The sequence below is a fragment of the Oxyura jamaicensis genome, chromosome 28 (assembly GCF_011077185.1).
Source record: "Oxyura jamaicensis isolate SHBP4307 breed ruddy duck chromosome 28, BPBGC_Ojam_1.0, whole genome shotgun sequence".
In the NCBI taxonomy this organism is placed as follows: Eukaryota; Metazoa; Chordata; class Aves; order Anseriformes; family Anatidae; genus Oxyura; species Oxyura jamaicensis.
Window position 1 is genome coordinate 939,041 of NC_048920.1, and position 66,238 is coordinate 1,005,278.

General features: G+C 58.5%; 1 protein-coding gene and 1 long non-coding RNA gene across 2 annotated transcripts; one reads left to right on the forward strand and one right to left on the reverse strand.

The window, feature by feature from the left end:
• Window positions 1-5,368: 5,368 nt before the first annotated feature.
• On the reverse strand, window positions 5,369-12,623 carry LOC118179246. The gene is made up of 2 exons (XR_004756405.1): window positions 12,343-12,623; window positions 5,369-6,028 (listed from the first exon to the last, which is right to left on the reverse strand). It is a non-coding gene; the product is annotated as an uncharacterized LOC118179246 (long non-coding RNA).
• GNG7 (G protein subunit gamma 7) lies at window positions 11,208-59,229 on the forward strand. The gene is made up of 3 exons (XM_035348419.1): window positions 11,208-11,282; window positions 55,518-55,636; window positions 58,881-59,229. Exons 2-3 carry the CDS (start codon window positions 55,556-55,558, stop codon window positions 59,004-59,006), a joined length of 207 nt encoding a protein of 68 aa, XP_035204310.1. The 5' UTR covers window positions 11,208-11,282; window positions 55,518-55,555; the 3' UTR covers window positions 59,007-59,229.
• The last annotated feature ends 7,009 nt before the right edge of the window (window positions 59,230-66,238 follow it).

The window sequence follows — 66,238 nt, forward strand, 5'->3', positions numbered from 1 at the left end:
CCCCTCTGCCCCCCCCCCCCCAGTTATTACTAATCAGGACAAACGAGCCGCAGGTGTTCCGTAGGAGGTCCGGACCCGTTGGGCACCCGAGGCCGGTCCCTGTGTCCCTACAGCCCCCCCCCCGGCGGCGGGGCTGTGTGTGGGGGGGACATGAGGTGCCCCCCAAACGTGCTGGCTCGCACTGGAGGTGTTTTTGGGGGAAAACTGGCAGCTTTCGGGGTTGTTTGTGGCCGCGGCCTCCTTGCCAAGCTGACCCGGCCGCCGCGGCCATCGCTACCGGCGGGCGAGCCGGCCTGCGGTACGCCGCAGACGTCGGTAACTTGATCTTTAGTCGGAGCCCGCGAGTAAACTTGAGGCCTTTCAGGTAATCGCTGGGTTTCCCGAACGGGCTGCGCTCGGACGGAGCACGTAGGACCGGGGGAACGCCTCCGTCCCCCTCGCTCTGCGGCGTCCGAGCGGCTGCCCTGGGCTCCGGGTCAGCGCCCGGCCCTGCGACGAGCCCACGGAGCCCTCGGGCCCCGTCTGTCGTGTTCTGGTTCCAGCCAGCCCAGGGGAAAACCCCAGAAGCGCGTGTGGATGTGTAGGGCTCGGAGTCTGAGGGGTTTCCTTCTGCCGCCCGTAGCCGCGGGACGAAGGGGAATTGCCCTTCGGTGCGGCCGGGGCACTGCTGGGGGATTCAGCGACCGACGCCGGAGGCGCGGAGCCGCCGGTTTTGCTCCCGTCTTAGCGCCGAACCGGCGTTGCTTACGGTGATCAGCGCCCCGTGACACGGGGGAGCTGCCCTGGGGACGCGTCATCCCCGGCGGGCACGGCGAGAGCGGGGCCGGTGACTCAGGACTCGGAGGTTTGTTCCCCGCTCTCGCACTTCCCCTGCGGCCGGCCCAACTTGTGCCTTCCTGCCTCGTTTCCTTATCTGCCCGCCGGAGATAACCGCGCTGCCCCGGAGCGCGTTCGCCTCCCGGGGCTCGGAGGGGAGGTGGGTGCCCTCCTCCTGCGCCCGCGGTGCCGCCACCGCCGCTCCTTGTGCTCGGCCGGCCGCCGGCACCCCACCAGTTGCCCTTAAACCCTGCGTGGTGGCGGGCAGGGAACTGCTGCTCGGCCGCTCGCTGGTAGCTTGGGGGAAGTTTTCTTTGGCGTTTTCAGGAGGGAGGTGGCGGAGGCAGAGCTCGAGCCGTCGTTTCCCAAGCGGCTTCTCGCCCCTTCGGCGATGGAGCTCGGGTGCGAAAGGAGGGTTTGGGTCGGGTGTCCTGCGCCCGTGGGCCCCGGACGGCTCCGAAATCACGAGAGTTTTGGTGCTGCTCAGCAGGAGGCTGCGGGGAGCAGCGAGGCTGGCCAGAGGGACGGCAACCTCGCTGCGTCGGTGCTCGAGAACCCCAAATCAGTGGTTGCGTAAAGAGCAGGGAGGTGGGCCGCAGGGGCTCTGGTGTGGGGAGGGCAGCGCGAGAGAAAAGGGGGAGATAAAATGCTGCTGCGGGGTCGCTGGCGTGGTTTGAAGTCGGGTGCTGAGCTCCGAAGGCAAAGCTGTTGGGCAGCGCTGCCCATCGCAGTCCTGCCCTCCGGCTCCGGCACTGCTTTCCCCACCTTTACGAGGAGTCAGAGGGATGCAGAGGTAACCCAGCTCCGCAGCGGAGAGCTCTCCGTGGCACCTCTAACACCGCTCGACCACCGCTCGTGCTGTTTGATCTGTTCATTTACAGGCAGCAGGGAAGGGAGCGCAGGAGGACGGGGCGAGGTGCAGCACGCCGGGGGGCAGCGCGCGGCGGGTAGCTGCCCGCGGGGCAGAGGAGCTGGTGGGACGCGTTCCCGATCCCCGCTACGGGTTTCAAATGCCAGGAGAAACAAAAATGGGAAGGGAACAAAAGGGAAGGGCGGTGTGAATACAGTTCCCTCCCTCCGGCCGCGTGGCTTGACCGCCGTTACGGTCAGGACAAACCAGCAGAAGTGCGGAGGCTTTTTAAAGATCCGTGTTTCCACCTTTACCTGCTTGGTTTGCCTTTAGAAATAAAGAACTCAGAGACCAGGGGCTGGAGGGGCTGCACCCGGCTTTTGGGTGCCTGCTGGAAGCGCCGGGCTCTGGTGGCCTCGTGTAAGCGGCTCGTTCCGGGTGGCTCTGCCCTGTCCCTGGGTGCTAGCTGGGGCCGTGCGGATTTTGCTGCTGCCATCTACGCGTCCCCTGTCACCGTCTGCTCGTCCTGCTCAAAGGCCCTTTATTGAAACGCCCGAACAAGCGGGGCATTGTGCAACACGCCCGTGTTTTCCTTTCGTACGCTCCTTGTGAAAGTGAAAGCTGTGCCTGCTGGCTCGGGGTGCTGCCTCCCGGCAAGCCCCGCTGCTCCGCCAAACACCCGAAAAGCCCCGGGGTGCTCGGGCACGACGAGAGATCTGTTTGGAAGGGCGGAATGTGGCGAGCCGCCGCTTTGTTCTCGGTGCTGGCGGCGGTCAGTGCACGTGGTGGAAGCAGATCTTCGGCTTAATCCCTGTTTTAGGGGTGTAGGAGCTGGGCTTCGGCAGGGAAGGAGCTGGGAATTCGGGTGCTTCTTCCAGCTCAGACGTGTCAGAAATCTCCGGCGGTTTGGGGTTAGGTTTTCTGAAGTGGGTGGGTAGGGATTGGCTGCGACCTCACGAAAAAAGAAAAGGGGGAGGAAATTCAGGCACGCTGTTAGGCCGAGACACAAAACAGGAAATTTAGTTAAGGATTATGCTTTTTCATAATTTATTGCGTGTTTTTCCTCGTTCCTGCTAACAGACGAGAAAAAAGTTGTGCCGTGCCCTAGCCTGCGTAATCGGAAAGCGCTTCTGAATTTGCAGCTAGAGGCTTCCCTTGGTGGACTTCTGAGACGCTGAGAAACCGCGGTAACTCCTGCTGTGTTCTACCCTCATCCCATAGAAAGGGGGAGGAGGGCTGGGGAAGGGACTGCCTGAGAGCAATCCTAAAAACATCCCGCTCCAAAGGCCGGCGAGCGAGGAGCAGAACCGGCCCTGGCCTGTGGCCAGCGCCCGCGGTGGGCTCTGCTGGTGGGAGGACGGAGGGAAGGAGGGATGGAGGGAGGATGGATGGGGGGTGGATGGAGGCAGAGGGGGGTGGATGGAGGCAGAGGGGGGTGGATGCTCCTCTCCCGTCCTCCAGCAGCCTCCCCTCCTTGCCGCGCTCGGGGCCGACGTGCTGCTGCTGTGCTCCAGCAGCTCCCTTCGCCTTGCCCCCTTCGGAAGAACGAGATCTATTTTTAAGCGTATAGAATAGTTGGGTGTCTGCTTCTGCGAGCCCCGAAGGCTTTTTGTCCATTTCTGCCTCGTCTGCTCTCGCGGCGAGACCTTGTGCTGTTTTTCTGGCGTGTTTTAACCCTTTTCTGCTTGTCCTCAGATTTTGCCGCTGCTGTTCTGAAACTACGGCAGGGCTGCTACAGAAACTGCTTTTGGGAGCTTATTCCTGCTGTAGTCATGGTTATTCTCATTTCCTCCAGTCTGAGGGTAACTTCTTTGTTTGCTGGCAGAGGATCAGTGTTTATGCTCGAGCCGTGACGTATCGCAGCTTCTCTGCTCGGTTACTGGCGATGAACTGGGGTACGATTCCCAAACACCAGCGCTGCGAATTTAATCTGACCGTGAGACTTCTCTGCGAGAAGGGGGGCACGGGCTTGTCGGGGAGCCTCTTTTCCTTCTTTTTTTTTTAAGAAAGGTCCTTAGTTAAGGCCAAGAAATGCGATCGCTTTGCTCGTGGTTGTGGAATTCAGTCCGTAACTGTAATGGTAGAAGCGGATCCTGAGCCTCGAAGCAAAAGTGGTGCTGGTCATCGGCCGGGATAGAAAATGAGCTTTGGTGAGGTAGCTGCTGAAGCTGGCAGGTGGAAGTGGAACTGGGCATATTTTCTGCTTAAGGACTAGAACCGTGGCTTAGAAATGGGGACAGAAGAGAATTATTCTCCATTTTGGGGGGTATTGGTTTGAAAAGCAGGGAAGGGTTGGAAGAAAACACCCAGTGTCCAGCAGCCGAGAGCAGGAAGAGTCCTGAACGACCGGGCCTGGAGTTTGGAGGGGAAACCACAAGACCGGGGATCTGTGTGGATGGTCTTTAAACCCTGCTTTTATGTGGCTGAGGGGTTCCCAGCCGGCTTTGTTGGCTTCTTGGGCGTTTGCTGGTAAAGGAGCGCGGCCGCGTGTGAGCCGAGAGGACGCTGCAAGGCTCCCCGCGTGCTCTTGCTGTGGCCGGGTGAGGATAACCGCAGGTAGGGTGGAATTTGTTGCTGGTCTGCTGGCTCCCACCGGCGGTGCTGAGCGTCGGGCAGGGCTGTGCTTAGGAGCCTGCTGCGGATTTCCTTCTGGGAAGAGCACCCAGAGCGGTTTTCTGCCGATTTATGCAGCCGAGGTGCGATGCCAAATTCGTTTGTCAGCGCTCAAATACGCGTCTGTACGCTCCCTTGTAGAAACTAGTTGAGGTTGGAGAATTAGCTTTAAGGACGGATCTATTAGCGCCTGTGATAAGTAGCAGATAGGCTTCGTGAAGGCAGCCACAGAACCGCGTGCGGCATCATGCGAGGACGCTGGGGTGAAGAAAGGATTTCACATTTGTTAGGGCAGAGAGAGCGGGAGCTGTTGCGAGTGGCAGCAGCGGCTCGGTGCCTGCAGCATACCAATGCCGATGGAGCTGGTTGGTTGCCAGCCATTAGTCATGGGGCACACCTACTTTGGGAGAGTAGCCCGTGGGTTTAGAGAAGTAATTATTTTCTAATGGCCCTGTGGGGCACGAGCAATTCAGCTTCTGGAGGACGAGGAAGGGCTTGCTCCAGAATATTAGTTAAAAAATTGTGTGCATACGAGCCGCAGCTGGTGGCTGCTTGACCAGAATGTAATTTGTCCGGGCATTGTTCCTTACAGGCAGCGTTCAAGACACGAGCTTCTGGAGGCTGAAACAAAGGCTGACCCGGTGCAGCTTTTGTGGCTAATTGCGGTGCTGGTGCTGCTCGCTCAGGGAGGGAGCTGAGCGGATTTTGGGTGCGGAGCTGGGCCAGCCCTTGGGCTCGCAGCAGCCCGCGGTACGGAGCTGGGGGCGAACAACCAAGATGTCACTGCCTGAACTGCGGTGCTCGCACGGGTCAGCATCAGGCTCGGAAAAGTCAGCGCTTCTGATGGGTGGCAGAGCTCTTCTTCCTCTGCTTACTAATTAGGTGGTTAACGTTCTTCGCCTTATTATCCCACCCTCAGCTTTCCTTTCTAGGGATCTGGGTTGACACTCGGTAGAGGCTCCTAAGGAGCAATTAGCTCTCACATTTCTGAAGCATTCAAGAAGCTGCTCTTTTGGTGCATATTTGTGAAAAATGTTTGTGGTGCCTGCGCGTGGAAAAAATACGTGCTAGATGTGGTAGATTTTTTAGAGCGTGTTATCCGCTCAGTGTTGCATCGTGTTTTTCTCTCTCCTTCGTTCACGGATGCTTCTGGGGACGGGTCCAGCGCAGGCTGGCGGCGGCGGTGCCTTCTGAAGGACTCCGTTATCAGCCTGCTGCCAGAAGGCAAGGCCCTTGTCAGGACGGAGGGGACGCCGCAAGCTTTCCTGCTCGTTGCCGAAGGACCGTGGTGACGGCGCAGGTCGGGGTGCTCAGCCCGTTCCAGCGGGCTGCAGGGCTGCGTCTCGTTTTGTGGTGATGGTCTCAGCAGCACTGGGGCTTGCTTCCAAAAGCCCACTCGTGCAGGTCGAGCCTGGCTTTGCTGCCGAGGGTTCTGCACCCCGCTTGCGAAAGTTCTTAAAACCCCCTGATTTCGGTTAAAAATGGGAAAAATCTCATGTTAGGGAAACATTCTCGCCTTTGGAACAATACCGTTCGGCAGCGCTGGAACGGCACGGAGCTCAAAATAGCAGCAGCTGCCACAGGCCAGGATGGAGCGGAGTCGAGTGAGTTGTGTTGTCAGTCATGGGAGCACAAATCCAATTCCACCTGCGGATGAGCATTCCCGAAATAGCAGAGGGTTGTCAACCAACAGAGGAGATGTATTGTGCGCATCTCTTTTGTGCGCTCCGTTCCTGCGCTCCCTTCGTACTGCATTAAGGAGAAAAAATTAAAAGTTGCTGTGGTTTAGCTGCAGCTCGAGAGAGTAACCACTTCCTACTCTCTTCAGTAAATAACAGCTGGGAGAGCGTGTTTGGATAGCGGGGTGTTTGCTGTTATTCGGTAGGTGAAACACGATCTGTCTGCAGGCGAAGCCCTGCTTGCGCTTCACCGCTGCGATCTGAAAGCTGGCTGCTCCCGAATTCCTGGTCCCGGGTTTGGGGGGGGGGAAAGGAAGCTGTGCCAGCGCTGGGAAGATGTGAGCGTCTCCAGGGTGCTCAGGAAGAGGGGCAGGAAATCTCGGCGGGGGTTTAACAGAGCTGCTGATGGTGTAGGGAATTTGTCGAGGGCTCCCGGTGCACAGAGGGGCTGCTGGGGCTGGTGGCTCAAAGGTTCAGCGCCATGCGGGTCCTGCCAGGCACCCACGAGGTGTTTTGGGTCCAAAGTCCCCGTGTGCAGGCGTCTCGAGAAGCCGAGGGGTCTCCGGCACAGCAGCTGAGCTCCTGAGGACTTGCTCGAGCTGCTGGCCTCGTGCACTTAACCTTGCTCCTTGATTTAATCGTGTTGTTCTTGAGGCTGTTGTTGGCTGCCCAAGCGAAGCCTTCCTCCTGCACTCTCTCCGTGTGCGTGCCGCTGGGATGCGTGGTGAATACGGGTTCAAATTCCTGCGGGACTGATCGTACCCCGCTAACCCCGTGCCCCACGGGCTGGGTTTGGGGCTGCCGGGCAGAGCGATGCAGCCGCCTTCTTGTGAGCAGTTACCCAAACGCCGCTGGAATATTTAAAGTGCATGCAAGGTAAAAGTTAATCAAATATAGTGCTTTTTTTAATTACCGTGAAAGGGAGCCCAACCTGTGTGCTGGCTCCGTTTCAATCTTGCTGGCTGCTTGCTTGCAGTGCGTGGTACGGCAATGTAAATTCCCGTTCCTTCAAACCAAGAAACCAGGGCACAACCTGCAGCCTTGCGCTGTTCAGAAACAGGTGGGGAGGCAGCGAGGGTGGTCGCGGACACGGCCGCCTAGTCCTGTAACAACATTTGGGAGACTTTTGCCCACGCCACCCTTACTTTTTTATTTTTTGCTGGTACATCAGCTTGCTGGAAGGTTGTGCCTGAACAGGAGTGTTTCCTCTTCCAAGTACTGCTGGCACTGAGTAAATTGCAGAGTTCACAAAACTTGGTGTTTTACGTTTTCACGTGGTAGGCACTTTGTCCTGTGGCCTGTAGGCCAAGCTTCAGTGAGAATATTGAAATAAAAAGCCATTTTCACTACCACTGTTGAATTTTGTCTAGGAAAACCGGAGGATAATGCAAGCTGACAGTGCTCTTGCTCTCCATTCTTGCACCTCCCTTCCAGCACAGCGGTGTGTGCTGTAGCATCCTAATTTAAGCTTTTTCTGCAGCTTCTCGCTGGAGGAGAAGGTTAAGGAGCAGGCCAACCTGTTGCATGATCTAATGCTTGTCCCTGCCACCTGCGTGTGTTTCTGTTCGACTGGAGGAAATGAGCATTGTAAAGAATCCAGGGAGCTGAACGCTCGCTGGCAGCCTTGTCTACAAGTGCTCTCCTCAAGGTTTCGCGAGCTGTGTAAATGTGCTGGAGAGGGATGGACTCGTAAGTGAGAGCTCATAAATTTGTGACCTCTCTCACCTGCGCACCGAGAGCTGGCAAGTCCCTGTCCGTGAATGCAAATTTGCTGATTTCTTTGCATGAATCATAAATCCGTGATTTATGGGCGAGTCAGCTCTAATCCATTTGTATAAATACCAGTTTGCTTTCTTGGCTGTGCGGCGCTGGAGCAGCTCTCGCTAGGAGTGGGCTTTTGGTGCCATTTGAAGGCTTTTTCAGGTTTCTACCGATAGCGGCTGCTGCTCCGATCTTATGAGGTTCGTGTGCTGATTGCAGCTTCGTTAGCTGGTCCGGGTGAGGACGACCAAGCTGTTGTACGGAGGTGCTAAAAGCAGACTTGAAATTCAGTTGACCTTGTAAGGACCCTGCGTACGTGTTGGCTCTGGCTTTGCATCGTGTCTGCGGGTGGAGGGCTGAGGTTCCCGGTGGCACAAAGAGCACCGCTCGCGTTAGGGCAGTGCTGTGGGACAGCACGTTTCAGTTGCTTCCCAAGTCTCCGATTATGTTTTTTTTTAGGAGCAGTAACACGATTATAATGAGGCTGTTGATATTTTCAGCACCAGGTTAGTAGGGAAACAAGCTATTGCTTTTTGAGAGCTTTTGCTAAAAGAAACTACAAAAGGGCCAAGTATTCAGATACCCTTTTCCAAATACGCTTTAAAGAAGCCTGTTTCTGCGTGGAGCTCTCAAGCACGGCATAGCTGCGTGTTATCTGAGTATTTCGCTATAAATATAGAGTGAGGAGATTAATGGTGAATGGCTCCGTTAAAACCAGTGAGCGTTTTGTTTTGTGGTGCCTCGTCGTAATCCCAAGTCATTTTTCTTGGGATTTCATCATGAAGCTCCTGGAACGCGTGGTAGAAGCAGAGCAGCCGGGCAGGGAGGGTGCTGCTATGCTTATTTTAAGTGTTTTTTTGGGAGAGGGTGAAATGATAAACATACGAGGGAAGGTTTAGTGAGGGCGATGCAGGTGGCGCTTCTGGTGTGGTTTCTTCATGCTCATCCCTGGAGTCCACACACCTCTGGCAGGGAAGAAGAAGGCTCTGCATCCCCTCGAGACGCAGTGGCCCAGCGCTGGGTTAATTTCTGCCTCACCTCGTCAGCGTCCCTGCGCTCGGGGGGCACCCAGGGGTGCTCGAGGAGGGTTGGGGGGCTCCGCTCTCCGTGCTCCTCTGCATTCCAATCCGGGCTGATAGGACAGCACCTCCCCATGCTGGTGATGGCGCTTCGTGGGCCGGTCCCGTGGGTGTCCTCGTGCTGCAGACTCCTTGGGAGGCTGAGACCTCAGCGTTCCTCCTGTCCTCATGCAGCACCTGATGGTGGGGTCGGAGCCACGTTGGCCACGTCATTTAATGCTTGGGGGCCGTAGGTTGGAGGCTGGCGTCACGTCTGTGCCTGGTGTATGACACAGCCATGTGTCAGTGCCCCCAGTTTCCCCATGCCTCCTTCAGGCCAGGCTCTCAGGGACTCCCAGTGCCGTAGGGGCTGGGGTTTGTGGAGGATAGTGGCCGGTGGCTGGTGGACATCAGCCCCTTTCCAACTCAGCCCCTGCGGCGTGTGGGCTCGCAATGCCACCGCCGCGCCTCGCCATTTAATGGCAGCGGCAGCTTGAAATGCTTGAATGTGTGAGCACGCCTGGTCCTGCTGCTCGTGGTGTTTGGAGGAGGGAGGCTGGAAGAACAAAGAGGTGACTACTTGTAATTCTAATTTATATTGTTTCCTGCGAAGCTGTCCCCTCTGCAGGGGAAACACAGTAGGGCCATAACAGGAACAAGCAAACATCCCGCGCTTCCTGGTGACTGTAATGACTGCTGACTTGAAATGCATCATTGCTTTGGTCTATCACTGGCTGACTTTTATCTGGGGTGTTTTTTTGCTGTTAATGATTAGTCGTTAAACAATTCCCTCTAGAAACGAGCTACGCAGTTACCTGCCCTCGCAGAGGACAGGCCGGCACGCCCGCTGCTTTGATCACACCTTAAAGGAAGCCTGAGCCTGTGGCTGCCTAAAATAATAACGCTAATGTTCCCTGCTCCCTTTGTGCTTCCTCTGTTGTGTGTTGGAGGGAATTTCTCAGCTAACGTATGGCGGGGCCTTGTCGGGGGTCAAGCCCCAAGGGGGCTCGCTGGGCCTCGGGTGCTGTGGTGGCAGCTGGGGCCTTGGGCCCAGGAGGGGAAATGGCGGTGGTGGGCAAAGTCAGGGACAAATCCTGCTCAAAGCCCGTGGAGACAGGGTTTTTTATCAGAGGTGCGCTCGAGCGTATGAATTAAACACAGCGAAGGTTCCTGAACGGATGAAAATCGCAGCTCTATCTGGGCCCTGCTCCCCCGCCTCAGTTTTGGTTTATATGTTCGTCGTGTATCCGGTTGTCAAATAAATAAAAATAAAGTAGCGCTGGGGCCTAAAAGGTGGTGGGGCTGGGTTTGAGGGTGGCGTTAGGGCTGGCTGTAGCTGCTGAGGACACGGGGGAGAAAGCTGGGCTCGCTGAGTGGGACACACTCGTGTCCGGCCGCCGTCGCACGGCGCCCTGCTGGGCGCTGCCGATGGGGCCGGGGCTCCTCGGAAACCCGTCCCCGTGGCCCCCCGGCTTTCCTTCTGGTGTGAGATGGGTCCAGATTCCGCATTTTCTTCTGCAGATTTCATCATCTGCCGCTTGACAAAGGAATATAATGCAGCAATTTTCCTAACCTAAATAGTGATTCTGAATGACTGTATTTCCAACTCCCCTCTAACTTGTACTTAATTTAAGTGTGTGGGCTTTTTAATTTGATCATTGTGAGGAGGAACAAAAAATGAAATACTGCAGATATGCCTTCCCCTTCCCTTTCTTTAGTTAAATCTATCTTTGTCGTTCTCTTTCTTTTTGACTTCCCTGAGTTGCTCATGCTATTTTTCTCTGGTTTCTTTTGTTGTAGCTTCTGTATCGCAGCCTTACATCTTCAGAAATACATAACGCACGTATGTGACTGCTTCCTTGCCTTCACAGCATCTCCGCTGTCAGCATATGACAAATAACATGTGATTGATGGCTGACTAAGCATTCGGAATATTTCTCCGCTCTTTGTGTGCCCGATGATGTTTTTTTTTTTCTGTTGTGCAGGGAGGCAGGAGCGCCTGGCATCCCTTGTGAGCTTGGGGCCATCTTCAGACTCGAGCCTGAACTGCACTGAAGGCAGGCAGGTGCTCTGCCTCTGCCTCCCGTCGGCCTCAAAGCCGGCTGACCCGCATAGCTGCCGGGTTGCTAAGCCGTGAATCCATGTGACATTTCCCTCATTCTTATTAGGTGACCCGAAATAGTTCTGTGAGGGCCGGGTCCGGCCTGGTTTCACACGGGGAGAACGTACTGCCTGTGTCTGTCAGCGTGAGAAGGGTCTTTGTAGCTGGATGGCTGTGATGTCTGCAATCTTAAAAAAAATAATAGTAAAATAAAGAAGTGAGGTGCTTCAGCTGGTTGGATCAAAGCCTGATGTTCGCAGAGTAGCAAGCATTCCCTGCAGTAACGTTTTAATTGCTGAAAACTCTCTTTGTTTCGTTTCTTTTAGGAGAACCGGCCATTTCTCGAGCCAGAGAGCACATCTGCCTTTGTTCTGAGGGCGGCAGGGTGAACGCTCCCTAACCAGGTATGTTTATGCAGCAGCACACCAAAAAGCTTTCCCAACCATCCCTCCTGCCTCACAGTTAACTCCTCAGGTCTCTGTATCCTTGACTCTCAAACCACGGATATATCTTACAGCGAGGTGAGCAGCACAAATGTGCTAGCAGCACGCTCAGAGTCACCTGGAGGCAGCTTGACCGAGGCCTCAGCACTGCTTGGGTAACACCTCACAAGCAGTTGGCATTTGCAATGTTTTATTCTGTTCCTTCAAAGGCTGTAACATGAGGGATGGTCACAAAGCAGCCTCAGGAAGGGCTGCTCCACTCCTGCCCTGTGCATCGAGATCTGCTGCTTACTCTCCTGTCACTGCAGCGAGCACCTCTGTACACCCTGCTTTCGGGCTGAAAAGGTGATTTTTCAGAGCCGGACGCAGGGCAGTAATTGAACTGCCTTTTCTGCCTAGAGCACTGAGTGCTAGATCTCCGTGTACCCTGCATCAGCTAGCCCCTTAGTCATGCGAGGGGTGAGTGGTTAAATAATTGTCTTTGAAGGCTGTGTTCCTCTGAGGGCTGCTCAATGAATTATGACGAAACTTCAGGCACCTTAGGTAGCGGTAGCAATTGCAGCTTTCTGATGGCAGGACCGCTAGGCTGCTGCTCCCAGTGGTACACTGGGGCCTCTGGGCGCTGCAAGGGTGGCTGCTTTGGGCAGTAGCCTCTGGTTTTAGCTCCGATTTTCAGGTGGAGACCGCTCCTGTTTCACTGCTGGGGAACCGAAACATAGAAGTCCATGTCTGTGAGGGTATTTAGCTGCTCACAGTCCCTTTGACTTCAGTAGGATGATAAGTGTCTAAAATTACCCCAAGGTCACAAAGAAACCCGATGTCCTAAGGTAGCCATTGTCTGTAAGCTGGATTTTTTTTAAATACATTACATTCTTTGATGGTTGTTAACGTGGTATTGCCACGCTTTTTATCGGTTACAATATGCTCCAGGGAAGGCACAATTCTGCCTTTCATTCCAGGTGAAAAGATTAAAGTTCTGATAGGATGGTACCTTCAAGGTTATCAGTTAAAACTGGCCTACCTTAACCGCAGCTCTTCCCCCAGACATTCGCTCTTCTTTCTTCAAAGCAATACATCAGGCAGCGTTGCTTGTTGTCCCTGACTTTTCTCTTGGGCAGAAATTTGGTTTTTGGGAGATGCCAACAGCGCTTTGGTCTTCAGCATCCTTCCACAGGGCTGCTTTTGGAGCCTGGCTTCTGAGTGGGATCTCCAAGAGAGGGCAGTGTGTCCCTGGCAGCTGGACCGCGCTGCAGCTCCAGGCGTGAGCTGCTCACGATCAGGGAATCAGCGTCAGCCTCCAGAAAGCTGAGAGAGCCTCAGTCCTTAAATCAATTTGGAATGAGTAATTGACTGGCACGCTCATTAGCAAATGTATTAGGAGCTGCATTTTATCATGCGGCCGGTCGTCCTTTCCCCGGGTTGTGGCAGAACAGCAGTGCTTCCTGTTGCCTCACTTTCATGAGAAATGTCTCCTGTCGGTTCCACTTGCGTCATTTTGCCCTACTTTTTGCACTTGGTGTCTCCTCCAAGAAGGGAGCGATTTTCATGGAATCAGCATCGAGCCTTGCTGTGAGTCAGGGTGGACTGGAGAGTTAATTCGAAACATAAGGAAATCGGGGAGAAAAACAAAAAAAGGAAAACTGATGGAGGTTGTTATATTGTAATCTATCGCCTCAGGGCTCCAAGCAGGAAATGCTTATGCCAGTCTCCGTCTCAAAAGCAAATCTTTCTTCACTGAAGAGGCAGATTTTTACTGAAGTATGTAAGCATGCATCTCTCCCCAACCCGCCGCCTGCCTTTTTTTCCCTTTTTAAGCCATTCCTGAAGCAGGGCTATGAACAAGTCACCACTGCTGGACTTGGCTTCTGTTTTCAGGAGCCGTTTGTGACCCCTTTGCTCCGTTCAGCTCTGTGTGGTGAGCAGCCAGCAGGCCACCGCTGCCAGGCAGGACCCTCAGCACCTTTCTGGTGTTTAGGAAGCTGGGTTTAATCCTGTCGAGTTCTGTTCAGTTCCTAGATTTACATGAAAACGTCTTTGTTGGCGACTTGCATCTTGCAGAAATGATGCTTCCCTGGCCTTGTGATCACCGATGCATCAAGAGCACCCCGTCTTCTCAGGGTTCATTAAGGCTTTTACTTAGTTTTCTTGCTAATTGGCTATATAGAATTGCTTGATAGCCTCTAGAAGATAGGGCACTTGTATAACATGAAAGCACATTGAAATAACCTCAGAAGTTGCTTTGAGATAAAAATGTATCCCAGGAGAAATACCCACATTTAAAACCAAGCAATTAACCTTGCTTTTAAACCCTTCCTTTCCTTCGAGAAGACGTTTTTCCTCGCTCCCTTTTCACTTTCTGTAATGGCAGAACAGATTGAACTTTATCCGTCTTGTAGGAAAGGGGAAGGATCCCTTCCCTGGGGAGTGCTTTAGTGCTAGCTTGGAAGCACTGCTAGTTTGTCATCGTTTTTTTGCGTGGCATTTTTAGCGATTTGAAGTCAGCAGCCGGTTGATGTTTCGTGTTTGTTTTACTCGAACAGTTCTCGAATTGTTGGTGCAACTATGAAAATAGCTATACGTTACCCTGCCGAATGCCTGTCATAATATTTAACAGCAAATGCCTGTGCACTTTGATAATGGCACTTGAAGAATTATAAACCTCGGTATCCCATCTGTGTTTCGCTTTGGTATTTACAGCGCAATGAATTCTCCCTTGCTGCTTCAGCTGGATACTCTTTCACCTCCTCTTCCTGTTGCAAGCAGTTGTTAGGTTGGTGTACATTTTAAAATTCCTCCGATTTTTAGGAGGTTGTCAGCGACATACAAGGACTTCTTGTGTTGCTTATTTGCTTGGCAGAGACCCTGAGCTAACCCAGTTACCTTCAACGTGAGCATCCCTAGAGTGGAGAGGTGCGTTGTCCCTGGTTTGATCTCTTTGTAACAGCTGGAGGCATTTGCTAAAACTGGCAGGTTTTGTTTTTTTTTTTAGGAACAAACTTTCTCCATAAACAAATATTTTTTGCTGCAGACATGGAGATTATGTTGTTGCTATTCTTAATCTGTTGCCTAAAAGGAGGAAAAGGTGGGATCTGGGGATGAAGGAGGATCGGAAACATATCTGGTGCATCTCCTAGCACGAGGAGGCTGTTGCTATAGCGCATTTTTGTTCCATTAGTGTTTGTAAGCTTTTACATTTCATTTTCCAAACAGCTTGAGGAAATTGGCATCCCATAAGTAAAACTTTTAAAAATAGCTCTGTTACTGCTGAAATAAGTCCTGTTATTTCCACGGGCTGGTGTCCTGAGTCTATTACTGGCTCTCTGCACCCTTGGAAGTGTTGAAGGAGATGGTGCGAAGCGGAGTTGTAACCCCAAATGTTTACTGAGGAATTAGTTTGTCCCGTTCCTTTTAAGAATGAACTCTTGCGAATGGAATGTTGCTGTCTGCAGGGTTTATTTTGAACTTTTTCCTCTTTTGCTCCGAGGAAAAACAAAGCCTGAGCAGGAATGTGGGATCGTGTAGGAACCGTGCTTCCGAGCCCCCCGGCTGCTCGGCAGAGCCTGGCGCAGGGTGGGAACGCAGGCAGCTCCGTGCTAGCTGCCCTTGCTCACCTCTGCTGATGGGTTTGTAAGGCCTTGTACACTTCATGAGGAATTATTTCTTACAGGACAACAGGTCTAGAGTTGCACCTTCCTCCCGTGAAGCTGCTCGTGCACAGGCCCTTTGTCCCGGCGGCGGTGCGCGGGGGCCGCGTTGCTTTCTGTCCTCGGGCAGCACAGCTGCTGGCGGCGTTTCCTGTTGCTCTCAGAAACCCGAAGGAGCCGAGCTTCACAGGAGCAGCTGCTGCTCAGAAATCCCCCCGTGGAGGGGCCTCAAAGCGACAGATGTACTGGTGGGGGGCCCGTTGAATGGTTCCTGCGGGCTTGCAGCTTGCAGCCTAGGTCCCTGGAGGTGTGAAGCCCTGCGGGCCGGAGGGAAGGCCCCTCTTGCTCGCCTCTCCTCCAAGCCTTCCCTTTTTAGGACTTAAAAAAAGGTTCCAGAGCAAGTTGCCAGCACAGACCTCCTAGCAACTTCACAACCAGCAGCTTGCTTCCAAAAGCAAATGTGCACTGGCTGCGGCAGCTGTTACTTAGCAAAAATCCTGGGCCGTGTGCTGGAAAATAGCAGGACTTCTGTGGGCAAGGAGAGAGGAATCTGCTCGTCCCTTGGAGGAATTAACGGGGAAAAGTTAAAAACTCGGTGAACCCTCTTTACCACGGATGTTTTGCATTGGTTGTGCAGATGCAATTGCTCGGTAATGATTTACTATTTTTGGGTGCCTATTTTTGGAGACTGGACAAAGTCTACCTCTGGACCAGTGCCTTTTGCCTATTTTCGTAGCAGAATTACAACCAGTGCGGGTTATCCCATTACGGCTCGTTAATTTCGAGCGTGGTCTGAGCACCTTTACCCCAAGTAACGTGTTCTTCTCCCTTTAACTTCACTGAGACACCGGTCCTGGGGGAACCTGAAGTGCTGGTGTGGGTCTGTGACCTGCTTGCCCAGGCGAGGAGAGGCGCCACGCTGCACGGCAGGTGCCGACCTCGTGCGATTGCAGCGTGGCTGTGAATCACGGTCCCGTGCCGGTGCTGCTGGGGGCCTGTTGGTTACCCGCCGGTCAGCAGTACCTGCCTGGAATGCTTTAGCTTGGCCCACGGGTACGGCATGTAACAGTTCCCAAGCTCCTCGATGAGGGATCCATCAGATGCCTCGGATGGAGCCTTTGGCCATTTGGCAGCTTCTGATTTTCCATGGGCTGTTCTGCATTACCCAACCGCGCTGCACGGGGGCGGGCGGCGCGGGCACCAACACGGCACGGGCACGCTGCTCTCACCCGGGTAGGGCTCGGTGACTGTTCTGCTCCACCAGCCTGCTGGTGGCTTCCTAAGAGCTGGGGCTCTTCTCTGATCGAGCAGGCTGGAGCGAAGGAGTCTAAAGTCACAGCCGGTGCGAACGCAGTTTTCTCGTATTCTCACGTTGGAATCCCAAGTCGTGTTATCAGGAACATTGCACGCTGACCTTTATTTGCAGAGGCGGTGGGGCTGGTGTTTTGTTCACCTTATGCGTGCAGTGTCTTTGATTCTTACCCTCTGTCACGTATTCAAGCGTTCTTTAAAAGGCGTAAAGACTGCTCACACAACAGCCTCTTCCCGCAGAAGGGTTCTGTGAATCTTGTGTGTTCCCTCTAATCTTTTCGTAGCACTCTTTATTAGTGACAGCAGGAAGAGCTGACAGCATCAGCCGCCCGCCTGCCCTGCGATCCGCCGGATCTTGGAGCGTCCGAGGGAAGGAAAGCAAGTTCCTCCTGCCAAGGAGCTGGAAGATGGTGGTGGAAAGGCTCTGCAGCGACTGCCTCCCCCGGAGTTCCTGGCACGGCAGGCTTGTTGGTGGGCTGGAAGGGATGATCTGTCTTCCCTCCAGCTTTGCACCGGCTTTGAGGGAACGTTGGCAGCTGCAGGCTTTGCCTCGGGAGATGCCTTGCGTTACCAACTGTTGCCGCTTCCAGGCAGTTCGGAGAGGAATTCCCCTCCTTGCCGCTCCCACCCACTGCAAGGTATCTTTGATAGCGCTGGCACTTGCGGTGCAGGCAGCTCGCGGGCGCGAGCAAGGGATTCTGACCCAAACCATAAACAAGGCATGGGGCCAGAAGGACCAGAACCAACAAGGTGTTTTTTTTCCAGACCCGTTGTGTGACAAATGCCCACAACAAGTTCCTGACGAGGGTGGCAGAGCCCCTCTGGCTCTGGCACGGCGATGTTCAGGCCCTTTGTTCGGGCAAGTGCCGCTGTGCAATATCCGCTCGAAGGAAATTGCAGCTTATCGACTGCGTAGGAAACGGCACAAGTGGGAGATAGGGGAGTGTCTGCCACGCGGCCGGCTGCGCACCGGGAGCTGTGTGCTGAGCAGCGAACGCTGTACGCGGCGTACCGGGGGCCAGCTGACTTACTGGAGACCTTTGGCCGGCTGGGAAGTCGCTGGCCAGCGCCGCCAGCTGAATGAAAGCAGGAGCTCATCCAGCTAGTTCACCTTCTTGGCTCCGGCCGCCTTGTTTTCGATGTCAGTAAGCAGGAGCGTGCGGTCACGCTTCGCTCAGCTGGGCCACGCTGCGGGATATCGTGTTCTTTACCTTTGCACTGGGAGAAGGGAGGAGGGGGCAGAGTTTATCCCAGCACGCTGAGGTCAGGCTTGTTTTCCCTCTCTGAGCAAGAACAGACCAGCCCCTGGAGTCAGCTTCTGCAAGCCTGTAAACAAAGGGCTCATTTCTGCGGAAAGCCGAAGATGGTGTTGTGTTCCTCTGGAAAGTTTTTTTGGCTTGCTTTCTCCCTGCTGCGGCCCGTGCCTCGTGCGTTAACCTTCGGTTCAAAGGTCTGCGCGGGAGAAACGCTGCTGCTGCTCGTCAGGCCGAGCTCGGGGCGCCTGCGGGGCTGGCACCGACTGCACAACGGCCGAGGGGGACGAGCGTGTCCCCTGGGAGGCTTTGCGAGGGCCACGAGGCAGCGATGCAGGGACGAGAGGGGCCCTCTGGGGTGGAGGGGCTGAACGTCAGAACCGCAGGTGCCTCGCAGGGAGGTGCTGCTCTCGCCAGTGCTTCCCCTGGGTGCTGCTCAGGGCCTGCCTTCGGCCGCAGCGACGTCTGCTGCAGCTCAACGGCAGTCCTAAACGGCAGCGCTTGCAGAAAACCCCAGCAGAGCCTGAAACGGTGACAAGAGGGGTCTGACGGGCTGTGGTGGCCGCCGTGACAGTGCGGAGCTGGACGTGGCCGCCCAGGAATCCCCGCGCTGCTTTAAAACAAAAGGAAAGAAAGGGCAGGCAGAAAGGCAGGTGCATCGGCGGAGTTCGAGGAGGAACCGTGCAAATAACGGTGTTTGTAACGTCACTTAGGTAGCTATAGCTTCAGGACTTCATTTAGTATAGATTGAGGGTTCTCTTTTTCGCCCCTCAAATATATTACAAATAGCCTCTTGTAATTGCTGTCAGCAAAGCTCAGTTTGGTCAGAAGGTAGCTTTGGGTTTTGGGTGGCTCGCCTTTGGCCGTGGCTTCGAGCTCTCCCCGGCAGCTCGGAGGCGGCAGCTGATTCCCGCAGCAGCTCGGCATTTATCACCTCTTCGAGAGCACCAGAGACACTTAAACAACTGCACATACTTCACGGGGCCAGGCTGCTCGCTATTTCAATCTGCTTGCAGTTTAGAAGCAGTAATTATTTTTTCGTGCTATAAAATCACGTATGGCTGGAGGAGCTGGGAGGCAGCGAGCGGGGGCTACAGCTGAGCGCTGGCTCCGTGCAGCCCGTGATTTACGGGGGCAAGTTCATCTCTTAGCAGGAGCAATTAGCAGGAGGCAGCGGGATGTGGGGAAAGCAGTCTTCATGACAGCCGGAGAGGCTGTTTGCTTATTGATGGCTGAAATTCCTCCACGTTGCTCATCTTTCTCCCCCCTTTCTGCTGCAGCTGACCAGCCCGCCCTGCACGCGGGCAATACGATGGAGAGCCCGGCTCGAGCCGGGGAATGCGAGGAAGCAGCAGTCTTGGGCTTGGGGTCCAGGAGGTGAGCTGGGGCCGATCCCGAGCCTTGTGCCCTTGGCTGAAGCGTTCAGGCTTGTCGCCCACGCTCCGTTTTGGTCTCTCGGTCCCGTACCCTGCTGCAGGTGCTTCCTTTTTCCGTAGCGGGGCTTTCTCTTTCGCTCTCACCTTCGTGTTTGCCCGGACAGCTGCTGTTGATACTCCTGTTTTCAGGGTGGTATTTGTGAGAATTTGCTATTCTGAAAAAAAAAAACAACTTGGCGTGGGGGCTGTCCCTCGCTCTGATTTACTGAAATCAGGAGATGGAGGTAAAAGGGGCAAGGCAAACCACGGCCTGAAGCCCAGCGGGCATTAAGTGACGTGGGTTTTGCTCCCTAAAAAAAATGTTTGTGTTCAGGCAGCGAGTGGGGAAAACAAGCAGGGTTGGATTTCGGCTCGGATGGATTCTTGGAAGGAGTCCACGGCTCTCGCTCCCAGCGGCTTTGACTCGAGCGCGGTGAGCTGGGCTGACCGGAGGAGGGTTGAGCAACGGCTTACGGGTAGGCAGGAAGGAGCCCTGCTCCCGTAAGGCGGCGGGCAGGGGAGCATCCCCGCCTCCGAGAGCACTAATCGTGTCTCGAAGCTCTCCTCGTGGTGGTTTGTGTGTTTTCCTGAGGCCAGCTCAGTCCTACTGCCGTCAAGTTTTGAGGTTTTTGTGTTCGTTTCTTGAAAGCTAAGCTTGCCAGTGTGTCCGTGCTCAGCCAGAGGACTCTGCGCTGGCTTTTGTGCTCCAGCACCGCTCTGCAGCATCCCCCAAAGGTGCACACAAAGGTGCAAAAGCTCTTCCTTTCCCACCGCAGGGGACGCGAGTTCGACTTCTGTTGGCTGTAGTCCTGTAGCTAGATGGCAGGGAAATCCAGAGCAGGGTATTAAAGTCAGCTCTCATCCAGTAGCTGAAGCATTATCTCCGGTTTCAGATGCCACAAATTCGGGGTCAGAAATACACAGCGTGACCTCCGGGTCGTGAACATTATTTATAAAAACAAACAGAAAGGCCTTCCCTGCCCGTGCGTCTGTAATGCCCTCCCTGCCGGTGTGTCTGTCGTATGCAACAGGGAAAATAATAATAAATAAAAAAAAGATGTGCTTGGAAACACCGTAACATTGAAAGGAATCAATGTTAATTTCAAAACGTACCTGGGACATTGCGTTCCCCGGGACGGGAAATTGATAACACTAAAAACAAACGACTGAAGTCACCGCAGCGCCTTTGCCACGCTGATTACTGGAGTAAATATGAGGGCAATAAAGTTGCAATCAATGGAGTGAGATGTATTATCCCAAACCTGGACTTCATTAATAACGCGCCGTCTGTTCCGTGTGCCCGTGGCACATCTCCCCAATCCCGGTTCCCTTTCTGGAAGGCATGGGACGGAACTGGGATGCCCTGACAGCATCCCAGGTAGCCGACACTGCTCCGCCGCAACAAGGTGAGCGAGGACAGCCTGACTCCCGGGCGAGTCGCAGCATCGTCCTGGCGGTGTTTCGCCTTCCTCCGGTGGCTGTTCTCACCCTTGGATGGGGCTCTTCTCGCTCCCGCCGGTCGCAGACGGAGCCTGGTGCTTGCCCTGCCCACGAGGAGCGGCGTGCTGCTCGTTATGTAACAGCGACCCACCTCCTTAATTAGGGAACGAGATTCCGAAGACGTGTCCCTCTTAGTCAGAAGGCGCGAGGCGTGTGGGGGAGCCTTTGTTCCCGCGCAGGGCTGGGGAAGAGCAGCTTTTAGCTGCTGGGTGCTGGAGCTCGGCTTCCTTTCTGACCCAGCCTCTGCTGGAACGCTCGGTGTGTGTGAACCAGCGCCTCACGAACAGGAGGTACTGCAGACGGGGCCTTTTTTGGTCTTTTTCCTAAAATCCCTGCTGCCTGCTGAATGAGGTGGCTGTCCTGGCTTCTCCCTGCCCCGAGCAGCGGGGCCCAGGAGGCTCAGCGCAGGGTGAGCACCTCCCCAGCTCCCTGCTCTCCCCTCTGCACGCTGGCATCGTGCTGGTGATCCCCCCCCCAAGCTGCTGCTTCTGGAGGAGCGTGGCACGGCAAGACCGCGCCGATTTCCATCCGTTCTGCCGAGGACATGTTCTCTCCCATCACCTTCTATTCCATTAAAATTATCAAATCATCAGTTCCAGTCTCCCCTGTGCAAACAAGCGGCGCTGAAGCATTATCTGCTAGTGCTGACGAACAAACGCTGTAATTAGTAATCTCCAGCTAATGAAGCAGCGTGGTGATTAAGGCCTCGTGACTTTTCTATAGAAGAAATAAGTTAAACAGCAGTTGTGCCGTCTGAGATCGCTCCAGCCTTGAGGGTGATCGGGGAGCAGAGAGCAAGGTGGTAGCCTCAGTCCGAAGGTTTTAGGCCGCTTTATCCGCTCTGTTGGTGTTTTCCCCGTGTTTGAGTTTGATTTGAACTGGAGCGCCGCCTTGGCTGCCCTCGCGGCGCGGAGCCCTATCAGCCGGGTGGATTTTGGAGGAAATGACGGCGGGGTTAAGCAAGGCGCTTTGTCTGCTCTGACTTCCTACAAACAGCATTCCACCGGCACGTTTTCACCCCTGTTTTGCAAGCTGCCTCCTGCTGTTTTTTCACACAGCCGTGCCTTCGCGTACCTCTCTCTTCGGAGGCCTCGGAGCCGTAGGGGCGGCAGCGCCGTGCCCCGCGCGTGGTCGGGCCTGGCCGCAGCCCGGTCATCCTTTGGTGCCCTGCTGGTCGCCAGATGCTGACTGCTGAGTGCAGCAGCTCATAGGAAGTCTTTTTCCTTTAAAGAAGTGATGCTTGACGCTGCTTGGGACAGAAAATACCCTGATATGCAGTGTCTGTATCTCGGCCTGGCGAGATGGGAACCCGCTTGCTGGGAACAGGGCACCGGGCTCACGTCCTGGCAGTGGATTTGGATCAAGGGGGCTGGATTTTAGTGTAGGGAAGGGGCTTTGCTTCGGTTAGCACTGGGGGTCTGCATGCTGGAGTGTTCCAAACCTCCCCATTTCGGGAGATGTTCGATGTCCCCAGCGCGCCTCCGGGGCTGGCACGCGTTGGGGCAGGAAGAAATGGGACTGGCAATGAGCCGCTGCTCTTCTTCCCGTGGAAGAGCTGAGGTCTGTGCGGTTCCAAACCCCGTGGTGCAGGTGGAAACGTGCCTAAAACCCGACCTCTGTGCCTGCTGGTGGATCTCCCAAAGCCCGGCGCGGAGCTCTGCCTCGAGCCGCGGCGTGCAGTGAGCCTGCCGGGCTGCAGAGGTCTCTGTTGGGCCACGCAAACCTTGGGATTATTTTGAGCTCAGAGCCGTCAGGCCGCCGCCTTTCATCGGATTCTGAATACCTGAGATGCATTTTAATAAAATAGCCTGTTGATATAATTGCAAGGCGCTGCAGCCAGCACTGCGGTCCGGCCAGCGAGGCGCTGCCGTGGCCACGGCTCCTCGCCGGCCTCCTTGGAGCCCCCAGAGGAGTCAGCTCGGGCCTGGCAGGCAGGAGGAGGCTTTCCTCGCCGCTGAACGACGCCGAGCCTCGCGCCGTGGAGCAGCTCAGGTCCGGAGATGGGCACGGGAGGCGAGGCGGCCGCGCTGTCCCCGCGGCGGGTGACGGCAGATGGCAGCACCCGGCCCGGTGTTATTTCTGGCCGGGAGATCCCTCGGTCCCCTGGACTCACCACCGCAGTCTAGACTTACTGACGGACGGGATTCTTCTCCCGTTAGGTAAGCAAGACGGAGACGCCCATTATGCAAATCCCCAGCCGTGGTGTCCCTCTGTAACATTCCTCAGATTGTCTAAATAAGGTGCTGTTTCATACCAAAAAAATCGCAGCACGGCTTTCGGGCAGCTTTCAGCTGCCTTGCCCTCCAGGCTTTATTTTGTGTTCTTTTTTTCTTTCTCATTAGCCTTTTCCTTGGCTAATCAGCCCAGACGGAGCACTTTCTGCTCTCAGCAGCTCGGCAGCCGGTACCGCTGCTCCCCGTCACCGCGGGGCTGGCCCGCGGGTGTCTGCGGGGAATTTATCGACCGTGGGCTCGTTCCCCAGCCTCAGCAGCCGTGCTTGGGGGGTCCTGAGCCTGCTGTGCTGGGTCTGGGGGGGGGCAGCAGCCCCTGCCCGGGGGTGTCGCTCGCTGCCGTGACTCACGTCCAGACCGAAGGCGGTGGGGACCGATCGGGATGGATTGTCCGAAGCGTCTGTGGAGGATTTACTTTTTGTTTTAATGACCGAGAAATGAAATGAGTCCTTCGGGCCTGCTGACTACTCGCCGTCCTTACCCCTGCAAGCAGCAGATCAGAGAGCCTCTTGCCGCGTGCTCGTTACACAAGCACTGATTACTGAGCAATTAGCATTTCTCTGAATGTTTTGTAACGTGGTTCTGTACCTAGTATCTGCCCTTCTGTCCCCAGCCTGAAGTTGCTTTAGACTCTTCAAGCCTCAGAGCGTGTAGTTCGACCCCAGTCGCTGGGAAGAGAACTGGAGGCGTAACAGGACGCTCCTCGGGTCCGGGGCTGGCAGCCCAGCAGCGAGGCAGCATTTCAAGCTGCTGTTAGCGCTGCACGGTGATCGCATCTCTTCGCAAGAAAACATTGGAAGGCTTCCTAACCTCGAATCCACTGCGCAGGCACGTGATTTTCTGGGAATTAGCTGAGTGCGCTGCAGAAGGCTTCATGAATACCTACATGGCCTGATGTTAGATAATGGCAAAACGGCTACAAAAGGGTTTTGGTCCTTTTTCGTGGTGGCCCTGCAGCCGCTCCCGGTGGCATATCCCCCTGTGCCGACAGCTGCCAGCTTGGACAAGGTTTTTATTCCTTACCTATCTGAGAAGGGAAGAAAGTGCACTTTTAAAATTGCAATATTGCTCATGTTATATTGAGCACTGCTTGTTTAGGGTCGCGGTTAATTCCCTGCCATAACGCTTTCTGAGGGATCTGCAGGTGGAAGGACAGCGCGGTGCCCGCAGAGCAGCTGGGGCAGCCGGGAGCAGGACCTGTGCTCGGCTGCAGCCCCGTGGCATGGCCGGCCTCTCCCCGGCCCTTCCTTTTGGGATTCGGCCCTTCCTTTTGGGATCCCTTCGTCCCTCCACGCTGAGCCTGCGTGCTCTGCACATCGCGGCGTGCCAGCCCCCCGCCCCGCGGTGCCATCTTCCATCCCGCAGCTTCCCAACGCGACCGACTTCGGCGCTCGGGGTAACCTGCAGGGGTTGAAACGTTTGCTGGCTTCCAGCAGCGTTACATAAACCATCCCCAGCTCGCGCTGTCATTCTGAAAGTGTGCTTTAACATTTCTGCTGTAAGATCGGAGATAATGAAAGGGGGGGAGCGTTGCTGAGTCAGTTCTTGCTGGCTCTGGGTTTTGTCCTTCCTGCCCTCCCACACGCTCCACCTGCGCGCTGAGCTAACCTTCGGTGCTGCCGGCCCGCCGGGCTTTCCTCCCAGCAGCAGTAAACACAGCAGGGCTCCTCTTTTCCTGCCACAGCGCTTCGAAAGAGCCCTGGCCGAGGAGCGCTGGGGAGCTGGGAAGGAAGAAGGGGTCCCTGCACGTGGCCCCGGAGTTTGGGCAGGCCGCCTCTCCGTCCCGCCTCTGCCAAACCGGCAGGCAGCCAGGATAATTAAATCAGTCTTTCCTCTGAAACACCTAAATTCCATGTAAACAGGAATGTGTCCTTCTGGTCCCGCTCAGCTGCAGAGCTGAGGTTTCGTTTGGCAGCGCTGGCTGCAGCCCGGGGGTGCTCGGTATTGTCGGCTGCTGCCCGAGTTAGTCACACGTGGCTGAGCAAACATGGCATTTGTTTGGGGTCTGAGACACCGGCTGACACGCGAGACGTCCCCGTCACTGTTGAACCAGGCGGTGTGGTGGCATCCGTGCTGCAGGCGATACAAAAACCTGCTGGGGTTTGGCTTTTTTTTTTTCAGGAAACCCTGGTGTTCTGGCACCGCGCGCGGCGCTGCACGCCGTGAGCCTCAGGGCTGGCCTCTGCCACGCCAGGTTTGTCAGGCTCGTACCCAATTCTTTGAAGTCTAGAGCTGCCTAAGCACATTCGTATCTGTGCAAAAATGCTTACTGTGGTTTTTAAACTAAACCTTTTGTTTTCTGGTGAGATAGGAAGGCCTGCTCGTGGTTAACTGGAAGAACAGTTCGGTCCTGTGTGAACTTGCAGAGGAGATGGAGGAGCAGCCTGTCCTGGGAAGCAGTCCGGCCTGCTGCGAAATCGGGTGTTTGAAATGCAGATCAGCGAGGGGGTGCCGGGGGTTTAGGTGAATAACCCGGCTGTCGGCCGTTCCTCTAATTGATGTCTAACTTTCTAGTGCGAAAGCCCTCAGTCTCTTATCTGAATCTCATTGAATTTGTGCTTTCAAGTTGCGGAACAGAGCTGCACAGACGCATTGTCATTAAGCAGGCTTGCTTGTTCTTTATCTGTTTCTTTTTTCTAAGTATAGATGTGTGTAAAAGTGCTAAAACAGCGCCAGCTTGCCTTGTTTCCCGCTGGTTTCCCTTCCCAGCGCGAGGTTCCCATGCAGCTGTGCTCCTGCTGCCGTCCCCGCAGCCCTTAGGACAGCATTCCTCCCGTCCCCGGCTCCGCATCATTTGGTTAGTATTTGTTTAAATTTTGAATCCCAGAACCGTCTCCACATCACTTAAGCTACCAGACACCTTTATTAGCTGCACACACGGCCCCAGCCCTCTGCTGTTGGAAATCCGGTTTGTACGTATTCAAATAAAAAAGGGAACTGGCAACTTTTGGTTGCCTGGTGCTGGAGTTTGCTGGAATTAATCTGGAATCCCCAAATACCATTTGACTGAGTAAAGGCACTCGCAGTTTGCTTATTCGGCAGTCAGCTATTTCAGTTAAAATCTGAAAGGAAAGTTGCTTTTTTTTTTAAGTCTCAATGGCAGCTTGGAGCGGAGAAAGCTCCCGTTCAGGGTTTCTCCTTCTCAGCGCTGTGTGCACAGGAGCTCGTGTGTGAGCTGTTCTTTCCGTAGACTTCAGCTTTTCTGCCAGTCCTGCCCAGAGAGAGTCGCTCTGTTATTGTCACATGCTCCCAGCTGTACCAGGCCACAGGAAAATGTGTGTAAAAGTGCCTAGAAAGAGCCAAATTAGTCAGCAATTAGTTTGGGTGCTCCGCTTCTAACCCTGAAGAGCGTCTCTGCTTTCTACCGATTGCTTTCCTCGGCTTAACCTGTTACTGGTGACTTTTCTTCTGATTTGATGGCAGAGGACACTGCAAATGGCATCGGCTCCAGGTCAGAGCAACCTTTGGCTGGGGAAGAAGAACACCCCCAGCCGGACAAAATATCCCCTTCCTCATCCTCGTTAAGGTAACCGTGAACTCAGCACTGAGCTGCGGCAGCAGTGTTAGGATCACCTCTGGAAACGCGACGTTCCCAGGTTTTTATGGCTTCGTGTGGTCACGAGGCCGTGCCCGGTGCTGTGCCAGATGCAGTAAGCCATTGACCTGGAAAGAAGGCAGCACCAGCAGTGCTGCATGAAGAACCTCAGCTTGCCGTGGAGGCCCCCCGTTTAAAGATGACCTGATGATGAAATCTCATCGATTCTCAGCATTTTGCAAGCACATCAGCGTGTCCACGGGCTGGACAAAGCCTGATCTCACCCTGCTACATCAGCTGCATTCGGAGCCCCTTGAACCTGAATCCCCCGGGATTTGCCCTGCCTTTGCTTCCTAGGGCCTTGGCTGCAGGGGCTCTGAGCAGCTCTCGGAGCCGAAGGGATGCTTTATTTGCACAGCACCTCTTCGGAGCAGCTCTCGGGTCTGTTTCGGTGTTCCCGCATCGTCCCCAGCCTGGGGCTGGCATTGCTTTTATATAAAATACCTGCTAAGAATAACCGTAGAGCATCTGCAGCGGGGTACAGACAGCCTCAGTACCACGAGGGTAGGCAGCAGCGTCCAAGACATTTCCTTATAAAGCGCTGCTACGGCTGCGAGGCGCTGCCAGCAGGAGTGGCCCGCGCTGCCAGTAATTTCTCTCCCTTTTCCTTTCCCTGTTGCAATTCCCTGCTCCTGCCAGCGCCGCGCCTGCTGCCCGGCCGTCGATGCAGAGCGCGGGGTTGCTGGAAGTCACGCAGGGCGCTGGGGGCTCGCCGCTGCCTTCGAAGCAACTGCAGAGGAGGACAGGGTGGTTCTGCAGGGGGTCCGCAAAGGGGGCGTGCCGCCAAGCTTAATCCCGTTCCGGCCGGCCCCGGGAACAAAAGGAAATGGTTTTCTTGGAGCGTGTCCTGAACAACACTTGCTGCCCCTTCTCCTTGGTTTCAGGATGCAAAAGGCATGAGTCACGTAAACTGCCTTCGCAAGCCTTTGCCTCTGCAAGCCAGTTCTGCTCCTCTTCGCTTTGCTTCCCCTCTTCAGGGAGGTGGCTAAACAAATGAGCCGCTTGTTTTTGCAGGACGGCGGCTCAGCATCCAGCTATCTCAACTCTGGAGGATTTTTTTCCCTTCCTCGGAACTACTGTACTTGAACTGTTCAGCACAAAAAGGGGTGCTGGGATGAAAGTTCATCGTAGGCTGCTCTGGATGGTGCCGTGATGGAGCTGGGGGGGGGCTAATTTGGGGACACCAGCTTTGGGAAGCGCAGACCTGAGAACGCCCAGATCTGCCCCTTGGAGGGGGTGGCTCTGGAGCAGGGCTGGGGGCATCTGGCGTGGCTGTGGCTGGAGTAAAAGTTGCTCATCTTTTGTAGTAAAACCTTCGGTTCAGCAAAAAATAGTTATCCAGTCTGCCAGCCCATTCTGCTGGCTTTTTAGGGGAGCTGTAAGTCAGCCCTTCGGATTGTCCCGAGCGGTTTTGTGTTAGCTGGCTGCCTGCTGCTTGATAGCGACGAACACATCTTACAAAAAATTGGGTGTTTTTCAATGGCTGGAAATTATCTCCAGACTTTTTTTGCAGGGTCATGCGGGATCTTGCAACAGGTGATCCGCGGAGGAGTAATGGTTAACTGCGCGTTGTGCAAAGGCTTTCTGCCGGCGAGCTGCTGGTAGTTGTGCAAGCACGGTTACAGCTTTATCAGCATCGACAAGAATCCTGTCTCCTTTGTGACAAACGCTGGCTTCTGTCTGCGTCGAGGTGCTTTGTTAAGATTTGCAGAGGCCTCGCAGGAAAAGGAGGTCGGTTGCTTTCCCAAGGTCACTCGGCAAAGCTGTGGCAGAGCCGCTGCAGGGACCCGCGCTGCAGCCTCCAGGTCTGGGGGCTTCGCCTCCAGGCTCCTTCCTCCCAGCCCTGCAGCAGGGGGGGAGCTCGATGGGCTCAGACACCCCCTTATTTTGCGACACTGTGGAGCTGGATGTGACCGAGTGTCCTGAGCAGCCTTGGCTCGGCTGAGTTTGCTCCCCGTCTCTGCTCAGCTTAAAACAAACCAAAAGCCTCGCAAACGCCCAGAAGACTGCTCAGAGCCAAACTGCATTTGAAAAGGGACAGGACTTACAGATCTCCTCCTCTGATCTGAGCTCGGCGATGACCCTTCTCTGCACCTCTTCCACGTAGGCACACAAACCACCTTTCCTGCCCTCCCATGCCCTTGAAACTCTCTTCTAGGAACTTAATTTCTGCAGCGTGTGCAAAACTCCTCTACGTTTCTTAATCAGACAAATCATCAGCATGCAGATAGTCGGGGGGGGGGGGAAATCTGAGATTTTGGCAGTGTCTCTGTGTGACTTTTGTAGTAGAACTGAGAGAATCCCGATTTAATATAGTACAAAAAAACTAAAACTCTGCGCTGTGTCCCAGTTCTCCCTCTCCAGGTGGCCTCGTTCGGGTTTCAGTCTCCTAGGAGGCACTTGGAAGTGCCGTGATTTTTTGTAACCTGGTTTTCCCCATTTTTCTGTGAACTGCAACTGATTCTGAGTTTACAAACGTCTCTGTTCAGAGGAGATACGAGCACGAGACTCTAATTTTAAACGCTTTCACCACAAAACTTCAGAGGAAGGGTTTGCCTAGAGGGATGTTAGGGTTCAGCAGAATAAATTTGCTTTGCAAGACCTGCATCGAGCAGGTGCCTTCCGTGCCAACCACCCATCAGCCCTTTTACGTTCTTCCCCCCGAGCATATTTGCTCTTTAGGTCTCGTCTGAGCGCGCCCCAGGTTCCCTGCTGCCGGCTGCCCTGGGGCGGTTTCGCGCCGCGCTGCTGGAGGCACATCGCCCGTGGTGCCCTGCCCCGTGGCTGCCGCGTTCCTGCCCCTGTGGCCTCCTGTTCCCACGGGCCCTGAGCGCTGCCTGCGGCTGCAGGGGTCGGTGGCAGGGCTCGGGGAGGCGCGGAGCAGAAGGACGGCGCCGTGCCTGGTGCCAGCACCGCTCGTCTCGTGCTCTCGGAGCTCCTCCAAGGACATCTCGCTGCATGGTGCAGCCGGGAGCGATGGGGACGTATTGGAGAGGGGCACGGCGGAGACGCTGCAGAAGCGCAGCGAGCAGCTGGCTGCACACCAGCCACCCACGTCGCCTGGGGATGCACGCGGTGTGTTTTGGGGAGGAGGTTTTGTGTTTTGCCTTTTCCCAAGGCTCGGTTCTCGCTGGTGGGATCTGTTGTTGTCCCGGCACTCTCGGAGCTGATGAGTCTCCCTTCCTTCGGTCTCCCTTCTTGGTATGAATGCTGCTATTGGTTCTTCAGACGAGTTTACACCTCGTTGTTTTCACTAGCTCTGGGGAAATGACCTCTCCTTTCCCACAGTCAGGTGCTGGCTTTCCCAGCTGTCGGCGCACAGCGGCTTTCCAGCCCGTTGCCGTCTGAACGTCGCAGCTGGGAAATGCATTACGGGGTAAGAGCGGCTCGAGCCCTGACCTCAGGGCTCCCAGGCCCAACAAATGTGGTGCGAGGAGTCCGGTTTGGAGAGCTTGAACCTCAGAATGGTTGCTCGTGGACTGGGAGACCCGCAAGGCGGTAGGACGGCAGCTGAGCCGACAGCTCGAGGCCACGGGGACCGACCGGCCGCAGGAGGGGACGGGGATGGCTGCTGGGGGAGCAGCCGTGCCAAAAAACCACCCAGGAGAGATGAAGTGGCCGAGGTCCAGCATTTACTGCAGGATGTGGAAGAGCCGTAGTGTGCTTGCAGGCTGTTCACACGGCCGGGCTGGGTGAATCACCCTGCAGGGGGGTGCACGGCGCGGGGCTGGCCGTCCTCGGCACCCCGGCGCGCGTCCTCTGCCCTTTGCATTCCCACGATGCGAGGGGAGGGGGCGAAGACGTGGTGAACGGGGTGAGTTTCCTGCGGTTTGGTGACTCAGTCGGTACTCAGCGGTGTTACTAATGCTTCTCCTGTGTCACCAGCTGGTCTGCCACCCGCACCCCACAACCTGGCTGGACGGGCACGTGGCGGCACCCCCCTGCTGCCGCGGCGCTGCAGGGGGCACCCGAACACCCTCTTTGTTCCCAGCTCTTGCTGCAGGCCCTGCCCGCTGCCCTTCCCAAAACTCAGAAGGTGGCAGCGTGCATTGAGAAGAAAGCTGCATCTCTGCCCTGAGATTTTTCTCTTGCCACATGGAGCTGCTTCCTTTTCTGACCTCCAGGAGCAGAACTCAGGAGGTTTGCGGGTGACGTGCGCCTCACCCCTTTCTCCCTAGCGTTAGCAGGGCTTGCTGCGACGAGCCTCTTGCTCAGGGGCCGTAGCGATTCGGCTCCTTCACACTCCTGCTCCTTCTTAACATTGCCCTGCAGCGCATCGAGGTATAGATAGCATTGTTCTGGGTGTGGGTTGCCTTAAAGTACTTGACCTGGTGAATAAAATGGTCAGGGGCAGTAGCAAAGCACAAGACCCAGTTAAAAATACTCCACTAAATAATATTTTCAGCAACGCCTCTACCCGAAATTCCTACCACTGAGCACCTCTGGTTTACAGAGACTTCCCAAAAAAGCCTACTGATTTTTTGGCTGATGGATGCACGCGTCCCGAAGTTCGGTCTGGTGGAAGGATTACCCACGGCCGGACGCCCGCAGTGCCCCTGCTGCTCCTTGCTCCCGGGACTGAGGTCGGTGCCTTGCTCCGCGGCTGCCCCGCGGCTGGCACCGCAGCTCCTTCTCCGCTGGCTGCTGCTCGCGTGGCCGAGGAGCCCTGGGCATCTGCAGCCCCCAGCCTGTTCCCAGCAGCGGTTACTCTGGGAAGAGCAAGCAGCAAGGGACTAATGGCCAACAGGAATGCTATTGACGTGGTTCCAAGCAGAGCAAAAAAAAAAAAAAAGAAATTACTCAGAACTGCAACCGTCGCTGGAGCTGGGTTCAGCGCCAGGGCCGCCCGTACGGGTGGCTGACTCTGCCCGGCTTTGCATCAGCAGCAAAGTCAACAGGCGGTTCGGTTTGATGGAGTTCCAGAAAGGGCCTGAGAAACGGCTTTTTGCTGGGCTTGTCAACTGCTTTTACTTTTTATTGCTTCCCTGACGTGGAGCACCGAGCTCTGGGGGTCCAAACGAGTGCACAGCGCGGGCCTTCAGGCTCCGTCCTGTGTTTGGGCACCTGCCTGAGGGTCGGCTGGAGTCAGACACGGTAAAACACTCGCTGCTGCCCGTGGGAACGAGGTGCGAGGAAGCAACGTCGCCGCGTTCCCGTGAGCCGTCCCACGTGCACAAAGCTCGTCCCTGTCGGCACTGGGGGCTGAGCTGGGGTCCGCAGGGTGCATCCAGCCCAGCCCAGCCCCTTGGGCTGCTCGCCTTCCCGTGAGAAGCGGTCCGGGAGGGGGCTTGTCAGGGGGGGTGAGAGGTGGCCGGCGACACCTCAGCTGTTTGGTTCTTGTAATGAGTTTCCCACATTGTTAGGAAGGTCGTAAATTACGTGGGGAGCTCAATTTTGCATGGTCAAGGAGTATCTGGTATTTGAAAGAGGCTTGTGGTGTTGCCAGAATATGCAGAAGCGTTTGGGTGTTGCTCCGAGTTCGGCAGGCACGGCGCCCTTCGTCTCTGCGAAAGGAGTCGTTGGGTTTAATGCGTTATTAAAGCAACTCCATGATGAGCTCGCTGCTGGGTGCCCACTTCTGACACTTCGGTAGCTCTGCGCTCTGCATGCCATTGCCAGCGTCGGATTTAAAGGCTTTTTCTAACATTTGTTGTGTTGTTTTTTTTTTTTTGTGCATCGTCCTAAAGAGGTGATGGTGGTGGTGGGGCCCGGAAACATCCCCGCAAAACTCGAATTCTCAAAGCTGTGGTGCAGGAAGGGGAACCCCCTACAAGGAGGCGCAGGAGTAACACCGAGCTTGAGGTGGAGGAAGGTAACCAAAAGGCTTCCCTGCACAACCTCGTCCTGGACCAAGCACGCTTAGCATCTGCGCCAACCGTTCAGTATTTATGCACGGGAGAATTAGGAGGACGACGGGGCTGCTCGTGGTGGGGCTGCGCCGTCCAACCTGCCGCGTGACTCACGCGTGCCGCAGTCCTGGCTTTGCCTCTTCTGAAACGTGACGGAGATGCAGCTCCAGTGCTTTTAATTAAGAGCTGTTTGCGTTCATTGATGCAGGCTGCAAATGGCTGGAGGGCAGACACAAGCTGTCAGCCACGTAGGACGCGAGTCCCCCGGATTACATTTTGTCCCTACCAGTCAGAGGTGCAGCGCAGCCTGTGCTGGCGGTGAGTTTGTTCTGCTCAAGTTCACCGACGTGCTTGGCCTGTCCCACCTCGCTCGGGCCGTGCCTGGCCGGGGGAGGTGACCGGCGTGCTCCTGGCGCAGGCGCGAGTTGATCCCTGTGCGAGGAAGCTGTCGCTACACGAGGCGCCGGTGACCAGCAGAGGTTGCGTTGTTCCACCCAGGTTTCCGTCTGCAGCAGCTCCGTGGCAGCGTTGGGTCTGCCCGGAGCAGATAACGCACGGCGTTTCTCCCGCTGGTAACGAGAGCCCAAGTCCAGCGGGCGAGCCTGGCCGCTTGCTGAGGCACCTGAGCTGAAATAGTCAGGCGCTGTGCTTCTTCCTGGTACTCGGCGAAGATGCCGAAACTGAAGCTGTGGTTTGCAGGCATAGCATGGGTCTGTGACGTCTTACACATTTCTCTCCTGAAAGCAGTGCAAGTGGCCTACGGGTACCCTGAGGCACGGCAGAAGAGGTGACCTTGAGGTATACCCGCTCTGTGCTGTGCTTGCCCGCCCCACGAGCTGCCTAAGCATCCATAAAGTCATCCATTTCCCCCCTCGGAGAGCTCCCCGCCGTGCACGCCGATGCCTGCAGTTGGACGGGGCTGATGATGGTCAGGGTAAGAGGTTCCTGAACGCCTGCCCCGGTCCCGGCTGGCAGGAGTGCAGGAAGCAGCACCGGGACGGTCGGGTTCAGTCTCTGATCAAACATCTGGTGCTCCCTGAAGCACAGCAGCCTCCTCCGGAGCGACACTGGAATAAATCTGTACAGCAAGGTGCTTCCATCCCCTCGTCTGAGATTTAAATCAGGTACAGAGTAGGGGCTTTGTGTCTTTTATCCGTCATTCTCATTCCAGCCAAATCTTAAACATGAATCCTGTTACGTCTGGCGGGTAGGCTTTTAATACCTCCTACCAGGACATCGGTCACCGCGGGGCTTCGCTGTACAGAACCCAAGGTCGCTTGCTTGGCTGTAAGATGAGTGCTGGACACGGCACAGAGGTGCCCCTTACCCGCAGGTCCCTTCCGAACGCGCCGAGTCCTGCTCGGGCTGGGCAGCACGCCGTGCCTGCTGCACCTCGTGGCACCTGCAGCTGGGCAGCTCGGTGTGATGGATCCTTTGGCCGAGCCCCACGGGGGCTGTACGCTATTACTGTCCTTAATTTAACCATTTTTGCTGGAAATCAGGCAGTTCTGTCTAGCGGGGGCTATTTACGTGCACTTGAGTGTTTCCTCCCATCCCGTTTGCTCCGACAAACCGACTGCAAACCAGGCCCGAGGGCTCCTGCAGCGGGTGCTGTTGCACTGAAGCTCGGATCCCTTTTGGAGCCCACCAAGCCCCAGCTTGGCAGCCAAGGCCAGACCTCGGGTGCTCCACGCAGATACTCATCCCTCCGCTTGCTGCATAGCCGCCTTGCAGCTCGGGGAGGTGATACTAAAAAAAACCCAGCCTGTGCGAGATGGCTGTGAGTTACACATCTCCTTTTTCCTCCGAAAGGTGTCTGTTGGGACAGATGGCAGCACACACCGCAGGGGTGGGGGCTGGCAGCTCCCCGCTGAAGGTGCACCGCGGTGGCTGGCCTTCGGTGCGGCTCGTGCTGCCCGGCAGGAGCCGAGGAGTTAACGTGGACCGTCCCCGCAGGGCTGTTGGTGCCAAGCCCAGTGACATTTACCAGGCACTTACTGGCAAAGCTGATGGGGAGTCAGCGGCTGGGGGGGGATTTATTTTTTTAGCTGTCTTTGTTCTGCAGGCTTGCTAACATCCCCAAACGGGTGCTGTTATCAGCAGCATCTGCGGTGCTCTGACTCATGTGCTCTTTGAGCGAGGATGACAAACGGGGAGCGGAGACAAACAACTCCCCGGGTCGGGACGGCGTGCAGGGGGAAGGAGGGGCCGGTCGCCTCGGAAGGCGTTTCTAGCGACGTCCTCACGCGGGGAACTTTGGCCTTTTGCTTCCCAAGAAATCTAATCTGGGTTTCTTTGGAAGCAGAGGAGGGCTCAGCGCGGCACGAGGGCTGGAAACCTCCGTGGGTCTGCAGCTGCCCCGGGCTGGGGCAGTGCCGTGAGCCCAGCGCGCTTCGGATGCCTCGGCTTGGAGGCTCAAGACGTCTCCGCTCCGCGGCGGGTGGCGGCGGTTGTTTGCTGATGTCCCGCACGCGCCTGGCATCGCAGCACGGAGTGCTGGAGCTTGTCACAGCCAGGGCCTGGCACCTCGCTGCAGCCCGGCCAAGGTACCGCGTGTCCCCTGGCACCCCCGGCGCTGGGGACAGCCCGTACCGACGGCAGCAGGAGCTCTGTCCTTTGGCTAATAATAGCTGGGAAATGTTTATCGTGCCGTACGCTGGGTTTTAACCTCGTAGATCGGGGGGAATTTCGGTGATGCCCTGGTCCCGTGCAAGGTGTGGCTGTTTGACGGCGAAGCATCGCCTTCGGAGCGAGCGCTCGCCTTGCCCGCAGGTGGGATTTGCCGCTCTTGAGCTCGGTGGAGCTTAAACTGCAGGAAGGGGAGAGCAGGGGGCAGGCGGGGGGGTCCCACATGAACCCCTGCTCTGATGCAGAGCTCGGGGTGCCCGCAACGCCCGTGTGGCCGGGGGGGTAAAGCCCCGGCAGCGCTCCGCAACGCACGTCTCGGTGAAACCCGAATCCCGGCGTTTGCTGGGAGGGGATCGCCTGCAGTCATCCTTCTCAGGAATAGGTGGTGTGACATTCCGCTGCCTGGCTTCCCTTTGAAGTTCCTCGTCGTTTTCCGTAGAACACGGCCCTTGTCTTTTAATTTCTGCTTCAAAAAGCGCTTTTTTATTATCCTTGAAGAGACCACGAACTGAAGTGGAAGTCCTGGCTTTGAGAAATTGTGCAACTTTGATCACTGAACTTGAAAGCGAGGAAGGGGATGGGATTAGTGCTCTGACTCGTGCAGATAAATATTTGGGAGTATCTGGGACTCGAACAGAAATTACAGGGCGCGTAAACACGTGTCCTTTGATCAGCTCTCCAAGCTGGTTGGTCTGTTGAATTTATCGTCTCGTCTGAGGATTCAAGGCAGAAGGGGTTTGAGGGCTATGAGGCAGCCACAAATCTCTTCCCCTTTCTGTGGACGGTGTTTTTTGTTTTTTTTTTCCCTGCGGTGTTTTGATTGTAAACACAGCGGGACGGTTTGGGAACCTGCTGAGCTTCTCCAGAGCTCCTCTGGGCTTACCCCGGCCGTGCCTTCTGTCACCCCGGAGGTCTGAGATGCCGTGGGCCGTGCCCCCGGTGTTCCTTCCTTCGGGTCTCATCCACGAGGTTTTTGCTCGAGCTGGCAGTGGGAGGCACCTGCTGGCCCGTCCTGAGCAGCAGCGACTGGTTGGCGGGATTCGTCCCGTAGCAGCAATCATGCAAAAATTCGGTAAGACTTCAAGGAATCCGCTACGAGCGTGCCTTCCCCGCTCCTGACGCCGTTGGCTCCTTTAGAGTGCCGGTCAGTGGAGCGCTCCTCTCCTGCTTCCCGATTTCTCTTGCCTCAAACAGCCCCTGGAAAGCTCCCGGCGTTGAACAGACCCGTTTGAAAGAGGCTCCAAAGGCGGCAGCAGGCGCTGGGAAGGGAAGGTTCCGTCTTACTCTCGCCATCTGCCTAGCGGCACGCTCCAGATGATGCAATGTGCCGTATGCCGGATCAAAATAACCCCTTTTTATTTTTAACGAGCTGCGTTTAAGACACACTGGCAGAATCCTCCGCCAACCCCTAATTTTGGGGCTGACCTTACTTGATTCCTCAAGGCTACCTTTCGGTGCCGGAGCTGGCGCTAACGATTTTCAGCCTCCTACTGTGACATTTCGGAAAAGGAGACGGCTCCGCCGTGCCGCTGGGAGCGGGGCTGGCTCGCGCTGATTCACCGGGCACCGGCAGCCTTCGGCTTCCAAGGGGGTGTGCGTGCGTGCGTGCGCTCTCGCGAGGCTCGGCCGCGATGCGCGGGGCAAACGGCGCCGGAGACGGCGATGCCAAAGAGCGTCGGAGCTCCCCAGATCGAGGCGGGTGCCTCGGCGTGCCGAGCTTCCTCGCGTCCCCTGTGGGGACACTGCTGTGCTCGGGTCACCGGAGCATGGGCTGTTCTTTTTCTCATTAATTGCTGGTTGTGTTTTGCTTCCCTCCCGTGTGGGTGGCAGCGTGAGATGCGTCATGGCTCTCCGAGTGGGTTAATGAGTTTTCTCTTGCTTTCTCCTTCCTCTCCTTGCTCTCCCTATTGTCTTGCGCTTACTGCCTTTGTTCGCCCGTGCCCAGGTCGGAAACGCTGCGGCTGGGCTGGGTTTTAAGGTGCTTGAGCCAGAGGCGTGCTGCCTGTTACCCTCGTGGTCTTCAGGTGTCGCTGGCCTGCCCCAAACTGACCTCAGTTTTTTCATTTTCGGCTCGGGAGCCCACAGGCGGATCAGAAAGTCGCATGGAGGGGAGAAACCAGCAAGAAAGCTGCGAGGAGAGGGAGATCTGAAAGCTGCCAGGGCTCCAGCCGACACTTAGAGGCAGGCTGTTCTAGCGGAATGCTCGCTTTTCCAGGAATTTGCTGTTCTCCTCTTTCTGCTCTGGTTACCAAACCCCACTTTCCTTCTCGTACAGCTCCCAGGGATTTCCAGGGCTCGCTTCGTCCTTCAGCGAAACGCAGCGTCTTCATCTCGTGGGGATGACCGAGGTCAGCACGGATGCCGTCGGTGCTGGCTCCTGCAGTTCCTCGTTCTGGGAACCTTTCCTGCTGCAGCAAGCAAACCCCAACCACTTTTCCTCTGCATCAGCACAGCCGTTGCCCCGGCGCGGCAGCCGAAGTTGCGCCGCCCGCGGCGGTGCTGAGTTCCCCTGCTGGTGGCCCGGTGGCTTCCCTCGCAGCATCGCGGTGCTCCGGGGGACCGATGCACTTGGTGCTGCCTCCCCTCACCAATCCCCCCGTGCAGGATTTAGGGTTACCTCGTGTAACGCCTACCCCCGGGCTGCTCTGTGCGCAGCATCCCGAGGTGCTCGGAGGCGGGGACGGGCGAACGCGCGCGCTGGAGTTATTTGTGCTTCCAGCCCTCGCTGACTAATCCACCCGGGTTCTCACCCTCGTGCTCGGCGGTTGCTTTTGCCTTTTCCTCTCCGAGCGTTTCCTCCTGTTACACAACGAGCTGCAGCAGCGCGCTGCCTTCCCTCCGGCCCGCTTACCCGCGCTGACTTGCGGGTCAGAGTTCAGTGGCTAAACTGGGTCACGGCTCCTCCTCTTCCCCGCGCCGTTCATAAAGCATCCTCCTGCCTTCGCTGTCGCTGAGCTTACAGAGCCAACCCCGCTCTGTCAGGGAGATAATCCGTGTAAGGCGCTTTGCTGCGGAACACCAGGATTTCACCAAAAGTTGCGCCCTCGCGAACAATCCCGCTGTTGTCGGGGAAAAGCCCCGCGTAAGCAGAATTCTTACAGAATGAATAACTGGGGGATAAAATGAACTTTCTCCTCTTTCAGCTCTCCCCCCCTGTTTTTACCTTTATTCTTCATATCTGGGAACCCCGGGATGAACCTGGGGGCAGCGCGGGCTCTGCCTTCCCCATGGGACCGTGGCCGTTTGGAGCCGTTCGCCTGCGCCTTGCTGCTTCCTCCTGCACCCCGGCCCCAGCAGCCTTTACGGGGCCTTTGGCAATTCCCAGAATTCGGAATTCACAGCAGAGGGTGAGGAAGTATCTTAGGGCAGCTAGAACAAATCTCCATTACAACTATTTCATCATTTAAAAGGCGTTTTTAAAGCCCCTCCTGGACTCGTTGCGCTCCGTGGGATTTGTGCTTTTTGGTCAACCTGGGCGGTGCTGCAGGCAGCGGGGGCGATGCTTTTCTTGCTCCTTTCACACCAAAACCGTGCTGGGGAGGAGAAGCTGCGTGGGCTGGGATGTTCCCAGGGCAGGGCTCTGCTCCAGGCTGGATCCTGGCACACGAGGAGGAGGAGGAGGAGGAGGAGGAGGATGCTCGTGTGGCCGGGGGAGGAGGAGAGCACGGTGCCAGGGACTCTCCTGCTGCTTCCTCGTGGGCTTTTTTTTAGCAGCAGTAGTGGCTGTGATACCAAAGCAGCCATCAGCCGCCCCGGCAAACCTCAACACGCATTCCTCCCGAGATACTAAATCCTGCCTTTCTGCCTTTTATTTTTAGCTGAGGAGACTCCAGGTAGCTGCAGCGCTCTCTAATTAACGTTGGTGTGAAAGAGAAACTTTGGGCGGGCAGCAGCGAGGCTCGCGTGCAGCACGAGGACTTTCACTTTGTAAAGTAAGCCCTTCCCTGGGGATTCAGACTTCAGCCGCCTGCCCCCACCAGGGCCGAGCTTCAGCTTTCCTAATTCCTGCCTTTTGCCCTTGGGGAACGCAGCGTGCAGGGCTGCAGCCAGAGCCAGGGGTTCCTGTGGCTGCTCCGAGCTGAACCCGGGGCAAACCAAAGCCCTCGAGGTGGGCTTCCACTGCACAAGGTGTCAGAACGCCGACTGCCCCGAGCCGCGTCCTGTTGCATAGACCTGGAATCTGCTCGGAGAAGTGCAGAATTAAACTGGAGAAGTGTTTTTTCCAATCAAAGGGGCCACAACGCAACAAGTCTGTGTCCTTTCGGACGCAGCTTGGTTCATGTCAGCGTGAACGGGTTAAGCGGCGGTGGGGCGGTCCGGTTCTCAGCTCCCTGGAATTTGAGGAATCGACAATTAGCTCTCTTAGCAAAACAGGGCTGCTAGGAACCGCGCTTCTTGCTCAGTTAAGACCTGCCTCTCTCATACGTCTAAATTAAGTCCTGCAGACAGGCAGGAGCCAGCCGCAAAGCCAGCCTGTAACGTGTACTTAATGCTCCCGGATTAAAAGGGAGCTGCACGCGCGTCTCGCCTTGCAGCACAACCCGACGGCTCTGTGCTGCTGCGCCGTGCACGGCTTGCGCTGCTTTCCTGCTGCCAGCGAGAGCGAAGGAGCCGCAGCCTCGGGACCACCTCGTCCTAACGGGGCTCGGGGCTGGGACACGGCGGCGCAGGCAGCATCGCATCCTTCCTTCTCCTCCTGCATCCCCGGCACCGCGGTCCCCCGGTGCCAGCGGGGCGAGGGGCCGTGCCGAGCCGTGCCGAGTCCCCTCCTCGCTGTGTGCGTGCGCAGGGCGCTGCGGAGCGGTGCGGTGGGAGGCTTCCCCGACCCGCGCTGATGCAGCCCGCTGACGTACTTTCTCCTGCATCAAAGTGACGGCTGCCTGGCTGCCTCGCCGAGCCCGGCTCGTCGTCGTGTGTGTGTTTTTTTTTCTTCTGTTTAATATTGAAGTACAAAGCTGTGTCAAAACCACATGCTTTTTCGCTCTTTGAAGTGGTGCTGGCTAACTGCCTGAAAAACATTCTCCAGCGGTGGTGGAAAAAATCCCATTACGCTTTACAAATATTTTTGTTTTATTTCGTCCCTTTCTTTCAGAGGCTCCACAATAGTCCTCCGGGGGCTCGGTCTCGTGTTGCTGGCAGAGGTGACCTGGCCCCAGGGCTGCTCTGCCCTCGGCGCTGCAAACAGGACTCGCAGGGAAATGTTACAGAAGTAAACCTGGCGTTTGGGTGCCCGGTTTGAGCGTTTCTTTGTTTGCTGCATGGTGTATTTATTTTCCTCCTCCTTGGTGCCCAGCTCTTGGCACGCACGTGGGCTTTACCACGTGCTCTGGGGCTGAAGCCCGGAGGTCTTCAAGCAGCTTGAGCGTGGTGCTGCTAACGTTAAATCACGGGGTTTAGACGAGACGTAGAACAAAAGGAGTGGGGTTGTTTGGTCAAAGCTAACGTGAAGTTCCTGAGCCAGGAACACGGGGCTGAACGTGACAGGGATGGGAGAGCAAGAAGGGGAACAGAAGGGGAACGGGGTGAGCTGGGGAGCCTGTCAGGGCGTTACGCCCATGGCGCGCAGGCAGAAGCTGCAACGTGAAGAACCGCGCCGCAGCGCCTTCCTTGAGCTCTGGGTGACGAGGTTAATTAGCCAGGGGCTAGCAACCAGCTCGTTTGCCTTTGTGCATTGCGATGCCAGGCGTGCACACCCAGGGAGGCTTTTCTGTGATCTTTGTCCGGGCTTGGCCCCTGGCAGGGGGATCTCAGGGGCACGAGGGCTCCGCTGCAGCACACCAGGGCTCTTAAAACGGGAGATGCTGCTGGGACAAGTGCAATCAGCATGAAATTGCAGGAATGCAGGTCGCCAGGTACAGGCACACAGCTGGGCTGGCTTCGGAGTCATTTTAAAGGTTAAGGGACCTTTCTGCCAACCCAAAGGTCAATGAAAGCCTTCCTGCGGTACCTGCAGCGCCAGCGGTCCTCCCTGCCGGGCGCTGCTGCTTGCTTTGGGGTTAGCACCCGGGGGTGGTGCCCGGGGGCCAGGCTTTAAATGCATCCAAATTCGCCACCTGGCTCCGCGTTGCTTTTTGGAAGCGAGGTCTCAGCACGGGCTCGGGGTTTGTTAGGTGTGCGGGGTCACGGTGCTACGGGAGGGTTTTGCAGCTGAGCGCGAGGAGCCGAATCCCGCAGCCTGAGCGTGCGGCCGCGCAGCCGAGGAGTGGCGCGGGGTTTGACGAGCAGTGCCGGCGTGGGCGTTCATCCATTTGTGTAAACGGCCTAGAAAACGGGTAAAATTCCACTAAGCCCTCTGTAAAGGGAGCTTATCGGGGGATCCGAGTTTCCTGTTGCCTGTCCCCTGCTGCCCGACGCAATAAAAGGGCCGGCCGGAAAATCCCGGTGGTTCCTCCATCGGGGTCTGTCACTTGTTCCGCCCTGGTTTACCTGCCTCCGCAGAGGTTATGGTTTTCCAGTTTTTCCTCTGGCTTTTGGCTCTGTTTTGAGTATTTAGAGCTGGAGCTTATAAACAGATCCTTTTGGGATATGTGGGTGTGATACAAATGATAGGGACAACAGGGAACGTGCGACGGGCAGGCTGCTGATGGGCAGGGGTGTGTGGAATGCCTGCTGTAGGTGAAAAATAAAGTTCAGCCCTGCCTCGAGTCTCCTCGAGGCGCTGGGTCGCCTCCCAGCTCTGTGCCCAAGAGCTGGCTTTTGCCTGACTTTTCCAGGCGCTGACTTTTCCAGGTGCCGGTGTTTGCACCGATGGCGCGGAGGAAAAAGCTTTTGCCTTCGTCTCCCTTTCGGTTCGGGTTAGCAGCAGGCACATCACTGCTTTTTCTCTTCGTAGGTTAGTTCACAGTTCAGAAATGGGAAGTAAACAGTGCAGAACTGTGCTCCTGGACCAGGGGGGGAATAAAACCCGGAGGCACCACCGGCTTCCCACCCCCGGGCCTCGGGGGTGCAGGCGAGCGCATGCCGGGGATGCTCGGGGCTGGGCAGGGCCAGCAGAAGGCTGGCACCGGTGCCCAACGCTGTAAATTCAGAGGAGTTTGGAAGTTCTGCACGCACACGTGTTTTCTGATCCGTAGTAGATGATGTGCTAAATATAATCCCGGGCCCTGGGAGAGCCGTCAGCAGGCCAGAGGCTGCCCGCTACCTGGAGGCAGCTTGCTCACGTGCCTTCTGGTAGAGCCCTCTCGCACAATTTGCAAGTTCCTTTTTTAGCCTCTCTGTTTTATTTCCAGCCCGAGCCTTTCAAGGGCAGTTCCCAGCGCCGAGCCCTTAGCTCAGCCCTGAACCGCTGCCAGGCCAACGTGACTTCTCTTCCTGTAAGAGGCACAAAAGAAAACGACCTTCTGCTTCCTCTCCCCGTCTGCCCGACAGATTCCAGGGCCCGATGTAGGAGTTGCTCCTTGTTGCAAATCCTCACATGACGGTGCAGTCATCGGCATTACCAAAAAGACCCAGGCTTGCATGAAAACAGCCACACAGGCGCTGCAGTCACATGGAGATCCTGGCCTTTTCTTCCAGCCTCATTATTCGGTGGCTGACACAAGTGCAACGTAGTCATCGGGCTGCTGGGGCCGTACCTCATCTGCAGCTGGACGCCAGCCCCTGCGTTTTCGCTTGCATGCAGCTGACTCGGGGGAGGCGGCGGGAAGGGAGCCAGCAGCTCTGCTGGGCCTTTGTGAGGCTCCGCTGGGCACCGCTTGGCCCTCCGTCGCCGCATCAGCGATGAAAACAAGATGAGAAAGCTGGGAGTCACGAGACTGCTCCCGTAGCGGGGTGTTCTGTGGACGCAGGGAGAGAACAGCAGCGTTTACCTCGTGCGGCGCTGCGAAAGGTCATCGCCTTTGCAGTGAAGTTACGAGGCGCTGTCCCCGAGGTGCAAACGAGTGCCTCCGCTGGCAGTGAGCCGGCGTCCCCGAGCCGTTGGGCTCGCAGGTGGCCCAGCAGCCCGGGATGGGGTGCCTGGAGCTGCTCCTTCCTCCCGGGGCGCGTGGTTAGGACCAGGACCGCGCGCTTCACGGCCAGCTGCCAGCCGGGATCGATCGGCAGCGCCGCTGTGGGGTCACGGCTCTGAATCCTCGCTTTGGGTTTCTCAGCCTTCGTTAGCTGCTAATTAGGCTGCTAATTATGCAGGGAGGGGGATCTTGCTTTTGCATGAGCGGAAGAACGCCGGCATTTAGCCCCGTGCTGCTCGGTGCTGCACGCGCCAGGCGTGGTCAGCTCCAAGCTCGGAGCACTGAGGGTGCTGGGCTCGGACCGATGCTGAGCCGGGGGCATCGCCGGGTCCATGGGGGCTGGAGCACCGGGGGCTCAGCTCCTCCACACATGCCCCTGGGATGCGCCCAGGGTCCCAGCAGTTGCCAGATCACAGATGTCCTAAATTCTGTCCTGCATCCCTTTTCTCCTTGCCCGTGGCCGCAGGTAGCTCTCTGTCCCCATGCAGGATGTTAACGCGAGCAGGGATTGTGTTTGCTTCGAGTCAGGGTCACTGGAGGATCCTCAGGGGTGAGGGCAGTGGCGAGGGCTCTTTTCTCGCCGCTCGAGGTCTGCGCCCGCTGTCTGGACACATTGCCCGTGGCTGTCAAGTCGTCGCGTTACTTCATCTCTGTTGCAATATCGACGTTTCTTCAGCAACTCCCTGTCTGGGCGCTGTTTTTCAGGGCACGGCCGCCTTGATTCATTGATGGCACCATTGTGTCTAGAGTCTTGTAGGCTCTGTCCCTTGAAGTTGCTCCACTCCAGCACCGTTTACAGGCAGCTCCTGCAGCTTTCGGTGACCCCGCGGAGAAGCGGCGCGCGCCCGGTTCGTACTCGAGTTTCACGTGGGTCGGGCGCATCGGATTTCCTCGCTGAGTCAAGATGCAACTGCTGCGACCTGAATTCACGATCTTACAGCTCCGCGGTGCTGGTTCTGCTGCTCACGCCATCACCCCAAGAGAACTTGCAACGCCTTGCGGGCCGGTCGCAGTGGAAGCCGAGCGCCTTTGCAGAGCTCACAGCACAAAACCTTGGCTTGGCCGTCGAGCCAGCAGGCGTGACCCAGATGTGACCAGAGCAGACGCAGGGAGCAGAGAGGTGCTGCTTTCTTGCGGCTGTTCCCTGGCAATAATTGCATTGCAAAGCAAAGGAAAATATTTTCCTGAGCAGCTCACGCTGAAGATCTCATCTGGGAACCTGGAAAACCAGCTCTGCTGTGCTCTGACCGGGCTGAAGCAAGGGCCAGCCGGACGTGTTCCAAGCGCTGCCAGCTGAAATGTGCTAAAACTCTGCAAGGAAATGTTCTTGAAAGACCCCTGGGGGTGGTTATGTGTCTGCTGTGAGATCCCTAGCTGGTGGAGCCGCCAGGAATTGAGCACGAAGCGTGCAGCGTTGTTTTCATCAGTTGGCAGCTGACTCCTCTCCTCGCCCCGCACTATTAACGTGCGGACCGTTCCTATCGTCGCTTGAGAAGAGCTTTTTTCCTAGCCAGGAGGTGAAGATACCACCGGGTTTTGAAACGGGGCAGGCTGAAAACAAACCAAGAAAAAGCAAACCAAAACCGCGACGCGTTGTGCAGCGGTGGCTGTGCAACCCGCTGGCCCTTAGGGCCAACCTCTTGGTCACTGCTGAGGGTGGCGGAGGCGGCCAGCAGGAGCAAGGCACTGAGGACGCTCTGCTTCGGATAACGTGGCCTCAGAAGCGCTGTCTGGACGTCTGAAGTGTAGAGCAATGCTCTGACAGCTGCAAACACCTCGTGATTTATGCGCCTTCTTTGGAAGCTGGCTTGGATGTGCTGTAGCCGGCTCTCTATCAGCCCTCTGAAATTGCACAAAAGAGGCTAAACCGCTCTTGGCTCCCATTTTCTAGGAGGTTTTTTTTTGTCTCTGCTACACCAAGGCTCATCGGGGAGCTCGTCAGCACTTTTCTTGTTTGCTCAGCATCAGCTGGATGCTGCTTCCCAGTAGCGCGAGCCTTGTCTAGAGAACATTCGTACGAAGAGCACCGCTTATCTCCCTGCGCCTGAGCAGAAGGCAGAGCATCCTAGAGTAAATATTTTTGCCGTAAGCTCCGGGTTTGTTTTTCCCCAGCTTGATGGCTGCAGATCCGGCCCTTGTGCAGACCCGGGGGTGACGCTGAGCCCCGTGCAGGCAAACCCACGGCGGGCAGCGCGTCTCCTCTCGGTGCTGTCTCCCGCTGCGGGGGTGAATCCCCGGAGCCTTGTGCAGCGCGCGTCCTGCTCCCGGCTTTGAGCTTTGACGCTGCAGAGAGCGAGCTGAAGGGGGAGACGTCACCCCGAACTGCTCGGCCTCCGCGCAGGCAGAAGGCTGCAAGGGAGGAAAATCAGCCTGGAGTCCCGCTCCGAAGGCCAGGCGAGCGGGGGTGACGCTGGTGGCAGATGGCCCACGCGTCTCCGAGCAGGATATCTCGTCCTCCAGCACCGAGTGACCTCAGCCGAGCCTGCGGACGAGCAGTCCCCGCGGTGACACGAGGGCCGATGGCGGCGGCTCCGAACCGCGCTGCCCGCGGAAAGTCATAAAAGGTTAAATTACAGCGAGCTCCCGGGCTTATTCATACGTGTGTGGGACCAGACGTCTGCCCTGCGCCTGCCTCCTCCCCGCTGACGCCGCGCCGGAGGAGCCGGGGGGAAATGCCCCCGTCCCCGCGCGAGGCATCGCGCCGCTCGGTGCTGCGCCGGGGGGGCTGCGGGCGGTGTCACCGCAGCCGGCTGGCCAACAATGAGCCCAGGTTTGCCTCACCCGGGGCTGGCAGGAGATTTGTGGCTGCCTCGACGCGCTGCTTGAATGCGCCTGTGTGTAACGGCTGCAGCCGGTGCAGTGAACAAGCCCTGCTTCTTTTTCCATAGCATTAAAAATGTATAAAAAAAAGGTAGCTTAGGGGCACGTTGTGCTGGGAAGGCTCCTAACGGCGCCCTTGCCCCGGTTATTTACCAGTTCCCTATCTTCTCAAGCAGCTCTGAGCAAGCTGAGCCTGGCCATACAATGAGCGTATTGTAGCCTGCGGTTCTGATGTAATTCCCACCAAACGCTCATTCCACAATGAAAACTTGAAGTTGCTTGAATCCAGCCTCCTTGCCCTTTCCATCCCGGCGTGCGGAGCCGTGTGAAGTCCCACCAAAGACGCTCTGCCGGGCTCGCTCACGGCCCGCCGCGCTCCGCAAAGCTGCCGCTGTCCCCTCGTCAGCAGAGGCTAAAATAAGCACGGTGCCCCGGGGAAGGGTATTCCTCACTGCTTGCCCTGAGTTTTTGTTTCAGGCCTTTCTTGTAATCTTGCTTGGATTCCGCGCGGCTGAGGCGGGATCCTATTTTGGGGAGAAGCAAAATAAGCTGGAGATAAGGAGAAGGAAGGGGGGCGGCGGGGGCTTCGCCCCGAGGCTCCCGGCTCGCAGGGGAGCAAGCGCCCGAGGCGCTGCCGCCTCTCCCGGAGGCTGGGGAAGGAGACCTGCAGTGATAAGGGAGCTTTTATGGGCCTGGGGATTTTATCTGCACGTTGCAGCGACCTGAGCCCGTGTGTGTGTTTGTGTGGCGGGGACTTTTAATAGCCACGCGCTGCTGATTGGGAAATTCTCCGCTGCTTTCTCTACCAAAACACCGCAGCTCTGCCAGCTGACTCAGACCCGTGCCCTCGCCCGTGTTTTCTTTCCTTTTCCCTTATTACAGAGTCCGGCATCTCCCTTTCCCGTGCGGTTTTGGGCCTCCCAGGTGGGAAGCAGGAGGCTGGGGCAGGGACCAGACGAGGAGAGGAGCGCCCGTGGCGCCCGCGCTCCCCCGGCCGTGCCGGGGTTTCTCCGTCACCCCTTGAATTTGTTCGGGTTTGGGGGAAGGCGCAGGCGGCCCGGGGGTGGCAGGGTTCTCCCTCTCGGGGCGTTTGCTTATCTGTAGACGGCTCAGGAGTCATTTCACGACCTGCCACCCACTCGGCCCCCGGGGGAGTCGCAGCAGCGCGACCGCGGGCTCGGCTGGAGGCTGCTCGCTCGGCGGCCGCGTGGCTGATGCCATCAGATCACCCGATCCCGCAGCAAAGGTGCCTTTTACACACGAGGCTGAAGGGTTGGTGTGAGCCCACGGCACGGCCGGGCTGCCCTGCGTGCCCTCGTACAAGGCGGGAGCTGCGCCGTGGCGGCCGAGCTTCCCCCGGTGCTCCGAACGCGCTGAGTGCTGCTGCCCGCGGCCGTTCCCAGCTCAGATCCGTGCAGCCCTGGGAAGCTCTCAGGAAGCTTCGCGACTCTCAGCCTAAACTTCCCTTTCTTTTATCTCCTTCTATAACTTAATACAGCGGTGCCACCGTGCAGCCCAGCTTCCTGCTTAGTCTCCGTTCGCCTCCCTTCAATGCGGGGCTGCTATCAGGCGCTGCCAGGCGAGGACAAGCCCCGCGGTGGTCTAGCCAGGATATACAGATTTAGCTCTCGGTCTGCCCACTGAAATCAGAAAATCGGGGCCTCTTTGCAGCCATAATTGAAGACAGAAGCCTGTGTTTGATCAGCTTTTGGTGTGCCAGGGTCGGGGGCTTGCTGCCGGAGGGCTGCAACAAAGCCGCGGGTTTTCCTTGCGGGACAGCAGACGCAGCCCCTCCTTTCGGTGCTCTGCGCCAAGTGCCCGTCCTTCGAGCCCCGTCTTTGGGTACGGTCCCACCACGAACGGGTCAGCCTGCGGTTCCTGGCGGCGCTTGAAGAGCGTTTGCTCACAAGATGGGAAAGAGCCTCAGGTTTAAAAACCCTCCCCACACTGGTGGACGTTCCGCTGGCGTCGCGGAGCAGCAGAGCTGAAGGTGCTCGAAGCAGGGGAAGCCGGGGCCTGATTTCGAAGAGCGCGGAGGAAGCTTTGGGCCCGGCCACCTGAGGAGGAGGCAGAAATGCTGCGGGGGAGCTGGGCTGGGCACCTGGAGGCTGACGAGGTCCCGTCGTGCTTTCTGCAAGCAGAGGGGAGGCGTTGTGCAGCTTACTCATCTCGGGCAGGAGAGGAAGCTGCAGGTGACTGGAAGGGAGCAGACTCAAAGCGAGAGCGCGGCGCGGGGCGGGGATGGGAGCTTTTGGGGTGCAAAACCCCCCAGAGCCCTGCAGCAGCCCCGGCGCTGCTCACGTGCGCGTGGCAGCGTTGCAAACGGTGTTGGGGCTGGATCTGCTTTTCTGCTCCTCGCTGAGCACCCGCTCCGGCAGGTCCCATGGCCACGCACGCTGTGGCCGGTTCTTGCAGCAGCGCTGCCGTGGAAGCCACGAGCTCGTGCTGCTCTGTGTGTGCAGGGCGAGCTGGGGGTTTTCCCCTGCGTGCACTTGGTCTGCTGACTGAACTGACCAGAAATGCGGGCGGGATGAGGACGGAGCAGCCTTGGCAGCGCGAGTTCTGATTTACGCTGCGCTCAACCCGGGGCAGCCCCTGGGCACCTTGAGCACAGCCCCGCTTTGGTTTCCAGTTGAAATGATCAATCAGAGCATTTATTTTGTGTTCGGCCATCCGCACCATCCATGGAGCCTCCTGCACGGCTCCTGCCCCGCAAGCACAGAACTGAAAACCCGCAGCCCAAAAAATCCTGCCGAAACCTGCCGCTGCGCCGGGGCTTTGCGGTCAGACCCAGCGCCCTGCAAGCCGGGTGGCAGCCGCTGGGTGCCGACTGGGGGTGACAACTGGTGTAAATGCTTACCTTTGCACTCTGCTGTTAGGTTTTGTTTTGTTTTGTTTTTTTAAAAAAGGCACGGTCTAAAAATAAGCGTGGAGCGCTGCGGTGACTCACGGTGCCCGGTGCAGCACAGAGGCGCTGATTGTGTGTAATTGCCCTGCCTCAGGTCCCACCCAGCCGGCGCCGGAGCTGCTGCAGATGGGGTGGAGCGAAGGTGGGGGCCGCATCCAGACCACCCGGGGGGCTCGGGCTGAGGTGCACCCCTGGGGGATTTGCCCTCTCGGCCAGGTAGCCCTTTCCTTGAACGGGAAGGAAACGGAGCTCCGCATCTCCGGGGACAATTCTCCTTCCCAAATCCTTGGCCAGCCCATCTCCGAACTGCCCTAGTTTCAGCACACTTCAGCAATTAATGGGACACTTCAGCAATTAATGGGTCAGGCAGAGCTCAGCCAAGACGCGTGGCCTCTCTGCTACGCCCGTACCCACGCGGGTTGCAGTGGGCACGAGGGGAGGGTGGCCGGGAAGGGCAGCGAGCTCGGGGTGGCAGGTAGTCCAGCAGCAGCCCTGGCGCTCCCAAACCCACCCCAGCCGGGCAGCGTTGGGGCCGTGCAGGACAGGGGCTGCGTGCTCTGTCTCGGTGCTGCTGAGCGTGGCCTCTTCAAACTGCACCTCTCTGCCCGGTCTCCTGCTGCCAGCCCCGTGCGTGCCATCGCAGCGCTCGTGGTGCCGCGTCCCTCGGGGACGCTGGGGACTGCTCCGAGCTCAGGTGCCGTCTGCTGCAGCCGCGACAGAAAGCCGACCAGCCTGGGGAGGTGCCCCGAGCACATTTCCCTCTGTGCGTGTCCGTGCTTGGTGGTGTCGGCTTGAGTTGCCGTTTGCAGGGGCAATAACCAGCTCTTTGGGGTGCCCGGGCGTTGTTTCCAGCTGGAATCAAGCACACCTGGCTACGTCAGCGGGGGGAAAAGCAACCCCTGAGCAAGTGATGGACCTGGAACGGGGGAGCAGGCTGCTCCTTGTGCTGGTAAGGAAGGTACTGACACTTCCATCGGAAGCGGTATCGCTCTGGGAGCTCTGCACAGCCAAAGTCCCCGTGGCTGCCAGGCCGGCACCGCCGGCGGCTGCGGCAGGGACTTCGTGCCCTACCAGACGTGGCCCGGTTCCAGCCTGCTGGAGCCGTGGGCAGGGACGGCGTCCGGAGGGACAGTTTGTAACTGGAGGAGCGTACGGGCGCTCCTGTACCGTGCTTATTGCTGAACTCAAATGCTTCGGCTCCCCTGCCCCGTGCTTGCCGTGCTCTGTGCGCTCCCGGTGCTGCAGAACGTGGTGGCGGAACGCAGCCAGGCTGCGTAAACGTGGGATGGGCCTGTCCCGAGCAGAGCTTCCCCCCTGCGCCTTCAAGGCAGCGTTCCCCTGTCCTCCGGGACTGCTCCTCGCCACGCTCTCCCCGAGTATTGTCCCGCGCCATGGAAATCTGGAGGTCTTAAAGAAGGAAAAAAAAAAAAAAAAAAGGGAAAATTGCTGCACTCAGGAAAAAATTCAATAGCTCATTCAGCTGTTAAGCTACTGATGCAGGAAGTGTAAAAGAAAAATGGAGCCTGCTTTGTTCTGCCCAGACAAGGAGTAAATGCCATCGCCCTAACAGCCTTTTTCTGTTCCAAAAAAGCATGAGGTCATCTCCAGAAGCAGGAACCGCCGGGCGGGTTTGCGCTGGGCTGGGGCTCCCCTCGCCCTGGTGCAGGCAGGAGCTGCTGGGGGGGGGTTTGGGGAGCAGCCCCGGGGAGCCTTCGGGCAGCTTCCGAGCTGCCGTGGGGCGTTGTGTGCCCACCCGTGGGTGTGCTGCGGGACCGGGTCCTGCAGGGGGGCTGCATGGAAGCGTGGGCACTGCTGCCTGTCTTTTCCTGCTGAAGCTGAGCCCTTTGGGGCGATGCTCCTTGACTGGGGGGGCGCAGACCCGCTCGTTAGCTGCTTGGGTACTCGGCGTGTTGTGGATAGCTTCGGGCACCCTTCGGGGCTGCAGGGTTGGTGCCACCGCTCGGCGGCACGGCCACCCCTCACAGCGCGTGCCCGCACCTCTGCCCTGCTGCAGCAAAACGCTGCCGGAGCCTGCGGGCGTTTCTCTGAAAGCTTTGGTCACAGCGCGCTCCGGGAGCGTGTTCTCTGCCCCTGAGCATCTCTCCGGCTCCCTCCACCAGCACGGGCTTGCAGCCCGCCCCGGTAGCTCGTCCCCCCGGCTCCTGGTGGGGAAGATGCCCGCAGGATGCCCAGCCACGGGCACAGGAGCTGCTCAGAGCCGCTGGGCATCGGGAGGTGCGCTCTTCAGATGCTTCTGGGACTTCCATCGCCAGCGACCTCGTAGCTGTTTTTATCTGGGGGGGGGGAAAGACAAGAGCAGCATAACTGCAGCAGCTACTCAGATGTTGGCTTGTTTATTTAGCCTGTTAGGAGTGGCTGCTTCCAGCTATGAGAAGTATGGGAAGAATTCCGAATCGAGAGGGATCAGTGCATATTTATTTCCTAGTGTAATACTTCCTGCCATGAGGCCGGAGAGGCGGCGGGTGGGAGCGTGCAGGTGGCACCGATTGCCCAGAAGAGAAAGGGCTTTGTTCGAGCGGCACGCACAGCGCGGCGTAAATGATTACCAGTGCCGGCTGTCGGCCTCGCGGGGCGGCCCGGCACGTCTCGCAGCTCGCAGGCACGTTACGGCAAGCCTGGCTCCTTGGCACGCCGCGGTTGTGCCGCCTCCGCGGGCGGCAGTTTCGCCCTCGTCGTCCCCCCCCCCGAAGCCCCGGGGTGATATTTCGGGGCAGGGCCACACAGGGCGGGTGGCGCGAGGCCGGCGGTCCCCGCGGTGCCCTCGCCAGGACGGAGCGAGGTCCGGGCTGAGCCTTCCCACGCCGGGAGGCGGAGGAGAGGACGGGGAGGGCAAAACCCTGCGTGGAGCCCGGCCGGGGAGGCTCAGCTGGAGGCGGCCGCTGCGCCGGGAGCTGCTGCTGAGTCACGGCTCCTCCACGGGCGGCTGCTGCACGCGGCTGACTCAGGGGCTGCGATGGCTCCACGGGGCTGTTGGCACTGCAGCAGCCAAAACCGCGCTGCCTTCGCCATCTACCTGGTACACGGAGAGGCAGCTGATGCAAAAACGCCTCCCGGGCCCGCCTGCATTGACGTCAGGGGGCTGCACGGAGCTGGCGCTGGGGGGGCCGATCCTTTACTGCAATCCTTTCAATTCTTCCTTTTAATAATGAAACCCCATCTCGTGGGGCACGGTGTGATTTCCCTCGAGGCCAAGCCTGAGCTGGTGCGGGACACCGCTAGGAGCATCCCCGTGTGCTTTCGGTTCATAACACCCACACCAGTTGGAAACAGCAAATCCTGATCTTCCCAGAACTCGTCCTGACTGCACTGTTGGGACCCTGTCCTCCGCTGCTCTTCCCAAAATAGGCAGAAAGAAGCTCATGGGGTGGTTGCACCACAGCCAACTCCTACCTAGGGACTGGGTTGCTTCATTCCCGGGGCTGCTCCGTGCCGTGCTCCCGGCTGGCTCCCTGCCTGCGTGCTGCAAGACCTCGAAACCTTTCATCACTGCCTCGTGTCGGGGCAGAGCTTGAAGCACCACTGGATAGCAGCGCCGCAACGCTCACGCGTCCTCTCGATTTTCACCTTCCCCTGTGGCTCTTTGCAGCGTTGAGCTCACCGCAGCGGCGGTTTTCGTGTGGTTTTACAGCCGCCGAGGTGCGGAGCCTCGCTGCAGCTCCCTGAATGCCTCCATGGACCGGGTTCAGCCCCGCGGCGAGCCTGGCCGGAGGAGCAGGGGAGGCAGCCGGCGCATCGCAGGGACCACGATGACTTCAGCCCCGCTGGAATTGCTTACACAGCCTGAGCAACTCCTGACTTAACGCAACGGAGGGATGTCCGAAAACGGGGCTGTGCTCCCCAGGCAGCGCTGCCCTTCCCGGGAATGCTGCAGCGGAGCCGGGGCAGGCGGATGAGCCACGGGGCCACAAGGTGCCCGGCGGCACAGGGGCACGGGAGGATCCATCTCCTGCTAAGCGCTCTCCGTCGGCCTGACTCAGCCAAACCCGTGGCGTTATCGCTCCGTGGAGTCACAGCAAGCACCGGGAGGGGAGAAGCCTGCCCCGGGCAGGTGCCGCTGCTCTGCGGCCGTGCAGAAACACCGAAGCGTTCTCCCCTCTTGCAGGAAGGAAGCCGGGGTGTGTGTGTGTGTCCATCTGCCGCCGGGTGACGTGGTGGGGGCAGGAGGAGGTGCACCAGACCTGCCTGTCCCGACCGTCCCGTGCTTCCCCTGCAGGCCCAGCGCAGCTGGCACCTCCCTGTCCTTCCCCGGGTGCAGATTTATTGCAAACACGAAGCTCGGAAGGGGGACGCCCCCGCGGTGTCCCACGTGTCACCCTGGTTTGCACCACGTGCGCCTTACTCCAGCACGCTTCTGCCTGGCTTCTTTCCAAACACCTTCACCTCGCCAGTTGTTTCCGCAGCCGTCTGCCGAGTGACATCTTCAAAGTTTGCTTTGGCTATGAAAAAAAAATCCTCCCGAGGACGCCCTTCGTGTGCCACGCAGCGACCCGCTGGATCTTCTTTCGGTGCTGAGGGCTTCCAGTCCTTAATGACGCGCTTAGTTAATTATTCGCCGGGGTGCAGGAGCCAGTTGTGAAGTCCCGCAGGCGGAGCCGTCCCGCAGCACCACCGTGGCCACACCGGGTCCCCCAGCACGTGCCGTGGTCCGGGCCTCAGCACCAGGCAAATCCCCACGGCTGCGTTTGGCTCCGTCTCCGCGCAGCTCCTGCCCTTGTGCGAGCGCGTGGCTGCAGTTGGCAGCTGGAAATCGAAGGAGGGACGAGAGGAGCTGCGTGGTCACCAGCCCACGGCTCGCCGTGGAGAGCTCCTGGGTCCTGCTGGGGTTCTGCATGCCAGTGGTGGTGGCCAAGAATGGAGCAGAAGTTGCAGCTTTGGGTTTTGTTGCCATAAAACCGCCAGTTCCGTGCGGCTGGCGCTGCTCCGTGCACTTGGCGCGTGGGGCCTCGCTGGGCGCTGCGGTGCTGAGCTGCAGGGCGCTCGTCGGCACAGGAGCAAGGGAAGGCAGGCGCCTGCACCGCCTGGGTGCCGTGCCCCCCGAGCAAAGCTTCATTTCTGACCTGCACGTCTTGCTTTGCAAAGACTAAACCGACCGTAGCTCGATGCCACCGCCACGCAGCAGCGTGTCCCCGTGGCCGTGGGGCGCTGCGGGGCCGGCGCTGCCACGGGCCCACAAGTTCCCTTAAGGAGCCTGCCTTCGGCTGATTCATCGGCCCTGTTCCATAAACAGGAAGCTGGAAAAGTACAAGCAGGTGATCTCGCGCTGTTGCAAACACAAATTACAGCCGAGTGCCTGCGTTTATTTTTTTTTCTCTCCTCCAGCTGCCGGCTCACCCCTTACCCAGGTGAAGAATTGTTTTATCCATGAGCAGCGGACTTGGCCGTAACGAGGTCCGTCAAGTTCTCGGTGTGGATGTAGGGAAAGCGTGACGTGGAGGCAGCTCTTCCCCTTCCTCACGCTGCCTGCGCTGTCGGAGTGCCCCGAGATAACCGCTCAGCACGCGGCGATTGATCAGGCGAATGAACAGGGGATGGCCACGAGTAGCTGCTCGCAAGCCAGCTGCCTGACGAGCCAAACCTGCCTGCTTTTTCCAGGGAGTAATGACATGAGAACGGACAGCAGCACCGCAGCCCACGTCCAGGCTCCCAGCGGGGCTGGACTCGACTGCTGGAGCGCAGCTCCGCAGCCCGGAGGAGCTCGGGGCTGCAGCACCCGCTGCGGCGGGGGGCAGCTGTCCTCCAGGTGAAGCCTTCCCACCTGGAGGTGCTGCTTTCTCCTGGAAAAGTCTTTTTCTTGCAGCATGGCTGCTTAGGAAACAGGAGCAGGGGAGGAGGCTCCTTGCCCAGGGCCCGTCCTGCTTCCTTCCAGTTTGCGCAGCACCAAACCTCGCTGCAGCAGCGCGGCGCCCCGTGCCGCCCTGACTGGCACCTCCCAGGCCTCGAGAGGCAGAGGTTCCCAAATAGCCCTGCTGGTTCGGAGAACCGTCTAACGGCAGGGCGGGGGACGTGGCCGAGGCACCGTTTGTCCTGTCCAAACACAGCTGGGGGGTTCTGCCCCCCCTGGGGCCAGGGTGCCGGGGTTCGCCGGGGTGCTTTCCTCCTGCCCCATCCCACCTAGCAGCACGTGGGCAGGGATGCACGGACAGAGGTGAGGCTGCTGCAGCCCTCTCCTGCTCCCCAGGCGTTTTCTGCCCCGGGGCTGTCGGGGAGGGACCTCTGAGGCCACCTCTGCAGCCGCCCCGTGCATGCAGCGGCACGGGAGCAGCCCGAGAGCAGGAGCCTGGCTCGGTGCTGCAGGCCCTGCCGCTGTCCCACGCCTCTGGCCGTGGCGATGGATGAGTCAGTGTCAGCCCACTCCGGTCCTGCAGACAAACTTCCCCTGGTTTTTCTTGCCCTTTCCTGGGAAGGCTCTGTAACCGCCTGGCATCTCCCTGCCGGGGCACCCTGCCTGGTGGCGGCAGGGACCTGGCCCCACCTTTCTTACTCAAAGGCTTCCTTGCTCCGTTCTTTTCAGGAGCAATTTGCAAAATGGCAGATGGGTAGCCCAGATCCGAGTGGTACGCTATCGGGCATTCCCTCTCCAAGCCTCGCTGCGCAGAGGAAATCCTGCCAGAAGCAAGGGGCCGGGGCAGGGCTGAGCGAGGCAGCAGTGAAATGAGAAGTGAGGGTGAGCACCCAGGGCGAGCACTGTCCCCGTGCTGCTCCCTGCCCGGCTCGCTGCAGTCATCATGTGGCAGGTTGCCCCGGCTGGAAAATCTCTGGTGGTGTTTCCAGTCGCTTTCCTGAACGCGTCTGGCAGAACTTTCTGCAGAAAACGTTTTTCCCCTCTCGTCGGCAAGTTTCTTTTTTTAATCCCCCCCAAAAAAAAAAAAAGCCTGAATAAAGCACTAAGAGTGCTGTTAAGAAGAAAGGAGAACTTGCAGCAAAATCAGGAAGCGTTCGGCTGCTGCCACCGGCGTAGAGCCCGCGGGAGCCTCCTGCACGTGGCCGTCGGGGTGAGGACGGGCGCGTGGTCCCGCGGTGCGCGGCTGTCGCGGCGCGATGCCGACCCCGCTCTCCCCTCCTTGTTTTGCAGTGTTCTCGCGTGCTGGGGCCTAGAGCCGATGGCAGACAATGTCAACAACTAACAACATAGCCCAGGCCCGCAAGCTGGTGGAGCAGCTCCGCATCGAGGCCGGCATCGAGAGGATCAAGGTGAGCGCGGCAGGCGGAGCAGCGCGGTCAGCCGGGCCGGCACGGGGCGGGAGGGATCCCTGCAAGGGCTTTGGGGTTTCCCTGGGCACGGAGTCTCCAGCCCGGGTGTTGCAGCACAGCCAGCCGAGAGCCCTTCCTGCAGCACCTGTGGGAGGTCACGGCACCGGGAGCTTCTCCTGGAGCCTGTGGCATCAGAGGTGAGCGCACCGTCCGGGGGCTGCGGGTTCCTGGAGGTGAAGGCACCGAAGCTGCAGGGGCCAGAGCCAGCAAAGCCAAACTCCTGGGCTGGGGGCGTTTCTGTGTGTTACAACCTCATTTCCCCACCTTTTTGCTCGATGTCTTCGCTGCCCTTTGCATCTCAGAAGGTCTCTGCCTGCGCGGTTCCTTCTCAGCGGCTGCTGTTACTCCCCTGCCTTTCAGACGCAGAACGACGGAGGCACGCGCTCACTTCTGCTTTCAGGCACGTGTAGGGTAAAACCAGGGAAAGTTAACTCAGTGCTGCAGTTGTCCTGGAGAGTGAACGGGGGTCTCACAGCCACGCTGTCCCCCGAGGGGCAGCACTGGCTCCTTCGGCAGATCCCTCCCTGTTCTGGGAACCTCCTGGGCGATTGCGAGCTCGGGGCAGCAGGGCCCAGGCGCTGTCAGTGCCTGGCCGCAGCTCCTGCACCCCCCGCTCGGGGGTGCCCAAGGGAGGCAGGAGCAGGGGGCAAAAGCTGTCGGTGGAAGCTCCCTTGGCAGTAAGAAGTGCAGAGGAAACCCCCGTGCACGGCGATGAGAGGCACAGTAAAAACGCAACGCTGCGAAATACGTAGGTGTTCGATCCCCCTGGTAGGTTTAATTCAATACCTCCCGGCCCAAGAGGTTTCCTTTGACTTTCAGGCTCTGCTCCGTCTGCAGCAGCAGGTCCTCTGTCATCTATGTGCAGGAGGAGCTGCTGCTGCTTTGAATATCTGTTTTCTTTTAACCCAGCCTGAGGTTTTGTAGCTGTTTTTAGGGCCACCAGTTTCCAGACTCGGGCGAAGCACCCATCAGAGAGGCCCTTTTAGGGAAGACAAAATAAATTACAGGTCTTCCCCGGCCGAGACGTTGCTGAGTCTCCTCGGGATGACTGTGTCTCCGCTCAGGATCCCAAAGTGTGCACGCCAGGGAGGAGGGAGGGTGTGTGTATACTTAGCGACCTTTGGAGCTGTGACTATCTTAAATGCTTTGCTGGGAAAGAACAGCAGCGGTGGGACCGCAACGCGCTGCTATTTAGGCTGAGCGGGGAAGACGTGCTGTCTGGGCGAGCTTTCCATAAAGTCCTAATCCTCAAACCCTGCTCCGAAGGGAGCGTGCCGGGCCAGCCAGCTCCCGGAACGCGGCGTCAGACGAGCCCTCCTGCGCTGTGCGCCTTCCTCCAGCTGCTGCCTTCGATAGCTCGCAGCTGAGGCCAGCGAGACGAGTGCTTGCCTGCAGATAAATCAGCTAACGTGCTCCGGAGGTGAGGGGAAGGGGCTCCCTGCGAGCTGCTGGCGGGGCTTTGCCCGCAGCAATAGGGGTAGCACGAGTGCCCCGGCAGGTAGGCGATGGCGTGCCTTCCTCCTCTCCCCAGTGCCTCCCAGTCTGTGCACCCAGACCCCGAAAGGTCTCGGCTGGAGCCCGATGCTGCAGTCAAAATGTGATTTTCCTGCTCCCCAGCCCCAGCAGCCCTCACGCCTGCCGGCTGCTTCCAGCGACCACGTTTTGCTCGCCCTCTGGTTCATTTTCCCAGCCGAAGCTTTAAGCGCCGGGTGCAGGTTTCCAGGGCACTTGCTCTCGTAACAGGTTCATCCCTGCTCCCGGCAAGCTAATCTCTTTCTCCTTGCTCCGCTTGGAGATTAGGAGTAATTACTGTCTTATGTGAGTAATAGCTTTAATCTGGAGGCTTGACCTTGTCTCCGCAGAGCAGTTCTGCTGCTGGCTCCTGCAGGGCTTGATAAGCACGTTCAAGTGCAGGCCGGTAGCAGTTGGTGCTGGAGGTGTTCGTTACTGGTTAGCCCTTCAGTGCTGCTGCAGGAATATCTGGCGACTCCCACGAGTGCACACTGCAGGCTGCAGGGAAACCTTCCCAGTCGCCACGACCGGAGGACGAAGCCCATCCCGTGTTGCCAAAGTGCAGGTTAAGGGCTTGGCCCAAAGCTGCAGAAAACCGCGCTTCTGTCGCAAGCTTCCCCTCCTCGCTTGGCGCTCTCAGGTGCTGCTGAAAGGTTTCATAATTACGGCACCGAGCTGCCAAGTCCTGTTGGGCAGGTTGCATCGCTTCGCAGGCTGATGAGCCTTGGTTGCGTGCCACCGTGTCCTCGCCGGGGTTACAGGGGACCCCAGGGCGCAGCGCACCGCAGGGCGCAGGGGACCCCAGGGCGCAGGGGACCCCGGTGGGTGCCAGGCACAGCTGCAGGGGGACTGCAGGCAGGCAGCTGGTTCGGCGGCAGGCACGGCAGGGCCAAATCTGAGCACAGCGGGTGCCCCTCGTGCTCCCTACACGAGGTTTAGCTGCAGCAAGAGGGGTGAGCAGCCCCCGAGAGCCCCCGCCGCGAAGCTCCGCCGTGGGGCTCCGCAAGCTCCAAGCGTTCCCATCTGGCAGATGCAGCGCGGTTACGTGCATGTTTTGGGTTGGCCTCGTGCTCAACCAGCTATTAAGTTAATTAAAAAAATGGGTCTGCTGCGAGCCTCCAAAGCTGCCGGCACCTCCCTGCCTCGACTCCATCTGCGCCTCCCTCCCTCCCTCCCCGCTGCCGAAGCGTGTGGCTGCGCGGCTGCCCACCGCCGCGGCCTTTTCTGCCGGGCTGCTCTGGGCTCGCGGTTCCCAGAATACATCTTTGAACTAAAATAAGCAGAGCCTTAAGTAATAGCTTCTGATGGTTTCAAAACCTCCGCTTTTAACATCAGAGGACGGCCACTCTGAAGCAGGCGTTTTTGTTCTTTCTCTTTTATCCCAAGGCCTTTAGGGATCAGGACGATGATATCTCTCCTGCATCTCTCGCTCTCGGCTGGCAGCCTTTTTCCCAGACTCATCGCTTAATTTATGTCAGACCTTAAAAACCTTTTTCCGTGCCCATTTCCCCTTTCCATTTTCAACCACCTCAGTGAAGTTTCTGTTAGCAGAAGCCGAGCCTTACGTCTCGCCCCGGAGCCCCGGCGAGCGCGGCGCCGTCCCCTCCTCGCGGTGCGCGCCCAGGCTTCACCCGGTTTCCTCGCTAACCTCCCCCTTCCTTCCATCCTCCAGGTCTCCAAAGCATCCTCCGAGCTAATGAATTACTGCGAGCAACATGCCAGGAACGACCCGCTGCTGGTTGGAGTGCCCGCCTCGGAGAATCCCTTTAAGGACAAAAAGCCTTGTATCATCCTATAGCTTCCCCCGCTCGGGCGCGTGCGATCTCTCCGGCAGGGCACCGCCGTTCCGTACCGACTGAAACCAAGCCACAAACCTAAAACCGCGCCGAGGGGTAAACACTAACGTCGGCTTCACGTAGAACTTCAATCTCAAACAATTGCGAGTGCTTTAGAGACGGGTGCCTGCTCCTTGGGCAGGTGCCGCACTGGGAGGGGTCGAAATTAAAAAAAAAAAAAAAAAAACAAAAAAACACAAAAACGGGGTGGGGGGGGGGGGGGGGGGGCGTTTTTAATAGGGACATTCAAAATTGGTACCGGGGTGGTGGAGGAAGAGGGGTTTTTATTGCGTTTGCCAACGGGATGCAAGTGGGTATCGGGACCTCGCCGTTAGGGGCGTTGAACGAAGGTCTAGGCGGGTCTGACCTGATCAGCTCCCAATTAGCACGTCGTTTGGAGAACCGCAGCCTGCTCGCTCGTTTCTGGAGAGGGACGGAGGGAGAGGAGCCCAGGCGGGTGGCGATTTCTTAGAGAATGAGTACAAAAACAAAACAAAACAACCCACAAAGTCACAACTCGAAAAAAATCGCTGTTGCAAATGAGTAAATCGAGCGCCGGGGAGGGGGCACGGAGGCAGCATGGGGAGCCCCCGTCCCGCGCAGTGCGGGGAGCCCTGAGAGCCGGCGGCTCGCGGCGGGGAGCTCCCGGCGTGGGAACCGCCGCGGTCGGGCTCCTCTGATCTCCTCGGGGTTTGGGGTTCTCTGTGGGGTTACCGCTGTTTTTTCCCAAACAGGACTGGGGGCGGGGGGAGGGAAGGGGCTTTCTGCAGCGCGGTACCACGCGAGAAACCTTTGGGACCTTTTGGAGATGCTCGATCCAAAACACTAACGCTGGCAGATTTACCAGTATTTCCCATCGCCCTTGCTCTTACCGGGAGCGGGAAGTGGAAGCACTTCCACGCGGCCCCGCTAGCTCGGGGAGATGAGGGTCAGGCGGTCGGGCAGTAGCGCAGCTCCCATCCCTTGGCCATCTCGCCATGCCATGTGAAGGGGGAGGCGGCTCGGCACGGCTCGGCACGCGGGGAGGAGTGGGGACGCAGCGAGCAGCCCCCCTGGCACCCGGGGACGGGTCAGAGCTCAGGGAAGTCCCCACCGCGTCCCACAGCCACCTCGCTCCCCACGGTCACGGCGCCGTGGTGTATCCGAGCCCAGCCTGTTTGTGCAGGGCAGAGCCTGGGGCTCTGCGGTGAGGAGGAGGAGAAGGAGGAAGGCTGATGCTGCTCGTGGTAGGCAGAGGCCCCGTTAGGTTTCCTAACCACCACACCGGTACCCATTCCCACTTAGAGTGAGTGCAGGCCCCCGATTCTGTGGTCTAAATCGTTTCAGATGCTGTTTGGGGAAGAGAAGGACAAAAAAAAAGCAACCAAACCCACACCTGATGTGAAAGGCTGGGAGCTTCCCCGCACCCCCAGGGCTTTTTTGGCTTTGGTTTGGGACGCCACGACCGCCCGCTGGGACGGAAAGGCCACGAGTGGGGAGAGGAAGGGGCCCCTCGGTGTCTGCTCTGCTGCGGCTCGCCGGGAGGGAGGAGGACAGGCAACAGCACCGGGGGCTGCAGGCGGGCGAGGTGAAGGCAGGGGGAGCGCAGCGGGGCTGACGACCCCGGGGGGGGCCCAGGAGGCTGCGGTGGCGGAGGTGCCCCATTCACACTTCTTGGTTCCCGGCGTCGCCCTCGCTTTTTTTTAAGCGCGTGGTCACTCGCCTTTTTAAACAAAGCCGGGGTTAAAAAAAAAAAAAAAAAGGGACAAAACGCGTTTTTAACACTAACCCCAACCGCAGCGCCTCCCGCCTTCGTCTTGCAGCCGCTTCCCTGGGGCTTTGTGCTGAATTGAGAACCCCAATCCTCCCGTCTTCCCCGCGTCGCGGGCTCCCCGTCCCACCGTGAGCGGTGCCGGAGCTGCCCCCGGGGGAATTTCATTCCTTTCCCTCCGGCTGAGCGCGTCCCGGCCCTGCCCGGCGCCGTGCCCGTGCTGCGTCCCACCCGCAGCGCCGCGCCGGGCACCGGCCACCAGCAGCGAGGTGACCCCGAGGGCGGCTCCCCGGCACGGCCACGGGCAAAGCCTTTTTTAATTTCAATCTCTCATCCAGCATCACTTCAAGCTCCCGAGTGCCGCATCTGTAGCGGGAAGCGAGCACTGGCCTGAGGGTTTTGCCGCAGCAGGGCTTTCTCTTCTCGAGGAGGGAATTTCCTCTGTCCTTAATCTAGTACAGTTCCAGCCTTATTTTTCTACTCCAGATCGCTGATTCTTCCTCTATGTTAGAGACCAGAGCATGGTGCTATAGCCGGTGGGCCAGGCCAGCGCCCGAGCTGCGAGACGGCCCCGCGTCCTGTCCTGCCTCCGTGCGGCACCGCGCGAGCGGCCGAGGGGAGCGCAGGCGTCGGGCACGGCTGCTCCGCCACGGACCCGTGCCCGGCCTGGCCCCGGGGTGCTCCCCGCACCCCGACACCCGGCGGGAGCGAGCCCTGCACCGGAGCCCCTCCGCACCCACCCCGAGCCACCCGGACCGGCTGCGGGTGCTCTGCCGGCGGGTCCGGGCAGCGGGTCGGGGTTGGGGAGCATCCCCCCGGTGTCGCAGCCCCGCTGGGCACGCGTGGCCCCGTGCGGAGCCGCGGTCCTGGCCGAATCCTGCCGCTGCTGTGCCGGGGGGGCAGGCGGGGGGCTCGGGTCTGGTGCACGGCTGGGGACGGGAAATGGCCTCGGAGCTGGGGGGGCCGCCTGCACCCAGCCCACAGCCACCTCCTGGCCCTCCGGGGGGACAGCGGGGACGGGGGTGCCCGGCCGGCTCCCCGCGGTGCCGTGCGCGGAGGGATGGAGGCTGCGGGGGCCCGGCCTCGCTGGCGGCTGCAGTCGGAGGCTCGCGAGGGGGGAAAATCCTCAACTTTTTTTTTTTCCTTTTTTTTTTTTTCCTTTTTTTTTTTTTTTAATGTTTTTTCCTCGTCTGAGTAAATCGGTGATCATACTGTAGATGTTTTTGTATAGCATAAATATAAGTGCAAATTACGGTAGTTGCTTGTACTTTGTTAGTGCATTTGCCAAAAAAAAGAAAAAAAGTTAAAAAGAAAAAAAAAAAAAGACACTTTTCAGGACTTTTTAAGTGCTCCAGAATGCTAAGGGGGGGCGAGGAGGTGGTTGGTGCCTCTTTTGTGCTGCTGCTCAGGCGTCGGGCAGCCAGTGCCAGCTCCACAAAGGCCTTTTTTTGGATGTAAACACATGCCCAAATCTGCCCGAAGTTTCTTTTTAGCTTGTGGTGAAGCTGCTGCCAAAAATAGAAAGGAGAGGGACCGGAGAATAAAAGGGAGAGAGGAAACGGAGCTTCTATTTAAGTTTTTTAAACCGGTCCCGTTTTCCTTGCCCTCCCCTCCCTGTCTTGGGGACCTTCCCGGGGGCGCAGCCCCGAGCCCCGCACGGTGCCCGTGTGGCCCCGCGGCTGCCAGGCGGCTCGGTGGAGGTAACGGTGCTGCCGGTGCCGGTGCTGCCAGCACGGTTTGGAGCCGAGCAGCCCGGCCACAGATCGCAGAGCTCGGGGCTGGCCCCACGGCGCTGCCGTCCCCCGAAATTGGCACCTTTGGTGCCCCCAGCAGAGCCCTCTTCCTCCGAGTACTTAAAAAGTCTCCTTTATTTAACAAAAAGTGAGAATAACGCATTTACTTCATCGAGAAGAAGCCACGCGTCTGATACTTCGCGCTCTTTAATTTTTCTCTCTGGTCTATTATTCTTATTATTATTTGCCAAATTCTGATATTGTTGCCAAACGCAAATCAAGGTTTGTAAAGACTGTACTTAGGAAGTAATCGGTGTATGTAACGTAGGCTCCTCATAACGTCTGCATTTTTGGATCTCTGATTTTTATTTCTGGTGTGCCATAGACCAATTTCTTGCACAGTGTTTAATATTTCGTGGAATTGTTGTTAAGAAGTGAATTGATAACACAATAAAAAGGCTCACTTTTCATTTTGCCAGACCTCCTGCCCAGCCTGTCGTGCGGCGGCGCCGGGGGCGCGTGGTGTGGGTGCCACCGAGCAGCCCGGTCCCGGGGCTCGGCGGTGTTCCGGGAAGAGCCGAGCTCACGGGGATGTCGTTGGTGTTGGGTAATGACTGACCCTTCCTTCCTGCCGCTTTCTCTGGAGCTGCCTTCCACGAAGAGCTTTGCACCCCTTTGGGCGCTTCCTCCGCGTCCCCCCTGCGTGAGGTCGCCGGGCACTGCTTGGCCATCCTGACCCCGCACCGGGCAGGATGGGACCATCGCTGGCGGGGCCGTGCGGGGCCTCCCCGCTCTCCCTCTGCAACCACCCGGCCTCCAGGAGCAGATCCCCGAATCGCGCCTCGCCCCCAGCCGATCCCGTGGGGACAGGCGAGGGGGTCCCTTCCCAGTTGGGCGTTCGGTTTTGGGGAGCAAAGACCCTGATTCCTCCTCCCCCCGTTCTGCAGCCCGGGGGATGCCAGCGGCCACTCAGGGCCACGCTGGCACGGGGCTGGGGCTCGGCAGGGCTCAGCACCGCCCGCGTCCCGCTGAGCGAAACCGAGAGCAGCGGCTCTTCCCTTTTCAGTGAAAAGGAAGCGACCTCCGCCTGCTTCCCGGCACCTCCCGCCTGCCGCCGCTCTCCGAGCACCCGGCCTGGGGTCCGGGGCCGGCGCTGCCTTTCCTGGAAGGCAACGAACGGCCTCCCGGGCGCTTTGGGGAAAGGCTTGGAGCAGCTCCTGCCCGCCCGGGCCAGGCAGGAATGCGTGCAGCGTGCGGGCAGACTGGAGCCACGCTTCCTCCGCGTGCCTGGAATAGTTGGGATGCTTCAGCGTCTGACCCCAGCGCCGGGCGGAGGGCGGCAGGGGCCAGGCAGCACCGCGAGCGCAGCTCGGGCTCAGCTGCGGCACACCGGGGGTTTCGGGGCTCTTGGCACCGCTTGCAGGGGGGTGCGGTGAGGGTGAAGGCGCCCCAAAGGGCCTGGAGAGCCTCAAGGGTGTGGAGGGGACGTGATTTTGCTGCATGTCCTCACCCCACAGCAGCCTGGGGAGACCTGGCCTCGCCAGAGCCACCGGTGACAAAGTCCCAGCGGTGACAGCTCCTCTTGTCCCCTCCCGGAGCGGGGTCCCCGTGTCTGCACCCCGTGGCTGTGGAGCTGCAGCCTTCACCCCGCTCCCCCTCCATATGCTCAAACTCCCCCAAATTCCCTTAAAAAGCAGAGGCGAAGCGCCGGAAACCTCAAAGCAAACCCGGGCTGCACCTGGCAGCGCATGAAAGGCCCCCGGACCCTCCTGCTGCGGGTGCAGGATCCGGCACCGGCCGGGAGCCGCTGGTGGCACCGAGCTGGGAGCAGGGCTAAAAATAGCGCGCCGGGGCTATATTTAGCTCCCCTGCAGCTATAATTATCTGCCCTCGGCGGCGGGGCCAAGGAAGCTGCTGGCACCACGGGGGCAGAGCCCTCTCCTGCCGCAGGGACAAGGGGGTGGCTTGGGGACAGCCGGCTGCCACTGTTCCATGGGGAGCCCCCGCGTGTCCCCGCTGGGGGGGGATCCCACGCCGTCCCCATCCCCAGCGTGACGCAGGGGGGGCTCCGTGCCGGCGGGGAGCCCGCGACGCAGCGGAACAGCGGCCGTGACGCCACGGGGAGGCTTCCTGCGCCAGCATCCGGCCCCCGCGCTGGGGGCTGCCGGCACTGCCCTGGCTCCGGGCCTCAGTTTCCCCATCTGCAGCCCTGGTTTGCGGCCAGGGAGGGGGCGAGGTGCTGGGGGAAGATGTCCCCGCGGCCACATCTTGGAGACGCCACCGCAGGGATGTCCCTGGAGGTCCCCAGTGCGTCACCCTGCGGCGTTCACAGCACCGAGCGGGGCCGGGGGGCCCGGGGTGTGCAGGGGCGGCCGGGGACAGGGCCTGGGGACGGAGCCAGCCCAGTGCCTGCAGCCAGCGGCCGCCCAGCCCAGACTCATAAATCAGCCCAGCCCAGCCCAGGCCTCCGCGCGCGCCGGGCTCAGACGGAGCAGGGTCAGGCCCAGCCCTGTCTGGCCGCAGCCGCCCTTACCCAGAGCCAGGAAGGGGCCCGGCCCCCCGCCCATTTTGCACATGCTGTGCCCCTCTCCCCAGCACCGAAACACCCCCGTGGCCATGGCCCTGTGCATGCACAACGCATTGCAAAGACCCTTACAACCCCCCCCCCCCAATTTCACCCCACCGTGCATGGGTGTGCACAGCCCCCCGAGCCCCCCCACACCCCTGGTGAGTGTGCCCCCAGCACATGCGCACGCACACGCATGCACAAATGCTTCCCCTCCTCTTCCAGGAACCTCTCGCCGGCGTTCCCAGGCCGAGGGACGGATCCAGCCCCATCTTTGGCACCATCCCCAGCCCCGCCGGGGGGCCCGGGGTCGGCCCTTTCCCGTGGAAACTCCCCGGGGCGCGCGCTGCGATGGAAAGAGCCGCAGCCCCTGGGCTCGTCGCCGCTGGAAAAGTACCGGCCACGCGCTGTCCCCAACCTGGGACATGGGGACAGGACACCGCTCCCCGCCACCATGAAGCAGGGGACGCAGCAGCCACGGTGCCACCAGGGATGGGGACAGGAGAGGCGTCGTGCCGCCCCGCACCGTGCACGCTGCAGCCCTGGGCAGACGGCTGCAGGCGCAGCCCCGAGGTGCAGCAGCGTGCACCCCGTGCACCCCCATGTGCGTGGCACCCATCCTGCACACCCGGACCCAGCAGCCCCCCCACACACACCCCCACCCCCTGCAGCAATCGGGGGGGGGCAGCACCCCGCTCCCCAGTGCTCAGGGACGCAGCCAGCACCCTGCTGGATGCGGCCCCGGTGCTGCGCAGTTCCGGGGGATCACCGGGGCTGTAATTAGCGCCTGGTGCGAGCGCTGCTGGCGTCGCGCTGGCCCTGGCCGGCTCCCAGCGCCGCCGGCACTGGGTGCTGGGCTGGTGGGGAAGGTGTGTGGGCCTGACCCCGCCACCGTGGGGACACTGGGGGACACGGTGCTGGGGACACGGCTCGCGCCATCTGAACTGAAGCAGCCCAGGATCCCCATTCCCAGAGCTGAGGGGTGGGGGGGGTCCCAGGACCCCCAAACCCCTCCATGCCCCCCAAGGCAGCTCGGTGTCCCCCACCCTGGTGGCCTGGAGCAATGGGGACGGGACCATGGTCCAACCATGCATGGCCCCACAGCCCCCCCCAGGCACCCCCTCACCCTCCCCCCCCCAAACCCAT

Bases quoted from the DNA above. Each gene is read 5' to 3' on its own strand.
- GNG7 (XM_035348419.1), top strand. From the start codon at position 55,556: ATGTCAACAACTAACAACATAGCCCAGGCCCGCAAGCTGGTGGAGCAG. The intron at 55,637-58,880 runs GTGAGCGCGGCA...TCCATCCTCCAG, and splicing joins CCGGCATCGAGAGGATCAAG to GTCTCCAAAGCATCCTCCGA.